This window comes from Megalops cyprinoides, chromosome 22, assembly GCF_013368585.1.
Source record: "Megalops cyprinoides isolate fMegCyp1 chromosome 22, fMegCyp1.pri, whole genome shotgun sequence".
Lineage (NCBI taxonomy): Eukaryota > Metazoa > Chordata > Actinopteri > Elopiformes > Megalopidae > Megalops > Megalops cyprinoides.
Genome location: NC_050604.1, coordinates 16,513,111 through 16,583,643, shown reverse-complemented (window position 1 = coordinate 16,583,643; position 70,533 = coordinate 16,513,111). Strand labels below are relative to the sequence as shown.

Sequence of the window (70,533 nt, the reverse complement as noted above, 5' to 3'; positions counted from 1 at the left end):
CTTTTGCGTCTGTGCGTATAGAATTTGCTAAATAAACCTGTATAGCTTAAAATGCACAAAATTTGCTCTACCCTAGTTTTGTTTAGTTCACTGCAAGTGTCCAGCTCTGTTCCCAGTAATACATGAAATTCACCAAGACCATGTAACAGTGGCCAATTTGCATTTATATTAATATAAAGGGGACTCACCTTCGAAATAGTCTTGTACTCTGTCTCCATAGTTCCCATAATCAGTTTACTGTAGCATTAGTGCACACGTGCTTTTTCATGTCTACCGCTAATGAAAGTTACTGTCTAGCCAACATCTGCTTCCCACCGCTACCCTAGTCCTTTAATTAAATCAGTTGCCATTACTGCAGTGCAACATGTACCTGCCTCTTTTAACACAGCTACACAAAGCAACAGCTACTGACAGTGTCAGTATTGAGAAGTTTGGTAACTATTTCCCATCATGCAACAGCATGTAGCATTAAAGCCCCAGTTACTTATTGCAAACAAAACACAAGTTTCAGTTTTTTGTAAGCCATAAGGTCTAAGTTCTATCACTGTGTAAGTGCATACTTACAGATGCCATGGTGAGGCAAAAACAATGAAGCAGGCAAAAAGTAATCTGAAACAAAAGATGAAAAGGGGCCAGAAAATGTTCGAATCTTTTTTATTTTTGTCATGTCTGAACACTCCAAATTAATACAGCAGCACCTGTATGACTACTCAAAGTAGAGTCCCCGGGCACTGGTACAGAAACATGACTGCAATAATGCCTACAGGACAAGTCCAGCTTCCAATAAAATTGCAAAACCTTGTATAACAGGTACGTGAAGCTTCAGCAGTTAGCTGCCACTTTGTTCTGAAGACAAATATCAGATCTAACTACCATTACAGGCTTTTTTGCTTCCCTTATTCCCAATGAAATTGCAACTGGTCCCTGCTGTGTTTTCACATCATGCTGGGTAACCCCCAAAAACAGAATGAAATGGGTTGAATGTCCATGAATGTGCAATGCCTTCACTCCCAGAAAGAATTCTATAAGGCTGGATGCATTTCAGCAGTCTAACAGATGGTATTGTCCCTACTATACCCCTCCAGACTCTGCCTGCCTTCTGTGTTAGAATCAGTGCTGCGTCCACACCAGACACTCCTCGTGGCAGACATAAGAATTCATTCAATTCTAGACGAGGACCTAGAGCGTGAGCAGGAATATAAAGATGAAGCATATGAGTGGGAATCAAGCATTGCCTCTTTCCTAAAAGCCAGACCGCATGAGACAAGAAAATGTAGATGGTAAGAGGCAATGTAGATGGTAAGATTCATCTGAAGGAATCAACATTACCCACTCAAGCTACAAAGCCTTCAGGCTACCAACCATCGTACAGATTCAAAGGCTTAAGCCCCATACACCCCCTCATCAATCATGGAAAGCACATGAGCTCAGACACAAAATTTATGCAGTTAGTCAACCACAAGCTCAGGGACACAAGACATCAAGCATGTGTTGATTGTGTGGTTGTTTATTATTCTTATTGACTATTGATACCAAAGCAAATTTTCCTAAATCAAATTACTGAAATAAATAAGGATCAATCCATTCAGTAGTACCAGAAGGTTGGAGATCGCTTTATTAAATGGTAATAAAATAGGACCTAGAGCCATGACGCCTTTGTGTTGCACAACAGAACATGGATTCTGCAGTCATGCATAAATAAGCCAGGTGTACATCAGCGTTCTCCACATCAGTCTCTGAGATGAATCCTTCCTTGTTTAATTCATTAAATGGAGGAACTATGGACAACAGAGTTGTAGCTTTCATAACCTTTGTGACATTTCATGATGTTTTCTTTCTAGCCTGCTTACTCTTCAGGTTTTGACCTAAATCTGCACTTCTTGATTACTTCAAGACATTCAGTAACAAACTCATATAATACCCCCTTCCCATCTGGCCATACAGACTGGTCATAAATCACTTCCTCAAAGCAAGAAGTGATGTTTTTTTTTCCTCACTGCAGAGTCAGGGCACTGAGTCATTCATGCAGCCAGACATTTAGTAGCTTGTCAGTTCTTTTCCTAATTCTGATTTTTAGGGTTGACAATAAATAATTCAGCCTCAACACCCCTATGCTTGAGTAAAAAGATTTACTGCACCTATCAGGTCTGCACCGTGTCATTTACAGGGCTGACATTTGAAAATCCGTATTCATATGGTATCCTTTCTTCTGTGATTTATCACAGAACATCAAATGCAGCCATGGTAGTTTGGACCTTTTCAATGTCAAAACATTTCCTGGGACTGGTAGCACTGATCTGTTAACATAAAGCACAGAAATGCAAGCCAATTTATTCTTAAGGTTGTCTTTAATTTTAACAAAAAAACCCCACTTCCTAGATTCCATCAACTCAAAAGGCGTTCTCTCACAATGACAAAAAAGCACATAACTACTTCTCCTTTTAGTAACATGCCCTATTTTATAATTTCATTATGTGCAAGCAAACCTGAGTTGCAACCCAAGTGTGTAAGCATTTGGGACAGTATTTTACAATGACAATTTTAAAATCAAGTAAAAGGTCAGGTATTATATAAATATTATATTACACTGAAGAGAACGAAGGAATGACCTCCTCTTCGGTCTGACAAATATAAAGTTATTTCAACAAAGGACATCTTTGTATTATGCTTCTTGGTACATTTAAGAAACAGATCAGATCATTGAAAAACTGACCAGCTTTACTGATGAAATGCTGATACAGACATTTTACAGTACTATCAAAAACACACAATTAATCATATTTACATAATATAGTATGCTATTCATGTAACAGGAAAATAAAGTCATATATTTTATATTGCGCATCAAAACATTCAGTCGTTTCAAGAGTTTGAATTACCATTTGTGACTCAGTTTGAGCTGTACATGTGCTCAGCTACTTCTTTTTGATAAGGTCCAAAGTTATAACTTACCACTGATATATAATTTAAAGCTATAGTTCTGCTTAAACTCGAGGGATTATTTTTTAAATTTTATTTTAAGGTTGTATGTTTTCGTGTGCATTAAAGCTCCATGTTCTGGCTTCAGTGGGAATACTCAAATAGAACCTATAAGACCGGATCATGCAGTGACCATCACCTATATCTTGCTAATTCATGTGTCCAATGGAGAGTGATACACTGAACATTTTTGTGAGAGAAGTCTAAGGACTGTGATCTAATGGTAATCCAAAACAATTGGTCTGGCATTTCCCCGCAACGTTTCCTGTAGTCTGCTATGGCTAAGTCCTCTTTAAAAAAAAGTGTATGGACCAGCATATGGAAGAATTAATAAAACCTGGACAAATAATAAAAATGGAGAGTAATATTTTCCATTGGTTCTTCTTTTTGTGTGCAGGAATGAGAGGCTATGATGCCATCCAGATGGTGAATGGGATGAGCAGCGTTGGGAGGGTGGTGAGAGGCGTCACGCAGCCCAGGTACAGCATGATGCAGACTCCCATTAGTGCTGTCAGGAACGCGCTCTTTTTACAGCAGACAATTTTCCTCACAGTTTTACAGAACTGCAGAGAAAAGGAAGAGAGAAACATCCAGATAATGCCATTGTCATTATTCTTAGGAAAAAACAGGGACTTTTGGGTGTGGTGTGAGGCTAGATCTGCCTAGAACGCAGGTTTCGAGCGAGCCATAGAAGTGTATACTGGTAGGTTTTCCAAACACTTTGGCAGATTCCTTCAAAGACAATAACCTACATATTGTACACATTCCCCATTTGCATGTTATGACAGTAGTGCCTCGAAGGTCTGGACAAAACATACCGCTCGTAGATTTTCACAATGTCATCACCACGCATTTACGATCATGTTATGTTTACATTAAATTCACGCCAACGTGAGGTAGGCCAACTGGGCTTCAACTGACCCTGCGCACAGGGAACTATTACATCGATTGCTCCCTAATACAAATACATCAGTGAATCTATGAAAGCATCACTGTCAACAAATACCTTGTTAACTGTGTAATTTTGCAATAAAGCGTTTTGGTGTCCTTGCTGGTGGTTTTTTTTGGGTTAATCAGGATCAGAACTGTAAGTGCTAATGGGCTTCTTCTTTCCGACTGACCGGGTCTGTATCCAATTATAACAACAGATGGCGCTGTTTACCAGTAAACTGCATTTGACTACTCCATTCTGCGAGACTAATATTGTATTTATTTTGCAGTGTTGTTATGTTCTCTTTATTAAAATGAGCACATGTTATCACTAACAGTTTGCTGGTAAGTGAAACCTGTAAATCTCTATGGCAAGTTTACATGATGGCCACATGTCACTGAAAGATGTCACTTTAAATTCTAAAACATAGCATTCTTCAAAGGCCTTATCATTCATGTTATCATAATGTCATACCAATAATGTTTTTATGCAGGAATCATCAATATAAGTTAAAGTTAAGTACAATGTTTTGACAAAATATATAATCTGTTTAATATGTGTAAAACTTGTCTAGCTTGAAAACATACTGATTTCCATTTCCACATAGAGCATTAGCATAAATTGTATACCTGCTTTTCAGTGTCAATCATATGTTACTCTGAGCAGCAACACATATTCTCCTTAAAAAATGAAAGAGTCAAGCAGCCTTGTATTTAATGCCAAGCCAGTTTCATTATTCCTATCTTTAACACAGCCTCCATTCAGCATTACATAGCTAAAGGAGAAACAGCCTCATTCATGATGCACCACCTGATTATGACTGAGTAGCAGAAGTCAGCCCTACTCTAAATGTGTGCATTTAGCAGGTTCATTAGCATTTTCATTGCATTCACTTAGCAGCTCACAAGCAGGGCTCAAGATGTCAGGTGATCAAGATTTTTGAAATATGATGGAGGTATTTCTAAAATCCCAAAAATGCATTTCCATGAAGTTCACATGGCTTGCACAATGACCTCGGCATTCTAGTCTGTTTACAACAAATCTCTCACATGCGACCTTTAAAAGCCCATACAGAAGGGAGTATGTGAGGCAATCTGTCTAAGAATTCTTGGCCCCTCTCAGTGTAGTGTTCATTTAAAAGACAATTTTTTCCCTTTTCTGAGACAGTACATCTTGAACAAACTCATTATTTCTGTGGTGTTAGAGGCTTCTTTTTTGCTCTTAAGATGTATAAAACTAGGAAGTAAATCTAACTGGGACAACTGGAATTCCTGAAAATGTCGTTTTAATTCTATAGGAACCCATACAGAATAGTACCATACCTGGTAGGTCTGAAAGCTCATGGCAGTACCGTATCGGCAGTACATGACGTAGTGTTCACAGTTGTACCAAAGCAGGCTGTAAGTTACTGATCCCAGCAGTTTCTCAGCCCTCCTGGCCACCTCATCGCCTTGGTAAGGTGGCCGACTGCAGACTTTATCCATGTGGTTAACTATAATATCGGACCCGTAGGCAAAGTCCTCCACGGTGTCCACTCTCACACTGGCCACTTTGGCAATGACCCCCAGGATCAGCCTGTTGTTGGTCACCATCGTCTTGATGGCATCTTGGTTCTTGGAAAGGAGGGGCAGGATGTCAGGGATGAGGTGCGCGACCCTGTTGTCCCCGAGGTAGATGCCGAAGTGCGTGAACAGAGTCCGGGGCACCTCGAGCAGGTCCCCCGGCTTGTAAATGGAGATGTCATATTTGGGCTTCTTCTCCTCCTCCTCTCCTTTTGTGGCGATGAAAAGCAAGTTCAGCAGTTGAAAAGGAAACATGGCTGGAAGCAGTGGCCAAAATAAGTTGGGCACCAGCATGTTTTATCCTGACATGCAGTGGGAGGAGCCAAAGGATTAAAGGTTGTAGACCTCTGGAAATTTAGCATAAAATAAGTGGCTTTTCCATGTCACATGTTCATGAGAACAATAGGATTTTGCAAGACCAACTAATGTAGACTGGTCCCCTGTTTAATTAAAGTAAATCTCCATGCTCGTACGTATTAATTACAGGATTAAAACCGTAAATGTTGCTTGATTAACGATTTGGTTGCAGTTGTATAACGCTTACTAGCTGTAAATGCCACTGTGACACAAATAGGTTATTTCTCAGAGGGAACACTGAACAATTGCTCAATAAGATATATTACCACATGTATAAATATATATATATATATAGTCTCACACACTAATACACAACAATAGGGTATTGTTTCAAAATGATACAAATACCAGCATTTCATACCAGGTGTCATCAAGATATTTAAAACAATACTCAAGCAGGAACAGACTGTACAGGGCACAGATGTTGAATGTTGTGGACTTCAGGGCAACATTAAACCAATTCTGAATCCATTTATTTACTTGTTTAAGACCCTGGATCACATTTTACCTTGTTGCAATGTAGAAGTGTATAATTACCTTTGATTTATGTATTTACTGCTGTATGTAACTGCTGACAAACTGCATGTGTTATTTTACACATGCAGTTTTCAACAGTAGGTATGGCATTCATGAAAGTATGCATTGATAGGGCATACCCCAAATCTCTACAGCAGTAAAGGTTGGGTCTTTTTTGGGTTTCCCGCAGAAATAGCTGTGATGAAACTGAGACATGTGTCCTTACAAATATTTATTTACTTAAGATCACATTCAGATACCTCTTATGGCCTATTCTACATGCCCACACAACAAATGCCCTGGATTGTTTCGCCCTTTTGGCATTTGCTTTCATTTCCTCTTCTTATCCTTCTCAAATTGTAATTTGTAACAAAATGTAATATTACATCCTTGCCAATCCTCTAGTGCCCCTTATTACAGTTCTCACTGGTCTCTCCTACATTCACCAGAACATCTGTTCCTATTGCCAATAGCAACGTTGTAGCCAAGCATAAGTATTCACACTTAATGCAGGCACTTAACTGCCCTTAACATCTGATCCTGGATCATAAACAAAATTTTACACTAATTGGGTAAGATTTAGATTTAGGGTGGGCATGCTGATGTTAGATCTGTTATAAAGGCCGAAGCCTCCAAGTATTTCTGAATGTACTAGCAGTGATGACAATATCATGCATGTCCACATATATTTGTGTAATGTTGTCATAAAGATGACAAATGATTGTATTGGCACCAGCTATGTCTATTTATGTATGCATGATATGTATGTATATTTACATTTGATTCCATAGCAGACATTATTTAGCTAACATTTCTTGCCACAACAGCCTTGTAATGTTTCACCAGATACTAATCATAATAATCAGAATCAGAATGAGAATCAAACTTGTGAGCCTTTTCATACAACAGAAATATTGCCATTATGCTCTGCTTCGTGTTTAGTCCAACCACCCAAACAGCCCCCCCCCCCCCCCCCCCCCCCCCCCCCCAAAAAAAAGAACTAGCTGGAGCCAACCATTTCTAAAATGGTCTAAGCGATAAAAAAGATAATCTCTGCAAGTACCTCTAAAATTGGAACAATAGGAAAAACAGGAACTGTACACTATTCATACTCCTTGCTGATTTGATGAACGTGATTTAGACGCTGGAAAATCAGATGTTCTGTTAAAAGGATTATGACATTTCTTCATAACAAACGTGATTAAACTGACCATAATCTAAACTTTGGACCTAACATGTCTGTAAATACCCTTGCAAAAATAGCTGGGGCATTAAGATTTTTGATGTCAAAATCAAGCCAATTTGCACTAAATACTTTGCAGCACATTATCTCATGAAAACTTAAACTCTATTGTTTTTTCTTCTTACTATATGAAGAGAAAGAAGAGAAATACTGTAGGTACTATTTTTCCAAGAATATATATACTTTTTTAAACTACAGTAGATGGATATCATCCTGTCATTTCACTTTAAGGGTCATCAGTTCATTCTGTGATTTGCTATGTTATTACACGCAGGATGCATGTATACACTTGCACTGATACATAGAAGTTAGAAAAATTAATATTTTAGCAACACTGTCCTTGAGTTTCAAGTCACATGGGTTCTTATTTATAACACATGTAACCACTTTGTCTTACCAACCAAAACCTTTTAGGCAGGATGAGAGGAACACAGGAGCTGAATGTATGGTTATAACAGAAAGTCTGGTGAAAAGAGTTTATTCAGGGCCCATTTTAAGAGATGTGTACATGCATAAGTTAAATCTCAAGACATTAAATCTGAATCTGAAAAAGTTAAATCTAAATCCACTCAGCAATACCTAATCTGAATTGGCCCCTCAATATCTAATGATTATCCTTAAGACAAAATTAATACAAAGCATAAAACTAACCCTTTCCCTGCTCGGTTGTCATATTTAACTAAAAATGAATTAGATTAGAATCTCACAATACTCCAAATTCTCATGAACAACTTACGTTTTCTTGTGAGAATAAATTTTGAAATCTATGGGAATCTTCTGATCTGGTTGAAGACAATACAGTCTGATGACTTCATGTATGTCTTGGAATTCCAATGATGCAGTGGGCTCAGGTCTTCAAAAGTCTTTAATATGTACCACTGTATTGTAATCAGTTTTCTAAACTATATTGCAACTAAGTGTAAAATAATGGGTCACATTTTTACTCCACAAAAATTAGGTATTGCAAACATTTACAAATTATAATCCCTGAATTTTAGCTGTCCAGTGTTTCTGATTTATGGTGGGTTAAGATCTCTCTCTCTCTCTCTCTCTCTCTCTCTCTCTGTCTCTCTGTCAGATAGGTAGATAGCTAGATACAGATATGTAGATATATATTTCATTTTGAAATGCAAAGAGCTTTCAAAGAAAAAAGTTACACAAACTTGCATTAAGGATTGCATTAAATGCTCACAGCTACACACACACACACACACACACACACACACACACAGATGTGATCAAAATTGACTGCTAGTTGTCTTGAGGGACTTAAGTATTTTTAAATAAGTTTATTTCTAACAGAAGCTTACAAAACAATGTTATTTGCATTAAAAGGTAGAACCTTAGATGTTATCTTTTATCTTTGATAAAAAAAATAAGATACAGCCTTGCAAGAACAAGTTAAATTGTATAAAAAAGGAAGACAAAAAGCCTGTAAAATACACATTGCTCACAGGCAGAAATACCACCTTTTTGCTTCACTTTAAGGAGTGCATACAGTATGTGCAGTGAGTTCAGGTGCAGTGTAATATCTTGGGTTAGTCAACCAGCCATCCAGAGGATGAAGGGAATGAGAAGGGTGGGAAGTGTGGTGGAGGGCGCCATGCCGAGGTAAATGATGGATATGAGTCCCAGGACAGCAGTAATTAGAACACTCCTCTGGTCCCGAACGACAGACTTCAGGCATTCACAGAACTGTAGAGGAAAGACCGTATTTTAAAACACCTCAGTGGCATTTTGACATGTTAGAATGTAACCTGTCTTAATGGTCTGCCATTTGAAATCATTGTCAATTTACGGTAGAACGTCTTGGAATAAAGAAGGCATCATGGTACATTAAAACAAGGATGTACGGATTCTCTACGGAATAACGAGTTGCAAAATCACAATTAGACTACAAATTGCGTTACATAATTTGGGTCGCAGGCAAATCTGCATCTTACAGTGTTTGGCTGTGTCACTGTTTTTTCATGACGTACACTTTGCTTTGCCAAAGAATCGCACACACTGGTGTAACAGAGGATATGGCTATTAGGTCCTTAGCCTCGCCTGGCACCACTCCGGTGCTAGAAGTTTAATTTTAAAAATGCTGGCTCATTTACGTGGAGAACACCTTGTTCATTTCTTAATACCTTTTGGCCTAACACCATGTTATTGTTATGATACAAAGTGACATAACATTACTCTTTGAAACATCTGGAATAAACTTAGTAATGCACAGCATCAATGCCCGAAGAATGGCTTAAGAATGAACCTGCAGGCAGGTGTGATCAGTGTGCTTACAGATTATTAGGAGTGACTGAAATTATACAGAATTAATTCAGCGAGTAACAGTAAAAAAAAAAAGTTAGAGAAATGGCACTAAAACTATTCAGAATTCATATCGGTTTGTGCATGATGCTGCGCAAGTCTAATACCTGCAAATAACTGCGTTTTAAATGCTACTTCATCAAAAGTTTAAGTGGGGACAAAAGAGATTGCAACAGAACAAAAACCTTCAACCCCTATATTAAAATGTAGGTATAGTGTTGATTTCTCCCAGTGCGTAAAACTGGCCGTATGCTCGTACAGAAGAGACACAAAGCATCATTTACCTTGTCAGTCTGCAGGCTCACGGCAGAGCCATATCTGCAGTAGGTGACAAAATGTTCACAATTATTCCAGAGCAAGCTGTAGGGTATGGCTCCAATAAGGTTCTCGGCTCTTTTGGCGACGTTTTCGTTAGGTAGTGGCTGCTTTTTGAATGTTCTGTCCATGCTGTTAACTAAAATGTTTGATCCGTAAGCAAAATCTTCAACGGTATCAACCCGTATGCTAGCATTCTTGGTGAGAACACCGAGAAGCAGTCTCTTATTTGAGACGACTTTCATAATTTGACACTTGTCGTTCGTTAAAACAGGCAGGAAGTCTGGAATCAGATGCGCTACTTTATTGTCACCCAAATAAATGCCGAAGTGAATGAACAGGGTGCGAGGGACTTCTAACAGATCTCCCCTCTGGAAAGAAGATGTTTGACAGCAGCTTGCGCATTTCTCATCGTCCGACCATATGAAATGAAAAAGATTTAAATTAGAGAGGAGGAAAAGTTTCTCAAAGAGGAACGTCAACGAATCAAGCATTTTGATAGTTTCTGCATCCTAAAACTTAATTCAGACTTTATATCCGGGGATCAGATTACGTCATGCATTTCCTGCAAATGCGATTGGCTGGAACAAGAATGGCGTTAGTTAAATGCTACATGTCGAGCAAGATGAAATGATATACAGCAGAGCCCCAAACCTCCAAAACTTGAGTCCATGTTCATTCTTCCATTTCGGTGCGTTATTGTGAGAGATCACAAATCTCCTCGTTTTAACAGTGACGTTCGTGATTTCTTGTAAGACTAGTTTGAAGTAGCTGTTTTAACGATTTACATCACCTGTACCAGAGCAAGGCGGTGGACCGCGGTTATGGCAAGCTAATTAGGCAGTGTAAAATTAAATTTTGAAAATTTATGCAGTTAAAACAGAGGCTGTAGAATAAAATGTAATAATACTTCCTTAAAATATTGTTTTAGAATGCTGGGAGGCCACAACTGTTACCCCAAACTGCTACAGCAGCGTTTCCCAAACCTCTCCTGGAGGACCCCTTGTCCTGCATGTTTTAGATCTCTCCCTGCTCCAACACACCTGATTTAAATGATCAGTTTGTTATTAGGCAGCTTCAGGAGTTCATAACGAGTTGATCATTTGAATCAGCTGTGTTGGAGCAGAGATAGATGTAAAACATGCAGGACAAGGGGTCCTCCAGGAGAGGTTTGGGAAACGCTGTGCTACAGAATACCAAAATGTACCAAAACTTTCACTTCACAGTATCTTAAGCCACCACTAACTGCAGATAGTATCAAAAATATCGCCTCAGCATTTCCCCCAAATTGTATCAAAATTCCCTGAATAGTTGCTTCAAACTGCTTCAGACTATCACAAATCGTAACCTTAAATATAACTACCAAAAACAACTACCTATCCCAGTCTGCTTCTTCCCAAGTACCACAGGCAGTCACAAAGAAGACAATTGTTCTGTCATGTCATTGATTTATTGAGAGATATGCTAATAATGTTTCTTCTTCAGGACCACCAATTGGAATGGATTGTTTGTTGTTTTTAACATGAACAAGTAAGGGGAACACACGCTTAATTTTGTCAAGGAAAATGTGAAGGCTACATTTCTTCTATAGTTTCATTACTGCCCACCACTGGCATATTAATGATAAAAGTCCCATGAATCAGAGTAAGTTTGTTAATCTGGGTTGCTAAATGTTAGTTGCATAGTTAGCAATAGTTTGTGATTGTTTGTGGTAGCATGGAGTGGTTTGTGGTGATTAGTGAATCTTTAGATCAGGATAACTAATTTTAAAAGGGCTACTTTGCTTAGGGGGTTGGGGGGATAGGTACATGATATTCTGGATATGAAAGGGGTTCACGGATTCCAAATGTGGAGCACCCCTCTCATAAGGAATTCCATAACCCTGTGATTTTAAATGTTTGGGTGGTAATAGTTAAAATGGTGAAATCAAGTTTATGTATGGGTTTCAGTGTGGTCTATCTAGGGGAGATATTCAGTTCAGCAATTTACAGCACTTTCAGATTCATTCACAGACATCCACATGAGGTACTGTGTTTTATTTCTGAATCCTCTGCCTGGTGTGATAGAGTTGCAGTTGAATATGAAAGTTATAATTTATATTTTGTCATGTACAAATTAAGCGAATTGACCAAAGGCCTGTCAATTTGTCAGTCCTGTGTTTCTATTGGACAGTCAGAATTTGCAGTGGCTCATGGGGTTTCAATGTAATAGTTTCAAGATTACATCATTTAGATGTATGACACTGAATTGCTAACATGGCTTACATGTATCTAGTTAAATAAAGAAAGGAAGACAGTCAACAAACTTGTGGTTTTAGGGTATAAATTATGCTACACTGAAATGTTCTTATTATCATAAAAAAGATGTATGCAAATTGGGGGATGGAGGCAAAGCTGACATAGAAGTGGAAACGTCTAGTGGAGGGCTTGTTTGGAGACCAGAAGCAAGGCGTTAGCATATCGCAATGATTAACTTGCTAGATCAGGGCACAACAAGCCCTTTCATACAATGAGCCTGGCAGAATGCATCAATTGAAGGAGAGTCATATCAAGGAGGCAATATTACAACTTTATTTCTTCCTTTAAACTGAAGGATCAAAAAAGTAAAATCACCAAAACCATGGAAAAACATTGCAAGTCTTTCAGGATCTGTTTAATGATCACAAACTCCATGTGCTGTTGAATTTAGAGATAGAATCACTGCATGCGTTCTGCAGTTTTGTGTCTGAGCTTGGTGAGTATATTATGGATTACTACTGACCTGTCAACCTTTGCCTGGTGGGGGAGGATGATGCGCAGGCATTTGTCTTTGTTTAAAACAAGAAACTCACAGGGTGTAATTCTTCCCCCCACCCCGACACCCCCTTACCTCATGCTGTACAAAGGATCTGCAAAGGAATCTCCATGACGACAGCTTTTGATAAATTAACCCTCATCCACTTACACAGAGCATCTAAATAATGAGGTGTCTGTCTTTCCCACCAGATGTCACTTTGTTGATTTATTGAGAAGCTATGGCTCTGACAGCACAAATTGATGATGCCCGATTCTTTTTCAGTGAATGCAGAACAGGTTTCAAGATTTATTTCTGAGGAAAAGTATATAAAAATATAATGTGTTGTAATTTGTTTGTGAGGCCATATAATGAACCCCAGTTTAATTTCTCATTTGTCATTGCAACACTACTTTACATATATGCAAATAAACCTACAAATCTAAATAAAAAGATATGATACAAAAAATGAAAACTTTTTTCAAATAAGCTTTTATATTTGTATGTATTGACTGAAACACACTTCCAACAGGAGTAGTTTTTACTGATTGATCCACAGTGGAATAAATTAAAAAAAAAAAATGAATAGAATATCAACATTAGCTGATGCCAAGATTTCTTAAGATTTTGCATCCTGAGAACCAGTGACTATAGTCTCAGACCACTTGAAAGGAAATGGCTAAATGTTTCTGTGTTTCTAAGTGCTGTTACCAGTTTAAAGGATTCAACACCCAAAAGCTACAGGTTTAAATCATGGGGCACTGCTGATGTTCCATGGTATATGGTCACTTGTGTAAATATCTAGCCAAACAAATGTAAAATGTGTAAAACATAAGATATGGAAGTCCCCTAGATGCCAAATCATACTTCCTTAGTAGAATCACCCTGGACAGGAGACTTTTCTAAGGAAATATGAATTGTATATTTTTTTACGTAAAATGAATTCATATTATCTTCATTATTTACATGCCATATTAAGTCTGAATCTACTACTTTATACTTTATTATCCATCTTACCACCACAGGCTGTGAGAGGGGTTCAGGAGGCATTGTTAAAGCCAAAAGAAACAGTTAAACTTTAAAGTTAAAAAAAAACATTCAAAATGGGATGCATGAATGTTGCATTCATGGCTGTGCTGCAAGGAATAAGCCTCTTTTGAAAGAAAGCCACACAAAAGGCTAATTGAATTTGCTGCCTCTGAATTACGATTGGAAGCATGTTTCATGATCAAATAATGCTCATCAGCATTATGTTTGTAATAAAAATGTGCACTGTGAAATACGCTGGGGAAGTGTATCATGTTTTGGGGTTATTTGGCACCTACGGGTCCAGGAGCCCTTGTTAAGACGGAGGGAATTATGAACTTCAACTTGTATGGGGACATTCTGGTCAAAACTTGGTGCCCTCTGCCAAGAAGCTCAAACTTGGCTGAAATGGACATTCCAATATGTGATAAATATTCATCCAAATGTGTAAAGCAATGGGTAACTGATGACAGAATCAATATCCACAGCTATCTATCTCCATTTCCATCCATCCAATCTAACATTTGTGGTTTGAACTCAGAAAGCAGTTGGCAAACAAAACCAAAAGATCTAAATTACCTAGGCCAATTCTGCCAGCAGGAACAGTTACAAAAGAAACTAGAAACTCATAAAACTGTGCAGGAAGCATCTTGTGCATGTAATCCATGCCAAAGACAAAATACTGACTACAAAGTTTTAAATATATTCCAATATTGACACCTCAAACAATTCTCCCCAAACAAATCCAACCCAGAAAATGGTGTATATGATTAGCCTACTAATCTCTCCTTCCTGTTGCATCAGCTGTTCGTGTGTCCCTCCTCCCCTCTTTCTGCCTCTTGCTTCTCTCCTCCTACCTGCGGGGCCTTATTCCTTGGTATTCTTCCTGGCTTTGGCCCCATCCCTGGTTGGATCCAGGATTTTACTGTCCTCCACCTATGGCCAGGACTGACACCCTCTGCTCCAGAAGGTCCAAAAAGAGAGGCTCTCAGTGCTGTTCTAAGGCTACGCTGACCTGTTTCTCATTCACTTCTTTTTTAACCATTCAACCATGCCAAGACATATTCTTTAGCCCATCTCAGCCATTCTAGAATTTCTTGTCCTAGCAAACAGTGAATTTGCTGTTCCTGAGCATTCATGGGTAAGAAAATATTTGGAAGGCACTTTTATACATTATACATTGTTCATGATTAGGCTTGACACAGTGCTACATGGCCTAGCCTGTAGACAAAAAGACAGGATGTGCTAAATAGTCTTTTTCATCAGCAAACTCTCTTGCATGTTCCACATCTTCTGTACATGGCAAAATCACTGGCCCCAGTACCACAGTGGAGTATGTCACAGAAGTCCCAAGGGACACTTTAACTGAATGGTGCCAGTGACTTTTATTTGCTTTAGGCGGTTGGGCAATCAATAGAGTGCAGTAAGTGGACTGACGAACACCCCCTCCCCCACCTGAGGAACTCCACAGCAAAATGAAGCTGAGGCACAGACTCAGACACAGCACAGCTGTGCTTCAGAACCTACAAAATGCTCCAGCAGCACAGCAGGGGTTAGACAACCATATACACAGTTTTGTCTCTGTACATTTTATTTGCCCCACAGTAGCAACACAGCTGACAGTGGCGGATGCTTAAGCTCGATACTCAAAAGCCAAGTGTTTTATTCTTGGGTGGTTTTATGCCAAGGGTTAGTTTGAAATGTAATTCCATTTGAACCATTCTAAGTCAAAGTCAATTCCCAATATACTCTATGCCAGCACAGAACTGATCAAGCAGTTTCTTGATGCATTGATGCTAGTACTCCAAAATTAACTCAACCTCTGGTTTATGTTTATTTTGATCCATTATTTAAAAACAGAGTAGTTTCACCTCCCTACAGCCTTTTACCCTGCAGAGACAGGTGTGGCTTCCAGAAGGTGTATGGTCAGGAGTGTATCCCCTTCCCTTTCCTCTGTAAATAGTGGCATCAAGTCCTTTACAAGAGTGTTTTCTATGACACATATCAAGCTGCTGAAAAATTACTTGCCTATTGTGAGAAGGACAGATGATAATGAAGACATTTTCTTCAAACAATCATATATAAATGAATGGTATCATTAATGAAATGCTGTGAATTACTTCTGTTCGCAGAAGTGGACATGAAAATGATTTTGCAGAAATAATTGAATGCGGTTATGAGTTCAAAAAATACAATTCTGTAATGCAGCATATTATTTCACACAGCGACGCCTTCATGTGAGCTACTGTATAGCCGCTATTATATTTTCATGACCTGAAAACATTGTTTGGAGATTTTAGAGTTTGGGGGTCACAAGTGCACTGACTTAACTAGTCTGCCTAGTTCTATACTTAAAGAAGCTTAAAGTACTTACTTATCAAGTTAGGCCATTTTTTTCTTACATCTGCAAAATCCATGAACTTTGAAAGATTGAGCTACAGCATTTACTCAGCATTTACTGAGAAGGGGTCAACTGCAAGAATCAACATCAAGCCTGCAGATTCACTAGGTACAGTAATTAAATCATGATTCCTTGACATTTCCTTGCACAAAAACAAATGCCTTTGCCTCTTTGGAACCAAAGGATTGAACATCACACACTTGATACACTTTAAATTACCATGCATAAGTCATGTGGGAAATTGATTTTATATTATTTTAATCTAAGCAGGTTGCAGCTACAGTCCATCATCTCTACACTAACAAGCACTATCCTCAAAGTTCATGGCTGGGCCATATTCCCAAAGAATCAGCGGGAATTCGTTTCCAAGTATCTGTCATGTATTCCCAAGGAATTTAAACTGGTGTCACATCTCACCTTCAGACTCTGGATGGATTATGTCTGTTTTCTGCCCTCTACAGGTAAAAAGGGACTGCAACTGATGCAGTCTAACAAATGCAAAATTGTCAGGGCAGACTGGAGAATGGGGTGACCCAAAATATTGTGTTGGGAAATATGCCATAGATTTATTCCAATCCATATTTTTTTCTGTTATACTGTAGTGCTCCTCATGTTATACAGCGAGTACTTATAAGTGCATTGGAAAAGTAAAAACGTAAAGCAAAAAGAATATGAAGTGGATTCATTGTAAGATGAGGTTAGATGTCATCCATCCATTACAGTCCGTTTGTAGAAATTTCAGGAGCGAATACATTTCACAAGTAGATATTTATTATCCTCTTCCTGAATGTACTCTGCTAGGTTTGAGGGAGGAGTTTGTGCCATATGCTGTATGGCACTGCAGACACCAGTTTAAACATTAGGGTAATGTCAACATATTGACTGAACAATATTACCTTGGTTAGCAGCAGTAAATGCCACCTTGATATACAACAAGTATATCTTATAACTTATAACTATTAATGGCTTTTATGATAAAATGTCATTAAAAAGTATGTATAAAAACCTTTCAATAACTTCATGTATCTGAGTGAGTTTTTTTTTTTTTTCAAGATGCTGAAAGCTCTGATAAACGTATCCAAGACAGGTCTACATTTATGGCAAGACTACAGAAATTAGCTTGCTTTAACAGTCACTGCTTTCAGTTTTTTTTCATTGACAATAATGGAGCACAGGACAAGACCTTTGAAACAGGAAATAAGGATATGAATTATACTTTGAGGATTGGATCCAAAAAAACATAATGAAATGTGCACAACATAGTGACGGCCGCATGGTGCAAAGCATCTGCCAATTATGAGTAAAATAAGAAAAGCCTAATGTTAAGCACCACAATTTTCAGTATGATGTCCACATGGATGATGCCAGCAAATGTTTGGAGATGAAGCAACTGGCAACAGAATCAGTTTTCACCAGCTGGAAGACTGCAGTCAAACTTGAGTCATTTTCCAGTCATATCCAGGTCAAAGTACCAGACGGATGCACTTTGATTGCCTTAGAGAAAACATCTCTAGTATTACTTCTATACTACAGAAAGGGCCACTTAATAAGAGTTTAACAGATATAGACACAAAATGTTTGTTGCCATAGGCTAACTGTCCTGACTTAAATTAACACAGACCTTGACTCAAGATTTCTGGTGTCATAAATTGCAAGACTGCAATTCCAGACATGTGTATACTGCTACTGTATTTGTTGAATATTAATTAAAATGATAGATTATTTTACTAGTATACCAATTAACAATACTGTGGTTTCTGCATAGCTCTTCACTTGACATTTTCAATTGTGTTTTAAGCTTTTCCTCTTTATGCAGCCCTATTTGGAATAGCCCATTGTAGCCTAGGCTGGTCTCACCATGACAACTAGTGGGTGGGGGGGGGGGGGGGTCCATCTTCATTTGTTTTCAGTATAAATGCCCAGGATCACCTCTGAGTGAAGCAAAACTTCTACAACTGATGGATGGAAGGATGTCTGGCTTGAAAACCTGAACTTCTTTAAAAAAAAAACTCATCGGAAATTCCTGCCTCTCAATTTGTAATAACTCAGTGAAGTCATTAAATATGTAACAATTGTATGTATCTTAAATGGAGTGAGCCAGAAATGACATACATTAAAAGGGGACCACTGCTTAACCTTCAGTAATGTGTGAAAAACTACAAATAATTGTGACGCTACAAAATTCTTCAGCACATTATTGACTAATGCTCTTATAGGGAAATGTATTATGGAGGTTACTGATGTGGCAACATCATCCAGAGGTCAGTGAAATGTTCAGCTGAAAGAGCTTAATGTCTGACCACTTCCTGAACCAAATGAAAAAGTGGCACACAGACTTTACTGTTGAGAAACATGTTTCCTCCATGGCCTACTTGCCTTTCTTTCTAACCTTGGTCACTGGAAGGTTTGACATCTGGAAGCAACATCTGAGAGAATTTAATACAGACAACACAGGTAGTTGAATCAGTGGTGAACAGCTGGTAATACTTCCCAATCTATCTAAACGTGTAGCAACATAAGTGTGACTTTGAGAATATTAAATGGGTAGTTGCATAAAACGAGCATTAATGTATGCTGTTCAAGTCTATACAAAAACTTCTCAAACAAGCTGTTCCTTGCTGCCGCATAATTTACTTCTAGTTGCTAACTGACAATGTGCTTGTTCTGTGCTCTTCTGCAGATGAGAAGGGCATACATACGTAGCTCAGATAAGAGAGCTTTATTGTCATTGTTCAGGACAACGAAATGAAGTGGTTCATGGAGCGGTCAGACATTAAGCTCTTTCAGCAGATCCACTGTGCATAAAGCAGTGTGATTTGTGGACTCGTGTCTGCTGTCAGGATCACTGATCCCCTCAAAAGCATACAATTTCAAAATATATGTTAAATCATATATATTGCTGCAATTTAAAACTATTAAAACAGCAATAAAACTCTAAGTACATAAATTAAATTGAAAACTGGTGCTTAATTAACCTTTCAAACTCAGGCAACTTATCTGATGAAGGAACACCAACGTTTTCTACTGTTTTTAAGTATCTTTGAAAAATCTGTTAATAAATTATTGCATTGCAGGAATGCTGTGAGTAATTATAGATGGACGATGAATGCTATACAGTATTAGTTCCATTCTGCTTTTACTTTATGAGGCCTATTTGTGCAACAGGCCAAATTTGGCCCCTGTATGAAAGTGTAAGCCAACAGTACCAGTTTCCCAGAGATCGGAAAGTGTTAAAAAGCAAACATAAAACATTTTTAATGTACGTTACATATTTGCATAAATCCTAGAAAGCTGTCAAAGAATGTGGCTTTTGTTTTCTTGAGTTACATTCTTCAAATCTACTAAACTGACAAAAGACTTTTTGTTCAGTGGTATAACGCAGACCAATGAAGGCTCTCAGAAGCAAACCTATATTAAAATCGTGAAACACTTGTGGAAACTTGTCAATGCAAAATTCAGTTGAAAAAAAGATAAAGCCATTATCACAGATAAACAGCTATTTCTCACTACCTCATGAAGTAATGCGGTGGAGCAAGCTGGAGGCGTACACAAATTTCACCTCAAATGAACCGTCTTGTTCTGTCCTCTTGGTCACCCTGTTAGCACCATTCTTAACTGCTTCCTGAAATGTTAAGATTTCAGGAAGCAGTTGTCCGTGCACGACACGGACATGGTGATACTGCATCGATTGGTTAAGATCATGACAAGTTTATTGGACCCTATATGCACCAGTCTCCATCTGCTCTCTTTCCTCAACACGGACAGTTCATCTGAAGTTCAGCACTGTTTGGGTTCATCAGCATGGCACAGTTCACTCCAGGGCCAGCTCTCTATCAGTCTCCCGTCGCATTTTTATGAGTTTCACACTGTAAAACTGGGTGATCACTGTGCTGCAGTGAAAAAGACATTTTGTGCTGTGTTGACATACTGTACAACAGAGTTTGTGTAACTTGCACAACAATATTGCTTCATCAGTCTCAGCTCTGGCACATTTATTGTTCATAGTGCCTAGATACACGCAGATAAGTCAAAAGCACAGACATTATTCAAATGTTGTGCCATGTTGAACCCTGTGATTCATCAAGTATTACCGGTGCTGGAAAATATAAAGGGAATAAATCTTATGGAAGAGATGCCAATTTGATGAGCAACACTGCTTTGGTTGATGTGTGAACTGAAAAATAAGAAGACAAATAAAGCAGGCAGATAGGAGCATGCTATCTGGGCTGACCACAAAAAACAGACAACTACATGGTTTTTAGAAGAGAAGCTTACCTGATTAATGTCAAATTTCACACACTTATCTCTTTTAGTCATAGTCTGTAAATGATTCATATATCTTTACTGTAAACTGTTTTGCAAATAATCAAATGCTATCCTGCAATAAACTATATGTATCTCACAAGAGTTAAACGATTAGTCATTACTAAGCAGGTACTGTATGTTCAGGCTAGGAAATAATTTGTTAAATTTTAGATAACTAGATTCAGGTATGGAATTGTCATTCAGAAGCGCCATGATGAAGTTAGACTTCAAATGCTTATATGCATAATACTATAAATATTTCATTTTAAACATAGCTATAGTATGTGAATAAAAACTTGAATTTTCAGGTTTTTCCAGCATCAGACCTTCCGTATTTTTTCTCTTGGTTAGAACTGAGAAAGTTGGATTAAGACCAGGCATTACTTTCGTGTTGTGAGAGAATAATCCTCTCCTAAGCATGGAATGAATGGCTCTTTAGAAGTACGTCATGGTCCTGCACTTGTCCCCGCAAAGCTCTAAGCAGCGTCTGTGTATATGCAGTCCTTTATTCTTACATCAATAGGGACAGGTTTTGTTTTCCGTCCCATGCCTGTACTTTCCTAGGATACACATCTCCACAAGGGCATGCTGGCAAAGATTCAGCTTGCAAAGTTCCAGGCACTGATAAACAGTTTCAAAGAGTGTTGCAAGAATTCACCAAAGTCCTCTAAAAGCCTGTTATTTCACTGACAAATTACTGGGTAACGGCACCAGGAATTTTGTCCCATGGAACAACCCTCTTCAGAAATCTTGATACTTATTCATACCAATGACATTGTCACTGCTAAGATTTAGACAAAAAACTATGGCTGTGGAATAAAATTACTTTGTTGTGAACACATTCTCAATTGCTCTTTATTTTCACATTAAATGCTCTGAATTAAAGAAAAATCTCTTCATAAGCTGTTCATTTATTCTGGCTAAGAATGAGTTTGGAAACTTTTGCCAAAAGTAGCTTTGTTTTTCCTTGTGTCAAATGTGCAACCCTAACAGGAAGCAGTTTCTTCCTTTCAATAAAATAAATTCTTAAATGTCAATCTAAATCGCTGGCTCTCAGTGCTTATAACTCATGCTGGGAGTACTCTACCTCCTCTCATCAGACAGTGCAGAAGGCTGGTGGCTTGTCCCAACACTCAACTCTTCCCAGAGAGCAATGCACCATGTGTGAAATATCTATGGGTTCCAGATACAAAGCTATCTCATATTTTAAATTAACAGATCACCTGCAATAACAGCTTTCCAACACACTCTCCTTTATTAGCTTGAGATATTCAAATGGTAGCAGGAAATGCTACCTGTTTTCACCTTGCGCTCAGTGCTCACATTTGTAATGATTGTTTAACTCCCACTAGTGGTTATTATGGAAACTGCAGTGCAGAATTTAACAAATTTCAGTTGAAGAATTACCTGAGCAATCTAGGCATTGAAAACAGTGAGGTATAGTAGACTTTTGCCCAGCTTTCCTCCAGAAATACTTGGTGCAGGACCACAAAGTAAGATTAAATCTGAAAACTCTCTTACAATATAAATCTAAAACTTTAGTGGCAAATCAAGATACAAGGCTCACTCTTCTATGGAGCAAGAAGTGGCAGGTCATTTCAGGTGTCATGTTGACAGTCACAGGACACTGGGTTCTCCTACATCAGAACGAAGGAATGATTCAGATGCTGAGCCTTTACAGCAATCGGAAGTACTGGCATAAATACATTGTGCAACATAGTCATTGCAATATTGCAAATTATAGCTGGTTGGCTTTGAAAAGCCCTCCCCACCACCAAAGGCCCTGTCTTCCAAACAGGGCGGTTAAACGTTTATGGTAAATTGAACAGGGTTTCATGGAGTCTCTCAAAGCCCACAAATCTGTGTAGGTGTAAACGTGGGTGGCCTGAAATGTTTATTTTGATGTACTGTCCGAAAAGAAGGCTGACTAATTGCTGATGTCCTTCAAACAGAGGGTGAGTAAGAGGGGTATAATGGAGCAGTGATTCATTGACAGGTCAGTCCCTATGTTTGCACATGACCCCTTATCTCATCTGTTCTGTGGACCGTGATCAGATAAAAGTCCGGACCCCGACTGAGGATCCTCACTTTTCTCAGGACAGACAGTAAAGCCTGTCGGACCAAAATGGCATTCTCATACACAGTTGCGGGTCTTCTTGCTCTGTGCTCCTTGGCAACAGCAGTGAGTGGAGTATTTTTTTTGTCTTTTGAATGACTTTTATTGTTTTGCTATTATTCACTTTCTATTATTCATTCTATTATTGTTGTTATCTAACATTATAATTTACGTTATTTTATTTTCAGCAAAAGTTTCAATAAGTTTCCTCAATGTTTTTTGTTCTTTTAGCAAACAAGAGGTGACTCTTCAAACGTGTGCGTCCCAGCTGACGGTTTTGTGAGTATCCTCATAAATTGCAGGTGTATTATTGTCAATGTGAAATGCAAAAATAACTTGTTCATCTTCTCGTTGTCTGATTTTCTGATTAAAACTGATTTTCAGTTTTAAATGTAACGCTGCTCAATTTCAGGGCACATATTGTCCGACCACCTGTGGTGTGGCAGATTACCTACACAAATACAAACCCGAAGTGGATAGGGACCTCGACGACTTAGAAGAAATACTACAGGAAATATCCAATATGACGAAAGGGGCCCAAGATAAGGTTGTCTACATGAGAGATTCCGCAACTGATGCCCAGAAATCTGCACCAAAAGCAGGTAGATGCTTATTTTTGTTGGCATTCTACTAATTTTAGTATGGACATAATGTTTCATTATGCTTGCATGTGTCTGCCAGATTCTCACTTGGCTGATCTATCTATGGATCTATCAATCGGTAGATTTACAAACATATCTATTGGTTTCACGTAGATGCCTCACATTTCTATGTCTAGCCTATGCATATCTAAGCCTGTATATCTACTGTATCAACATAAGTATGTATATCTAATTCTTTACTGTATGCATTTACAGACGTTTACATCAAAAAGTCAACGAACATGTTGGATGATATTTTGAGATTTGAAAGAAGTATTGTTTCCCAGGAAGCACAAATATAGTAAGTCATTTTTTGATTTCGTTTAAACATGGTTTTAAAGTACTGTATATCCCTTCCAAAACCTGACCTTATGAAAAGTTTAGGGTCTATAGGTAGTCATGTCAACAGCGCCAACAGAGAAATGAATATGTCGCCTTGCTTCTTAGCGAACTCCAGGAAATACTCGATGCCAACGAAAAGAGGATGCTGCAGCTGAAGCAACTGTCCCTGCAGCTGGAACAGAAGTGCAAACTGCCTTGCAAGGACACTGTGCAGATTCAGCCAGTCACAGGAAAAGGTACAATCACAGGGCTTCACATTTTAACGGTCCTTTCTTGCAGAACACTCATCTTAGAGAATATCACATCTGTCTTTTGAAATGAAAAGAAGGATGCAAAGGTCATATTCAAATATTACCCGCAGAAACATGATTGGTTGAGCATGAGATGATGACCTGTGAGGATCTATAACATACAGATGTTTTTTTTTTTTAATATATCAGATTGCCAAGATATCGCCAACAAAGGTGCCAGGACCAGTGGCTTGTATTTTGTTAAGCCGCTGGCGGCCAAAGAACAGTTCTTGGTTTATTGCGACATTGACAGCACTGGCAGTGGCTGGACCGTGCTTCAGAGGGTAAGTGTGTGTTTTTTTTTTTTAATGAGAAACAAAGAAGAAAAATTGCTTGCAATCCAGACAGTGAATAAAAGTGGGCGTCATACATTTCCAGAGGCGCGACGGCACTGTTGACTTCAAGAAGACCTGGATCCAGTACAAGGAGGGCTTTGGCTACCTGTCTCCGGACGACACCACGGAGTACTGGCTGGGCAATGAGAAGATGCACCTGCTCTCAACTCAGTCACAGCTCCCATACGTCCTGAGGATCGAGATGGTCGACTGGAAAGGACAGAAAAGGTACAGAACCCCACACTGAACTGAAAGAAATGACTGACTGAATTAAATGTTAAAGCCACTAATCAGATGTATTCCTGCATATCCACCTTCGAAACAGAAAATGTCTCAAAGCCCTTGTTTCCTGTTGTCAGTACTTAGTTGACAATATTCTAAGAACTGTATGTCCTGCATTTACATAAATTTTTGCCTGTTGGAAGTTGTTAAAGTTGGACAAAGAAGGGAAATATTGCAGACGGGCTGAGTTTTTGATTTTACCCTACAAAAGTTGAAGCAAATGCTACATTGTTCCCCCATAAAAAATGCTGGTTGTGCTGCCAGGTTATGTAACTTGCCCCCGTAATCACAGCAAACAACCTTGGTTACCTTGCACAATCTATTTTGGTAGGGCAGGGGTGGGAATGGGGGGGGTGGGGGTGGGCAGGGATGAGGCTGGTCTTACAACTGAATTTTTGTCTAGAATATTGTGTTATCTCTTACTCAAATGTCAAGAGGTTGGATCTGAGGGTTTCCATAGCAGAGCAGACTGGCCCGGTCACGGTGAAAGCATGCGAGAGAGCTCTCCTTACATGTTTTCACTTCTTTGTCTCCAGCACGGCAGACTACGCCATGTTCCGAGTGGGGCCAGAGGCTGACCAGTACCGACTGACCTACGCCTACTTTATGGGAGGAGATGCCGGCGACGCCTTTGACGGGTTCGACTTTGGGGATGACCCCAGTGACAAGTTCTTCACCTCTCACAATGGAATGCAGTTCAGCACCTACGACAGAGACAATGACAAGTACGAGGGGAACTGCGCCTTTCAGGATGGCTCGGGCTGGTGGATGAACAGGTGCCACGCGGCCCACCTCAACGGAAAGTATTACCAAGGTAACGCCCCATCTTCTTACCCCACACGTTCTCCATCAGTTCCATGTGAAGAAGAGCAGTTCCTAGCATACGCTTATTGAGGGACGCTGTTGCTGCAGTAGAAGCAATCATAGTGGCCATCTCTACAGTGAAAGACCTGGATATAGTTGTCTCTGCAGTGATTGTGGGGGAAGAAAGACCTGGCCTCATACAACAGGTCCGAGCAAACCGAGCAAGCCATAAGTGTCCCAGCTACAAATGCATAGATTTATTTCAGTTGTTGGAATGATTGCATTGAGGCACAGCATGGTAAGGGCATGAGGCAGATCGACAATAACATGAAGTCTCTTTTTTTTTTTTTGCAAGGTGGGGATTACGAGACGAAAGTTGACAAAGCAACCACATTTGACAACGGCATCATCTGGGTTACATGGCGCAACCGTTGGTATTCTATGAAGGAGACCACGATGAAAATGATCCCGATCAATCGGATGAGTGCAGGCGGTGGGCAGCAAGCTGGAGTCAAGCAGTTTGGTGGTCTAGGAGACATATAAACGACGAAGCGCGAACGTGTCGCTGTGCGAATAATGTCCTCCCCTATTTTGTATTGTACAGTCACACATCACATTTGTCACCCAAGGAAACTGTCTCAGTTTTGTTAGTTCAAACCAATTCAGTCTGAGTCTTGGTTATTTTTCCCCCAACAAATTTTTTTCTACATGTAAAAAAGGTGTGATCATTAACAAAGCATGAAACAAACATCTATGCTGAATGTATGCTGTTTTAATTAATAAACATACTTGGACAGGAAGAAAATGTTGTGTTTTCTTCTTCAACATGAAGACTACCAAAACACAAAACAAAGAAAAAAAAAACCACATAAAACACAATCAAACTGTACTGTAAGGGTGATTTTTTTTTTCTTTTATTTATCTGTGTCCATTCTGCCCTGATGTCCTATGCATTTCATTTTATGCATTAAACAGTAGAGAAAACTCATCAGCGTTTATGCCTGCAGAAGAGATGTTTTTCTGCTAAACTGAAAGCTAATTTTCCTCAATGCATCTGAATATTTTTTGCTATAAACAGGCCATTTTAATGCACTTCATGTTTTAATGCAGAACAGATTTGAGTGTGATTTTAATAGGGTTTTAATATTATCCAATGACGCCACCACAAGGGAGAACAGACAGCAGTATGTTAGTTGTGCTTATACATGCCTTTTAAATAAAGTTAAATAACGAGAATATTTTACTATAATTACAGTATTGCATAATGATTTATTGCATAAATCCTTCCACGTTATCATCGATTACGAAACATACAGCATAGTATTTGCCCCCAAAGCAGATCCGCCATTGCTGTCTCAAATGTTAACGTTCTCAGTCTTTCAAGACACAGGATTAAATAGTTGTATAGCACATATGGTCCCGCTATGTTCACTGCAATGGTAGAGACTAAGAAACAGACCACCACCCTTGAAAATATTGGAACACTATTTTTGATGTGCTGTTTGTAATCTGAAAAAACATAGACAAAGAGCAATGCTAACAAAGCTAGGCAAATACTTCCCCATTTAAAACAATTAAAGCCAATACTGGAGAGATTTTATAATGTTGAAAGAATAGGTGGAAAAGCGAAGGAGGTTGAGGGGGTGTTGATTAAAGTGTGTACTACATTGTTTCACTGAATTCCATCTCTCCACATTATAAGAATGGTCCCCTTTTTCTGCCCCGTTATTAGTAAGATGGACTATGGAGGCATTGCTATTTTTGAGACACTGTTGAGAATTCATGACTTACCGTGGTACTTTATAGATTTTTCAAAACTTCCAAATGTTATCTTTTGTCAAACAAACAAATGCGTACATAAATTTATTAGTCTCAATAAATAAATAAATAAATTTTCCCACTACTGAAGTTCTGTCTCACAGCAGACCTGACACCTCTTATGGATCAGAAAGTTTGCTCAGTGCATCTGTTGGTAATATTTCTGTGTTGATAGGTGTGTAAAGTAGGCAACATTGCAACATGATTGTGTATGCATGTGATTTTTAAAATCATATTTCTCATATATCTCAACAACAAGATATGTATTTTATTGGGGGTAAATAGAAAGTGTTTAAAAGAAAAAAAGCACCAACTTAGAACCTTGAAAAAAAATTCAACCATTCAGTATAATTTGGTGTGTGAAAGCTTGACAGATCATTAGGTCATTTGGGTGGTGAGAGAGTGACATGGTGAGTGACCTACTTTTTACAAGAACAGCTGACCCTTTATGACCGTACAGTGAATTTAACATGGTGTCTGAAAATAGATGCCTATCAGTGTACTGTTGGAATAAAGCACACTTGGGTACGTAGAATGAGACCTTTTTTGAGGAGGTGTGTTTGTGACTCTGTGACTGTGCTGAACAGACTGAACCAAAGCAGCTGCCCACTCTCAAAGTCAATATTGCTTCAGTTCCTCTATTGACAGATTTCCGGGCACAGCCAAAACTGGTGACTATAATGTCCAGCAAGTGACAGTTATTTCATAATTACTGACTGAGTAGCTGGATTACTTACATTTGTGTAAATAAGTAATAAATGACTCATAGTTTTCTCATCAAGTGGCTCAAATTCAGCAGAGGATCGAGGGTGATGCAGTTTCTCAATCAGCAAGAGGAGGAATGGGCCCGAAATATATGGTCTGCTGCTTACTTGTACTCTGCTCATTTTCTCAGGTAAGTTTGGATTTTATTGCCGGTATTAGTTATCCTCAGGAGCAACAAAATGAAAATGATAATATTTTTCAACAGGAAGTTCTTATTAAGTGATACATATGTTGCTGTGTAGGACTGTTTATTATATGTTGATTGTTAGTGTTCATTCTGTGCATGTAAGGTTTAGTGTGTTTTAGTGAGTCCTTCTGACAGTGCAGGCTGATATAACCATGTTGAAGGTCATTGACTGAAATCATTGGATGCCTCTGGTCCGAATTCAGTTTAACAGCAGTGTTCAGTACACACAAAAATCAAAGTTTATCAAAATTTATCAAAGTGTATTGCAGATGATAGAATTTGAGCATCTTTGACCTTTTTTCAGTCTAAGCTTATGAATCAAAGAGGAGCTGAACTCGTTGACCACGGCTATAATTCAGATGAATGTTACAGGGAGAGAAACTGGCCCCTCTGCAGAAATGATGAGTGGGTGAGTTCTCACCTGCCCTCACATCTAACAATGTGGATTAATAATATATAATATATAAGGAAACAGAGTTTTAAAACAACGACAAAAAAAAACCTATTTTGCATGTAGTTCCATTTTGTCCTCGGGATAACAGTTATATACTTGTCCTTGGTTCTGTGTTCCAGGGCCCTAGATGCCCTTCAGGATGTAGGATACAGGCACTCTTAGACCAAGCTGATCAGCAACTGGAATCCAAGATTAACAAAATCCAGAAGTTTTTAGTGGACCGCCGTAAGGATTATCATTCTACAGATGAGGTCACCAAGCAAACCTATGACTTCCTGAGAGAGAGGCTTCTCGCTTACTCAGGCAAGCTTCACCTGGTCTTCACCAAGTCTCTTCCTTCCTTGCTGTTATTAAGCTGCTTATTTGTTTCTGGTTATCATTGTGCAATCACGTCTCCACTGTAAAAACAATTGCCTGTAATTCTCCTGTTTTAAGGCAGTAAACAGTGATCTAATTATAACAATACAGTCTATTACAGACCACTTTCAGACCAAAAGACCACTTTCCAGAACATATTTCTTTTCAATAATGTGTAATGTGGATAACTGATTGATGTGGATAATCTGATGTAAAGAAACATGTCTTACTTACACATATTTAAATACAGTGACTGTAATCTCTGTATTCTGCATGTGTTTGGAGATGTATGGCAGAATGGGCGATGGGTGATGGATTGATGCATGATTTTCCTTGTCAATACAGCTAATAATGACAGGTACATGCACCTAGCTGGGCACCTACGTCAGAGAATTGACACCATCAAGAGACAAGTTGACCAGCAGTATAGCCTCCTCCAAGCAATGAACAGTCTGGTTCAAGACCAAGTTGAAGAAACACAACGATTAGAGGTGATTTCAGAATGTACACCACACAAAAGCTTGGCTGCATTTCACTGTAACTGAAGACCAACCATAGCAGATTTTGGTTTGTCTATTTGCGTCTTTGGTAGGGGTGTGACACATTATTTGTGCTTTTTTAAAAGTTTCTCTGTGTTTCCGCAGGTCGACGCTGAGATCAAACTTCGCTCTTGCAAAGGCTCCTGCGCCAGCACCGTCGACTTCTCTATGGACAGGGAGAGCTACAGAACTCTGGGAAAGCATCTGGCTCAGCCCAGCCTCGCCGGCCAGGGCAAAGGGCCTGCAGGCCCACTGAGAGTCCTGAGGAGCAGGCCTGTCACTGACACCGTTGCTCCCAGCATGCCCAAAGCCGGTGTAGCAGCAGGAGGCAGTCAGCAGCAGGGTTTCTTCACTGGTGTCAGACAGCTTCAGTTATTTCTGGAGACTGTCGATAACCATTCAATATCTTCTGCGACTGGGGCCACTGCTGCATGCACAGACTGTACTGCTGAGGGCCAGGACCTAGAGGCACGTGAAACATCACCCCAGGTCAAGCTGAAGCTCGCTGTAGACAGTCCTCTGGAAAAGGTAGCGGAGAATGGGGGCGGGGCCAACAGCGCAGGTCTCGGGGACACCTCCAAAAAGAGGAAAGACACCACTGCGGAGGGTGAGAGACTCAGAGTGACAGCTGACACTTTCGGTTTGAGTGGTTACCATGCAGATCTTGACGAAGAGGCCTACATTAGGGAATATCTCGGCATAATAAGACGGCAGGCACAGCAGAGGGGCACACCAAGCCGTGAATGATTCAGTGTGTCTGAATTTTTTTTTCATTAAATGAATCAGAACATAGCAATCTAAATAAAATAATTAAATTATAAATAAATTCCATATCCACAAATGAAAAGCATTAAAAAATAACACACCAGCGCATACATTTATCCAGTCATTTCCCATACATAAAGAACAAGTGATAGGATATATACACAATGAACACACAATATACAATAAACATAATATACACACAGTCTACAATATACACAATATACACGTTCATGCAACCCCTAGCAAGCCATATCCCCTGGCTATCAATATACCTCACTACACCAGGTAGTTAATAAAAGCATTCTTTGAGGGCACTTTTGCAACTTCTGCAGGTACATCATGAAAATAATCATACAGGTTACTGTTCTACATAGCACTTGTTCAGTTTTACATAGTAGCTGTGCTATAGGCATGCATATTTGCTGTAACTGATGCACCTGTATCTTTCCTGCCTATGCCCATGTTTCAGCTTGGCCCACATCATTCTTCATCGCCAGAATAATGTAATGAGAGTAGAATGCCAGTCTTTGGTGCAAATGTCTGACAGTGAATGCTCTCACAAGAGGGTAAACATATGCAACGTTAGTTTAGGTGCTTCCTAATGGTAGATAAGAGGACTCTCAGGCTGGGGTCCACCTGGGGAGATTATACGTCTCACTGAATCTTGTGGTCATCTGAGATGGTCTTTGTATCTGTTTATTTAGACCATGGATTAAAGATCTATGATTATAGGAATATAAAACAATGAAGCTACAAACAACTTGTAAATAAAGTGTTCTCTTGATCTTTTGTATTGACTATTATTCAAAGATGTATTTTTTTGATGCTGTACTTCAAAACGAATCAAAACTGACCACGACTGTTTCACTGCCCACTTAGCATACAGTCAGCATGAGATTATCACAATCCAAGGCACTGCAGTCATCACACCAAAATTCGTAACATAATGTTTGGACAAAAATGTTGTATGCCATTAAATATTTCCAGTGAAAGATACAGGACACATTTGAAATATCCTGTGTAAACTGTGTTTTTTTTATTATTCTTTTTAGTATCTGTTGTAACTGGATAAACATTTAAAAGTGCACTTTGCTTCTCAAACATGGTCTGACTGGCCACCTTCCCTGTACTGGTCAACTAAAACAACAAGGCAGAATTTCAAACGCGAAAATTAAACAGGCACTTTGTACTCTGCCGCTGTTTACTGCCCCAGCTGAGAAACTGAGCTCTCCAGCTCATTCACACAACAGTGTGCATGGTGAAAATTAAATACGGTCATTCTTTGCGTGATATCTTCTGATGTTCTGTCTGCTGATTATAAAAGTCAGTGTTGGTATTGTGCAAGCATCATAGATAAACTTTATGAACAATCACCTCTACTGATACTGTCACTGACACTTTGTCTTTAGCCAGTTTTGTTCTTCTTTTTCCCATCAGTTTCTGTGATATGGTCATCTTCAGAGACTACAATATTTTTATATAATCCAGGTGTAAGGTGGAAAAACTTATGAAACTCAATATGTAGGCCTACATTTGAGGAATACCATAATAGCCTACCCGGAATTGCTATGAAATAAAGTCTCTCTTAGTGTTCCAGAGCCAGTTTTGAACTAGCACATGATGGACTTCTGAAGTTGTTTCTGTCAGTTTATCAGGCATTACCGTGGCCACCTATGCACTGTGTATGACCTGGACCCACACCCTATCATTGGCACGCTGGTGACATATAGAAATTTCACTGCCAGGGTGAGTGTCCTGTGACAGTGAGTTGCGGTTGTTTTTTTGTTGGTCTTGTGACCCCGTGCAGTCACAGATCTCCACAGCAGTTAAAGTGTTTTAAATGCAACCCAAAACAAGTTTTAGCTTCAGATTCATTCGAGTTGAAATCCCAATAACATCTCAGTGTGGTTAGACACACAGGTTGGTATTGCTATTTAGTCTAGACAGCCAGAGGGTTTAGAAATGTTGCCTGAACCTATGCTGTGGAACCGCTTTGTTGTGTCAATGTTTCAGATATCAGGACCAAAGCCAATGTGCACATCCTGGTCAAGTACACTGACACAGTGGCTGCTGTGAGATGCCAGGCTGCAGTCTCAGGATATTGCAGGTAGGGAATGTACACCCTTTCCACACCACACCTTGCCTCCTGTTTCACTTTTATGTGTTAAGGTGTGAATATATAATCTATTTAATTCAATGATAACCCCTGTTTTCACAAAATCAGGCACAGTATGTAGGCCACACTGGCCAATCACACAAGTCAGTTACCAGAACCAAGCTCAGGGCGTTAAAATGAGCATTCACCATTACAGAGGCCATAACACTGTCATTTTTCCTAATTATTCGATTTATTTCTTCTCATCTCTGGTATACCTTTGCTGCTGGCTCTCCAGACAACATGACACATTGGAAATTCCCAGATGGAAACTTCAGCAAAGATTGGTTAAGACTGGGTATGTGACACGTTCTCCCTGTGACTTAGTGGGCAGATAATAGCTCCATCCACATATGAGACTGGAAGAGAGCCTACAGCTTCCAGCTGGCTTTCTCAGTGAGCCTGGCATCTTCACCTGCATGTTTTACCACTCCAAGAGCAGGCTGATCACTGCCAAGGCCTAGAAGACCATCAAACCATACAGAGATAGCACAGCAGTAATTCAAATTTTAACAGACACCTTTTCTGATGTCCTAGCACTGACACGCTGCTGACTGAATTTATCTCATGTTCATGTATATTGTAGCATCAGGTAAGCAATGTTGCATGTAAGATATTACCTCAAAATATATAATACATAATTCATACATTGATTCATAAGAGGCAGTCAATAGAAAATTCATTTTACATATGTCCAAAGTAAGTGCTCATAAATAAATTAAAAAACGGAATGTTCACTTGCCCATTTTCCATCATACAAAGCTACTGCCATGAAGCAACAAAAGGCACCAAAAGAGAAGTCATAATAATCTTTTATGCTTCTTTTTTATTTTAAAATATTTTAAAGTTCAGGAGGCAGTTGCAATATTTAAGGCTTTGTGAAGTGTAACCTTGGTAACTCTGTAATGGGTTACCAAGATGACAGACAGCCAAAATGAATATGATTTGCTCCGTTACTCTAAAAACCACTTGCAGCCTTCAGTGTAGCTCGTCAGTCCGGCCAGTTTGCCATTTTGCACGGCGAGGAACCTCTGGGAGTGCCTGTTCTTTATGACCACCGCCCTCTCTGGGCTCTGGTCACTCTCGTCCACCATCAGCAGCCACTCCTCTGCCCCATAGGGATTCGCTTTCGTGTAAACGTAATTTCCATCGGGGTCAAATCCTGCCACATACAGAAACGAACAACTCACTTTTAGCTTCTGTACACAAAAGGTTGACCGGTTGTTTGAGAAATTAAAATACAGGGGAATGTATACTGTGTGGATGTATCCTGTTGGTAGTAGGAAGCATTCCTAGGTCTTGCTTGAAAGGGTTTTTTTGTATGCCCGGCCAAGCATGTACTGGGACTGAGGTATTATTTATTATTTATTACTCATTTAGACAGCCCCTGTGCACTTGAGGCTTGCTGCACAATCATTGTGTGTGAAAATTCTCATATAATCCATAATTTTTTTGGAACTGACATTCTTGGCATTGAAAATTCTTCATGTGTGCCATAAAATAAAGACCAGAGCAATCAATGTCAGCAGTTTCTTTTCATGAATAATTGTGTGATACAGAAATAGAGTGTGATTTACCCAGATATCCATTTGTAATCACATTCCTGTAATGTTTGCAGTCATTGCCCTTTATTTCCTCCCAGTATCCGTTGTCTCCTGGTGACTCGTGGAGCTCCACTGAGTTCCTGACATCACTGACCGGGTGGAATTTCTGTTCACCTGTGGTAACCAACACATTGCTCAACAACGAGGCCTGAGCCAAACCATAGCTTAGAATCATAACCTGCCAGTGCTTAAAAAATCTACAGTTTATGTCCCCATAAAAATAAAGAAAATTTTATTGAAATATGTTTGGCCTTGTGTCTTAATAAAATGAGCCTGTGAGATTTGATTAATAAATCAAAGGTCCAGAGCTAACAAAGTCAGTTGCCAAAACTTACTAATTATTCCAGAGAACTATTCAAGGAGTCCAATCCTTTGTTCTCTGATTACAGCTTTCCACGCTCACATTGCTTTGTGCCACGGCTACTGATTAGGCAATGTGTGTGTGGGGAGAGGGGGGCTGTTTCCTAGTAACCAGGCGCTTACCTGATTCCCACAGGTAGAGTCCCGTGAGGGCATGGCGGAACCCTCGTCCCGGTTTCTTCCTCAGGGAGGGTCGCTCCTCAGGCCGGCCGTCCACCCCATGGGCGGGGGCCTCCACAGTAAGGAGGTTCCCCACGCTAAACATAATCTCATCCTCCAAGGACTTGACGCACTTTTCAAAATGGTCATCACTTTTCTCTGCATTTCTGAAAGGATTCATGGTTACGTTTCTTTTACTTTGACACAGGAGCACAATTTATAATCTAAGCAAGACGCATAATATGGGACAATTGTATTGTTTAATTCCTTAAAAAACAGGGACTGTGCATTTCATTTTCATTCACAACTCCACCTTCTGTGACAATACAACAGTAAAAGTAATTTTCCTGTTTAAATGGTAAGTGAGAGTTTATGTAGTAAGCAGTGCCCTCTGCTGGTGAAACTGGGAAAATGTTTGTGGCCTCAGATGAGAATAAAAGTGACACCTCACTTACTGTGACCCCCTGCCATGACAGCCACACCATTGCTCCACAGGAATACAGTAACATCCACTGCAGTGTATCCCCTTCTCTGTGTTCCCTCACATCACAGGTGTGTCACACCTTCTACAGCTGATGCAGCAAGCGCTTTCCCTAAATTTGCTAATCTGAAACTGTGAAAGGGCCTGCCTTGAAAATACAGTGAATAAACTCTAAAGAGCCTGTTTTTAGAAATTCCATCAGCAGATCTTTTTTGTGAGAAGTTAAAATTGGGTAGGTTACAAAGCTTGTCACAAAGAGGCTATTGAAGAGTTCCACATAAATCTGGTCATTTTTAAAATATCAGTGTTTTTTATACAGCTACTTTATCTTAGTTGAATAGTAATGTGCTATTTGTGTTTGCTACCAAATTACCTTCTGCTTCTTTTAATGATCAACTGACTGTCATCTAGTGCACAAGACATTTATTAATGCTATAATGTGTCCATATAGTATGCATTGTCACATGAAAATATCTGCAGTTATGCTAGCTCTGCTGACTACCATCATCTAGTGCTTAAGCTTGGACTAGCAGTTCAACATTAGAAAGGCACAAATGCATTTTATTAGTTTCCAAAACAGTAATTTTCTCTGACTGTTGCACGTTTATATATATCAATCCTAGTTTTAATTTTTAAGTACAGTTTATGGTTATATCAAGTATGCATTGTGCATAGGAGTCCACCTGAATGGCTGCAAGTTCACAGCACCCTTTCTTCTTCTTATGTTGTATGTAAACTATCATCAGCCTTTATAGCATAATGAAAAGCCAACTTAAATGGCCAAAATCCTATGCCAAAAGCTGTTTCTGTCACTGATCTCTAGCAGAGATATAGCCCACCTGAAATCCATCCAGAGCAGACCTGCTGTAATCAACCCCAGCCACTCGCTGGCCTCCCAGTTCTTTGCCAGCATCACGGGCACTATATTGACCCCCCGCATATCTGCGTAGTTCAGCTCCTTCTTACAGCTGCGGGAGGCCTGGTACGCCGGAGTCATGAAGGGACATATCACTGCCGCCTCTTCCACTCCGGCGGCCATCCTGTCAAAACAGAGGATGTCACATGGCAGGGCTACCCAGACTGGGTGCTGGAGAGCCGCAGTGTCTGAGGGGGCTTCTCAGCCCTGGTGCTTTCATTCCAGCCAGACACATGACAACCTGAGTCAACAGATCTTGACTGAACCACGGAAGCTTGCCTCACTATATTTCTAAGGGTGTTAGTGGTTTACAGAAAGCTGGGTCTCTAGGACCTACGCTGTGTAACTGCAATGTCAGTATATCTAAACACCCGTGCATTTTCAGAACAAATTCACAGCATGCATTTTCAGCCGAGCTGCTACTTACGCGTCATTGATATTTCCTGACACTCCCCCTTCAATGTCCATCCAGACTGGTAATCCATCCTCTTTGAGACGATCGTAAACCTTTTTAACAAGAGCCTGGTCATCCCATTGGTAGGACAGCATTACATGAGGTGACATCTCCTCTCTACGTTAAACAGAACAAATACAGAGTGTGCTTAAATAAGGCTAACTGATATTAATTCTGGAAGCAATCTTTACAGTCTAAACAGTCATAGCTCTTTGGGTATGCAGTGTAAGAACAAGCCAAAGACAATGTGAATGCTGAAGCAAATGGGAATAAGCTTGTTTGTTCCAGGATGAATCTCCGGTTTCACCTGTTACCAGGTTACCAGTGTGTGAGCCAATTAGATGATACACACCTGTGCATGTATTGGCTGCTCTGTTCAGCAAAACAGAATGCAAAGTGGGGTTTTTCTTGTGTGTATTTTTTTTTAAATCATTGCATAGTTTAGGTCTAACAAAATAGCTGTTGTTATTGTCCTCTATCAACAACGTCACTCTCAATTTCCATTGGAGTGGGATGCCTGTTACACTTCCTCCGCTCAAAACTACACCTCATTTTAAATTTTAATAAGGGAGCTAAAACCATGTGCTGTAGCAAAGTGTAACTGTAGAGGGCGGTAAGTGACCACTGACGCGAATAGCAGACGCACGCCTTCAGGTACTTACGAACATTTGCTAGGTTAATTCTAAGGTTATAAAGACGCCCGATGTCGGTATTAATTACATAGATAATTACAATTATATAATTCCGTTATGTCACATGCATTAACACGCAACATTGTCGACAGTAACTGCTGCCATTCGGTAAAATGTGCAGAAACCACACTTTTCAGTACATTCACCACTTAATGTAAACAATTTTCAGACATGTTATTCTCCAGCGAATAAGGGAAGACATTGCTATTACATTTTAAGGCAGTTAAAATGGTTTGTCCCGTCTCGCATTCGGCCCAAATCAATAACCACTACAGCTTTTTTTTTTCTTCAGAACTCCAGGGTTGTAAACCGTAAAATTGTAAAATAAACGAAAGCTTGTCATCGTAACGCTTAACGTAGTAATACTGAAGCTGTAGCCTCCGATACACAGCAAGACCTGGTTTTAGTTCCCCAGTCGTCGAGTGCGTCCCCTGGCTCACGTGACCACGGGGCAGCTTGGTAGCCCACGCCATGAAGCGGTGAACTGACAGAGAGGGATTGCGTCCAGGGCTGCGCTCTTTCTCCCGGCTGTTGGCATTGGCATATATTCAGCCCGTTTTTCCACACGGATTCGCATCTGACTATGGGTAACTGAGGAAACCCTCTCGTAAAATAAGAAAGAAGAAAACAAAGTCGGGAAGGCATACATTTACGAACCGGGAAAATGTGAGCTTTGGAACTGAGACGTGTGCGTTGGAGAATGGACTTTGACAAAGTTGTTTGGATGCGCAGGGTTCCCTCTTTTCGAGAAGTGGCGCGCCGAAACGTGTGCGTTTTCACTACTGGGGTTTTGGAGAGAGCACGCTATAGATTGAGAAATATGCGGAGATTGTAAAATGTGGACTTCGAGAAGGCATCGTAACTGTGCGGTGACTACCATGCTATTTCAGGTAATTGCAATTTCACTGATTTGTGGTCAGTCCTCTGCTCAGGTGTACAACCTCAGTCTCACTATTGAAGAGGGCCTCCCTGCTGGGACAATTGTTGGTGACATAAGGGCAGGACTCCCGGAGGACACTGCAAGCAGCGGGTTCTTTATATCTGAGAGCAGGGACTCCCCTGTGTTCAAAGACCTGGAAATAGATGGAGACACTGGAATAATTTCGACAGCTGTAGTGCTGGATAGAGAAGTTAGAGAGAAATATGAATTTGTGGCAGCCACCTTAACTGGGGAGATGATTAAGGTAAAGATTGTGGTCAGGGATGTCAATGACCACTCTCCAGTCTTCACCAGGGACGTTGTACAGTTGAATATTTCTGAGCAAAGCCCTCCCGGCACCAGGTTCGAGCTGGAAGGGGCCCTTGACCAGGACGAGGGTGAGTACGGAACCCAGGGTTATCGCATCACTGACAGTGTGATCGGAGAGTTGTTCAAGGTGGAATACAATTCATTCAGTCTGGACCTTGTTCTTGCTGACCGTTTGGACAGAGAGATGAAAGATTTTTACACATTTACAGTTGAGGCTTTTGACGGGGGCATTCCACAAAAGACAGGAACACTACAGGTGCAGGTGCGTGTCCTGGATGAAAACGATAACGCTCCTGTGTTCAATCAAAGCGAGTACCACGCTCTGGTGTGGGAAAACGCACCTCTGCTTACTTCAGTGTGTCAGGTGTACGCCACGGACATGGACCTCGGAGACAGCGGGCGGGTGGCCTACGAAATCAACCGCCGCCAAAGCGACCCAAACGAGCTCTTCATCATCGACGCCGACACCGGGGTGATCCGCGTGAACAAGCCACTGGACTACGAGATGCAGCCGTTCCACGAGCTGATCGTTCGCGGCGTAGATAACGGAGCACAGCCCGAGTACAGCAGTGCCTTGGTGGTGGTGAAGGTCCGGGACATCAATGACAACAGCCCCACTATCAACGTAATGTTCCTCAGCGAGTCCGGAGAGCCGGAGGTTTCAGAGGGGGCCGGGGTCGGAGAGTATGTGGCCAGGATATCTGTGTCTGACCCCGACCTGGGAGACGTCGGCAGGCTCAACGTTTCGCTTGAAGGTGGGGATGGGAAATTCACTCTGAAATCCTCAGACGATTTCCTCTACTTGCTCTGTGTGGACAGTGAGCTGGACAGGGAGGAAGAAGACCTCTACACTTTGAAGGTCATTGCCTCCGATTTTGGCGCACCACCCTTGTGGAGTGAGCAGGCTTTTATGGTCAAGGTGACTGATGTGAACGATTCCCCACCAGTTTTTGAGAAGGATGAGTACACTGTGAATGTCGCTGAGGACATATTTCAAGGGAGCGCGATTCTGCAGGTCCACGCTACCGACCTGGATGAGGGAATCAACTCTGTGGTACATTACTCAATTGCCAAGTCGGAGCAAGACTACCTGGTCAACATCGACCCCAAATCCGGCCTCATTACCACAACAGTAACCCTAGACCATGAGAAGGAGGCGCAAATTCAATTTTTGGTGGTTGCTGTTGATGGAGGCTCCCCTCCACTGTCCTCCACAGCCACTGTCCTGGCCCATGTTGAGGATGTCAATGACAACGAGCCTGTGTTTGACAGACAGCTGTACAACACATCAGTTCCTGAGCATTCTCCTATAGGGACATGCTTTCTACAGGTATGACATGTTGATTGACTTTGCTGGTTTGTTTGATTAACTATTCTTGATTTTTTTACCCAACTAGTCTTCATGCGAATCTGCTTTATACATGTGTTATGACTTTATACTTTATAATTTATAAACGTGTATGATTCTATAACTACAGCATCAGGCTTCTGAACTTTTTCAGGAAAACAACACATTTCCTTATGTGTGTTGAAATTTCCCTTTCAGTTTAGGGTATTCCATCCATTGCAGTAAGCTCGCACACACCACAAAAAGTGTTCACTCATAGGCCTCAAAACTGTAGTCAAATAAGACCAATGGCTGAGGCATGCCAGTGAAGAAAAATGTTAGGCCATTGCTCAGTTATTGTCTAAAGGTGAAATTCAGCAAACAAAGAGAGAGTAAGACACGCATTCACACAAACCCCATGCAGAGTTTCCATGGGACAGGGGGGTGTGGAGTGTGTGGAGACATGAATGCCATGGCCAGTGGAATCAGTGACAGGGAAGTGACGCCTCTACTCTGGAACATGCCCATACATGCATCCACACTGGGTCCTGCCACCAAAGAGACAGAGGTCCGCTTTCTTACTGGGGACAAAGAGGGCACTGTCAGGCAACCCCTAGCTGGACCTAACGAGCTGCCCCTCGCTGTCACTATGTTTACGTAACGTGACAGAGCTGAGACATCGTACCATTTCCATGCTGGGACCATTATTCCTTCGGGACCCGCACAAAGAGGCTATTAACTGTCTTACTTTAAGTCCCACATAGTTATGCAAGATTTCATACTGCAGCACACCTTGGATTCACAGTTATCACTCAGATAGTCCAAACTATGCTAAGTACCAGTTCCTTGTACTGTTGTTGGCTTTGTTCAGACAGCTGGAACTCATCGTACGGACACAACATTTAAATATGTCTGGGCTGCACTGAGTCTTGACTTACAGAGATAACGGAGAAAGAAGCAGTACACGGAGGTTGCAGTGCTTAGCGTGCACATTTTGATCAAATGGTTATTTTGAAAGCTGACATCACCCATTTAATGGCTTCAGGTCCACTTTAAGGTACAGAGCACATTGGTATCTGTTAAAAATGGCTTCAATAATACTTTTTTTAAAATAGAATTATTATTATTATTATTATTTTGTATGAAATGGCATCTTGGCAGCTACACAAATTTCCCAACAGGCACATTGATTGATTGATGATTTATTGATTGACATTGGCCTAATTTGTTGGCTAGAAAATTGGACAAAACTGAGCCCATGGCACCCTGGGAAAATGTGCGGTGCTCTAGGCAGTCTGAAACCCTAACCATTGCTAAACCTGCATCATATCCAGATCAATAAATTCTAGGAGTTTATCACTTTTTATGGCCTGTAAAAGAACTTCAAAAGGCACCGTGGTGTGAGTGATGTATATAATAACCTTTCGGTTATCAAGTGGTGTGTGAGCTTCCGCACGTTTACCTCTCAGTATTTTATGTTTTATTTATCAGGCACCTTGTACATGTCCACTGATAACATATTATCCATTTATACTCCTGGATATTTACTAAAACAAAAAAGATTAAGTATCCTTAACCTGGGTTTCCAATATACCTCCTTACAAACCCCTTAAAAATTCCTAACCTCTGCCCTCTGCTTGAAGCTGTGAACCATCTCAGTGCAAATAAGGCTTTGATAGGACACTGTTTATAGCGGAGACTTTGAACAAGGCAACTATAAAAGTCTTTGATGAAAGAACAATCTGAATGTTCATTTGGTCAGTTTGTTTTGAGCGCACCTTCACTCACACCCAAGATTACATATTCACACTATTCCCAGGCAGTAGCAATATAAAACTAAAGAACTGGAATTGGATGGGGGGTGGGGGGTGTGAGTGTAATGTGTTGTGCAAATTGGGCCTCACGTGACTGGGCTGGCTCTGTATCTCAAAAGAAGGTTCTGTAAACCACTGCAGGGTTTTATTGGCAAACATAACAGTGATCATGACTGTGTCAAAAACACATTGCAATCACTGTCATTCAGATATGCTCTCAGATCCAAAGGCAATACTGTGTCAGTACCAGTCAGAAGACACACCTACCCATAGAAGTTGCTTTTCTTTATTTTTACTATTTTCCACATTTTAAAATACTAGTGAAGACATCAAAAGGAATTATGCAGTGACCAAATAAGTGTTAAACAAATCAAATCTTATAACTTAGATTTTTCAAATTGGCCAAAAACATGTTTTAAAATTCACATTTTTTGCAAAGAAATTCGTAAATAGGCATCAACTTCACTATTTATATTTTTGTAAGAAATACATTTAAAGCATTTAAGCATAAGCCTTTCATTCAAACTGTCTTTGATGCATGTTCCCCATTATCTTAATCAGGGGTGTCCGTACTTTTGACTAGTACTGCATGCTCTCTCAGATCCAATGGCAACATTCTGAAAGCAAAAATAACCCAAACTCTAGCAGGCAGCCACCGCCATGTTAATCAAACCAATATCAAATCCAACCGTTATAGGTATGACCACTTCCTTTATTCCCGCTGAGAGGGCAGCTGCCACCTGCTGTGTGGTGACATCACGCACAGACTGCCAAAGCAAGAGGTACAGGCGTGGCGGTCATGTGAGAGGTGTGGGGGTGGATGAAAACTAGATGGGGAGTTCATGTCCTGAAAGTCCTGTTGTAGCTTGGATGACATCACTCTTTAATTGTTCAGCTATGATACAGTGCACTGTAAAAGAAGCTGTTAAAATGAGTAATATTTTACTTTTTTTGTGGAGAGCAATCTCAACGCTTGGTCTGTATTGTCCCTGTGCTGTCCGGGAGGCCTTCAGCGCACGGCCCAGGATGGATAAGCAGGGGCTATTTTTAGCCCGCCTCTCACTGCTTCTCACCAGATTACCCACCGCTAACGACCTCAGCAGTGCCTGGAGGACTGCCTGTAAAAGGCCTCCCCATATGCACTTGGTTTGGGAGTAGCTTGTTAGTTTTCTCACTTACACTAATGGGCCACTGCGTTCCCAGTTCAAACCCAACTGAACTATTTTCAACAGTCAGTTGATCACTCCTCTGTGTTATTTAACCACCTTGTCACTACTCTTTTTCTCTTTTCTGATGATTTAGAAGGGGGTTAGAATAAGCCGTAACATTATAGTCTGCACATTCTGAGGCATTGGCAAACTTCAAGTAAAGACGAGACTCTCATGTCTTCATGCACATACGTGCAACAGACATCAAGGCTGGTATTCATTAATGGGGGAAGTGGGTTATCCCCCCTTATGTCCCACCTGAATCGACCATTTTCCCCAACCGTTTAAAAGTATCTTATAGGTACTCAATAGCTCCCATAACCTGAGACTAACAGCAAATCACAGTGCATTTGGAGTGTAGAGTGTAGTGGCTTACCATCCATCTGTCAAGCTTTATGGTGTGCTTATTAAATGAAGCTATGATGCCTATAATGAAATGCCCAAAGCTGACTGTCTTGCTTAATTAGTGTTTTGTAGCGCACAGAGCAATCTCATGCTCACCAGCGTACAAGACACATGTACTATTAGCATACACCAGCATACAAGACATATGTATACAGTTGCTGACAGGTAAGATATGCATGGAATTACCCAATATCTGTGCTAGTTGAACCACTATTCACATTATGTGTCATTTGCTATCAACTACTGAATTTACAGCAAATTACTTCATTTTGCTTTATGCCAGAGAACATAAATAAGAATAAATACATTGTTCATAGACTGTGCCAACAACAATGCTGTCTATTTAGTGTTCATTTATTTTTACTATTTAAGTACTATTACTACTATTTTACTTCATGTTAAAGTGCATAATGGTCTTAAGTAGTGATTTTCACATGCCTCACATTGATTTTCACATTCTTCACATTTTCTACAGTTAAATATGTTGTGTTGAACATATCTAAGTTACAGTATGGAGTGAAATGTTTGCATTAATCAGAATCATGCATACATTACAGATATAATGTATGCACAACAAAAATACAGCTATGTTTGATAATGATGTGAAAGTATTGTCCAATATTATTATGTTCATATTTACATTCAGTGTATAGACTAGAGGTCAAAAAATAAATAATTAGCACATTAGACAGACAGATAAACTTGTCATATCCAGGAGCAGTTGTGTAAATATTTATCAGTGTAGAAAGTGTTATCGTTAATGTATGAAATCTATACAGATTTGATCTGTTTCCCAGCTAAGACCTGTATAAAAAAAAGCAGTTGGAAGCCAAAACAAGGGTTTGTGGATGAAGCCGTTTACAATCTCATTGAATGACAAAGCACCTGGGCCATGAGCGGCCTAATCGCTAATCTTACAATAGCTCATCCCATTTATCTGAATCAATGTGAGAGTGAGACACGTGCAGAGAGGAATCTATTGGCTGTGCTACAGTTTTTTTTTTTTTTAATATTATTTTCATCGTGAGTTATTGTTTCAAAGGTGTATTTGGCTGTTCAAATAAGCTGTTACTTACATTACTCTTTACTGTGCACATTCATACAAGTGTATCAGAACTCATATGCATTTTTTCTATCCCTAATCTACTGTATTTCTAACAGGTATACATATGTAATATGTTGTGTAACTTCTGTTATGCAGTTTTGTACTATGTGATGACTTAACCAGCTCCAAGGTATTTGAGGCAATACTTTGGATTGCCTTGCTGAACTAAGTATTTCACTGCTACTCGGACAGCAGTGTAATATCAGTGTATAGTATCAGTACATCTGAAACCAGCAGTTACACCTTCTTCATAGCTGCATCCAACATGCTTCAGACACCCCTTCTTTGGGAATATTTGTGGCTTAGCAATGCACATTTTATCAGATGAAGTAGCATGGAAGTAGCAGGTGAAGTAGCGGTGTTTACAATGGAAGCCTTTGCCACACAGTGCATTTTGGGAAATGTTTCACAACAAACCCTAGGATAGCAGTTTATTAGTGTCCACAGTTCACACCTGAAGGGAATGCTCATGCCTGAAGGTCTGGCAACTGGGTATGTATGAGGTGACTGTACAGGAGAGATTGTTCCCTGTATCTCCAAACAAAACTGTGTTATGAAAGTAGCAATGTCATTTTCACAGCACAGCATACATACATGCTGATGGAGATAGCGAGTTCTGTTCTGACTCTCAAAATTGGATTGAATTCTGCTGTGAATCCCTGCTGAAATTATGGCCTTGCCCTTGTGATGGGATTTTGGCAGCCAGCAATAGCTGGGTCTAATGAGAGAGGTCAATGATGCTTGTCAAGCTATTAACTGATGATAAAATGTGTCAATGACTAAGCTGTTTATTTTCTTTAGTATAGAAAAAAGGTTCTGGCTTACTCTACATGGAGGGTCCATTCCACTTGAGTGCAGAGAGGTTTGGTTACAAAACAGAAAAATTGAAATAAAACAAAAATTCTATGTACGTTATGACAAGTTGCCATGCCTGGGAGACCAAATGATTATTGTTTCCATTATATTCCATATATTTAACTGAAGCACTGTTCTACAAAACCTTCACTGCTTCAATGCTTTCAATTTCTGTGAGCATTCACTGCAATTGATGATCTCGATATATTGGAATGTCTGTTAAGTTGTGTAGGCTGTGTGCACATGTTTTTCAGTTGGGGGTGTTTTGGTCAAGGTGTATCCCCCCCACCACACACACACACACACACACACACACACACACATGAACATACGTGCTGCACTAAACGCAGGTGTATCATTAACAAGCTAACACTGAGATAACAAGATCCCCTTGCTTATAATGGGAAGACTACCTTCACAGGCAGGATTACCAGTGCATTAGCGTGAGGTTTATGAGGGTAGAAAGACCGAATTAGGCACTCCTGCCAAGAGGCCAAGAAGTTCATTATTAATGTGCAAAACAGTACTGTGAGAGATTAAGATTGAAATTTGGGACAAATAGACTCAGCATTAAAATGGCCTTGGGAGTGTGCATATGTTTTTTTTAACTAATTAACTTTTCACACTATTTAAGCCTAGCTATTACTCATTATTTTATGATCATGTTGAACTGAAAAAATAAACTGCTATGAATGTCACATTAAATGAAGCCATTGGCCTCACTGATGGTGAGTATGAAAATATGATGCCAGAATACTTATCCTCCCTATGGCAGATTAAGGATTGACAGATTGTTGACACCTGGAGGATATTTTCATATTAGAAATTCAAATGTCAGACAGACAGTGCAGTAATCCTAAACATGCAATGAAACATATATTATATTAGTTATTAGTAATTGCAATATTTGGCATAGGTTGGCATGAAAATGTACTGTTTCAAAAACTAAAAACATGATTGTCTTTGTTTGTTTATGCATTCCAAATACTCAGATTAAGAGCTCCATTTAAATTCTGTATATCTCTGTTCTAGTATGCCAGCAGTAGAAGACTGCCAATTCAGGATTTTGACCAGTTAGGTAGCTTACGAGTAAGATATTTACTTCAGCAGAGTAAGGCATGCATCTTTCAACATATGAGCACTGCAGCAATGCCAAAGGAAACACACAAGACTTGTCCGTCCTTGTCAATGGTTTAGTTTACTGTATTTGTGAATCAATCAGGTTAGTAAAATTTGAGGAACTTCATGTCTGATCACTAAAAATATAGACTATAAACACAAACTGATAAACTACAATTCTCAGAAACAAAAACAATAACTTAAACAAGGGGAGATGGGGGTGGGTCTTTTTAAAGAATGTGTTGATGTAACTAACTATTACAATTACAGTGATGGTTGATGCATTACAAATGTGCAATTTGCGGATAGGACGCATCTATTGCTTGATTCTGTTTGCGTACTTGACTTTAGGAAAGAAAGCGATTTACTGGTTTAGCTGTTGTCAAAGGTGGATATATCATTAGTGTAAGATACTTATAGTGCTCTTTGTCCGACATATTAAACACGCTTTCTATAAAGTAGCGTACCTAGTGTCCATTTGCGTGTACTGATTACGCTAATTCCCCAATAAAGCTGAGGGAAGCCGTTCTCTCTCTCTCTCTTTGGCGCAACTCTACGACAGGGGCAAGCCTCACCAGTGACAAGTAAGTGTCGGGCCAGTGGCTAATCCCTCAGAAGATGTGGTGCCACTGGGATTTTGTACGCCCTGTCATCCGGGTCTTTATCACATCGTATCGGGCTTGATAGCATCCCCCTGTTTCCATAGCCATGCTGCCACTAATGTTTTAATAAGATCTCCGTCTTATCTCCGTAAGAAGCACAGATGGGTGTGCTGGCGCTATTGGACCGGAGACATATGGTATGATGTCGGCTCTGTATTACACACAGGGAAATCCTCATTGGAAGAATTGCTGCGCTATCTCCACAGCCAGGCAGCCCTTGGTGCGCCCTCGGGGGTGATGTCACTGTTTACTGGCTGGATTATTTATCAGGAGACTCATGGGCCTCCAATAGTAAGAGAATGTAATCAGAGTATGAAATCTGAATTTCCACTGCTTTAGTTCTCAAACAATGTGCCCCCAAAACAGTCAATGAGAGCGGCAATGAGGAATTGTATATTAATATTGTGTAACATATAACACTATATATGCATATTGCCATATATGGTCTATTTTGACAAATATAAATAATATATCATTTGTATCTATAATTTTATGTGTTAAGATATTATTTTATGCTGGGCAAATCAGAGTCCTGTCATGAAAATAAAATATATTTTTCATATAATTAAAAATGCCTCTTTTGTGTAGGTGACAGCAACAGATGCTGACACTGGAGAGTTTGGCAAGGTGCGATATTCCCTCTCCCATGGGTTGGACAGCTACCACAAGCACCCTCTCTTCCAGATTGACCCAGACTCTGGCCAGATCTGCGTGTCTCAGGACATCGACAGAGAGGCGGGGCTCATGAACCACGATATTCTGGTCAAAGCTGAAGATCTGGTGAGCACTGTTGCGGTGTCAGTGTTACGCATGCGGCCACATTGGTTTCACATGATCGTTTATGATTTTATCTCTCTTATTCTACAAGGGAAAACTGTAGAATTTATTTAGCTTGTGCTTAGGTATGAGTTTCACCAAGTTGGATGGGAGATGGCATATTTACTAGAATAACGTGGACAGAACATCGTCTTTTATCTGTCGTCCAGGGAGGCCTGAGTACCCAGACCTACGTCCATATAGAAGTGGAGGACCTCAATGACAACCGTCCACAATTCAGTCCAGAGACTTATGTTACGAGTGTCAGCAGTCATGCCCAGCCCGGCACAGAGATCCTGAACGTCATCGCTGCGGACAGGGACTCGGGGACGTTCGGACAGGTGTCCTATGAGCTTCTCCCAGGGGATTTGTCTTCCCTTTTCTCGGTGGATAGATCAACAGGTAAGTAGGATTTCCTCCTTACCGGTCAGGCCGCTAATGGGCAGGTGCATTGCACTGGCTGCCTTCGTCCAGTTACCTTTCTTTGTGCACCCTGTTGTTTAAAGAGCGTGGCACTTGTGTCGTTGTACCGTGATTTTGCCGAACGTGCCATTTTTGTGATGTGCGTGTAGCCGGGACGGCCCTGCGGATCCCTGTTGCCAGTCAGTCTTTTGGTAAAACCTCTTGTGTTTTCACTTTCGGCAGGACCACTTAATGCCGTGGCCGCGCTAAATGACATGCACAGTGATTTACATCCCTGTCACAGAGAAGGGTTTCTAATCCTTTGCCTCTTCTTACCCTCACAATGGTTTTACTGCACCAGAGGGGTTACATACAAGCCATATGTTCCTTTTCTGCACTCCTGTTGGAAGGAGTAAGGTCCACCTCTGGTAGATACTATTGTATGTGATACTATTCTTATTGGAAGTCAACACAGTACAATGAAAATATAAATTTAATAATATGTATATATAAACAAAATACTATCAAAAGCGCTAGCAGAGAGTCTTACTCACGTTTATTTCATGTTTAAGTTTAAAATGTGAAAAAATTAGCATGTACAGCTAAAAATGTGAAAAAATTAGGCAATGCCAAAATTTTCTACCTTCTTTAACTACTTAACAAGGGTCAGTTACTTATTTTTTATTGCAAGCAGATTCTCATTTATGGTAAATTTGTTTTTTTTTATAGCTGGTCAGATATTTCACATTATTTTAATGCACCCCAACACTCATGGATAGTGGCACATCAGTTTATAAAATCTGTTATTAGAATAAGAGGGGATTCTTTTCTCTTAATTATGTCTACAGGCCTATATATTAGCTTAATTGGCCATCTGTTTTTTCAGGTTATCAAGTTCATTGTCAGTTCATCTGTGTTTAATAGGGTGCACAAAGTTTGTTTCAGATTCAAGTTTTGTGAGGCAATATTAAAAGGTCCATTAAAAGTACAATGATATAGCAGCTTTGTTTGTACCATGCTGCGATAGACTCTCAGCCCCCTGTGGTTATCATAACTAATATGGTCACCACTCAATGGGAGTGAAACAGATTTGTAAACCCCACCCCAAAATTGTTATTGGCTGCCAAGGTCATAATAGCAGCCTGGGAAAAGGCTAGGTCAAACATTAATGTAAACACTGTCTGTTTTTTCTTTCTTCATCACCCGTATAATGCTTTAACAAAAAATACTCCTCGGAAAGGTCAGTGCAGGATTTTCAGATCAAAATTTCTTTCCAGAAAATTGGCTTTAGCAATAATAATTATGATTTTTATTTGTATGCATTAATTTCCATTTTTATTTAAGTATAATATGATTTTCATCTCTTGTCATTTTTTAATTAGTTCAGAACCAGTGGCACAGTTATATATCAGCCATCTGTCTCTTCTGACAGGAAACTGTAAGAGGGGCTTAGAGTCAATGTACCCTCAGACTTGTGAGATTTGAAGGTAAATTTAGGTAACAATATCAGTAGGCCTTAACCATCTGTCTCATGTCTGATTCCGAGTATTATTGTACAATAATAGATGGGCAAGGTGCATGATGGGATTGATCATAGGCAACAGGAGCACTTGAATCACGTGATCCCGATATTACAGACAGGATTTACCTCATATTGTATTACCTCTCTCATGGGTAGGTGAAGTTGAGATTGCGGGGTTGTTCCTGTCTGGCTGAAAATGAATTACCTTCCAATCAAATTCATGAAAGACATAGACAATATTTTGCTCTTCTGCATAGAATCTCAATTTCTCAGTCGTCTGTCATCTAAGTATATCAAGTCAGCTGCAAATGGAAATATGATATGTAAAATTTAAAAAAGACAGGTTTTTGTTGTTTTGTAGTGCTGTATGACAGACAAAATGTAACAATATGGCCATTATTGTGACAGATAAACGGAGAACATGTCTAGTGGTTACACACTAAATTGGATTATTTTAGAGATTTACATTTTTGTCATTTAGCAGATTCCCTTGTCCAGAGCAACTTACATATGTTATGGTTTTTACATGTTATCCATTTATACATCTAGATATTTACTGAGGCAATTCTGGGTTAAGTACCTTGCCCAAGGGTACAACAGCAGTGCCCTAGTGGGGAAATCAAACCAGCAACCTCTCAGTTACGAGCCCTACTCCTTCCCACTATGCCACACCTCTGGTATTGTGTGTATTGTATGAAATTGAATCTAAATCAAGCGCCCAGCACTGATATCATGTTGTGGATGGTCTTTTGTTTTGTGCCGCTCGTCACCTGACCGTAGGCGCGGTGTACCTGACCTCCACTTTGAGCCACCTGGGCACGGCCAGCGTCAAGCTGTCGATCTCTGCCCAGGACGGGGCGGGCCTCGCCTCCGCTCGCCCCGCGGGCGTCACCGTTAACATCCTGCGCAGCGCCCTGGCACCCGCCGTCTTCCAGAGCTCTCGCTATGCCTTCTCCGTGCCCGAGGACTCGCCCGTGGGCACCGCCGTGGGCACAGTGCAGGCCACCCATCCTGACAGTGAGTTTCCAAACCGTACGGTAGAGCCACTGCATCACTGTGTCTCGTCCTGCTGTCAAGCGGACAATATTTACGTTGTTTCTCAGCATGAAGACGAAACAGGAGCGTGTCTTATTTTAAAAAGCAAGGGAGTGTATTCTAAAGCGTTTGTCAATAATATGTACGTGTGTATGTGCCTTTAATGTCAATACAGTAACATCGAAACATGACATCTTTAGAGAATGCAGTTCTGACTGCCTCCTGGTTTACTGCATTGATTGGTCGAAAATCTTAATGCCTCAGACAGTAACTCTCGGTTGTGCTGGATATTTTTCGGAGGGAATATGTGTCACACGAAACCTCAAGGCAAGATGTTTGGCAGCAAAAGTCATGTCATGTTGCACACGTGTGTGTGTGTGTGTGTGTGTGTGTGTGTGGCCTGGTGTTCCACAATGAGTCACTTTCTATATCCAGATGAGATGTGGGATATAAATGTGGGAAACCTTGCCTTGTGATGTCAAGACACCACCAACAACTTGTTGCTGTGACGTTGCTGTTGAGGAGACAGTGTGACAGGACGTCCCCTAGGAGTGAGACAGTCGTTTAAGGTTGCCTTGCCGATTAACAGATTAACCCTTGCATTAATTCAGGAATATAGCCACGGGTCCTCAGAGGCCACAAGACTTCTGAGCGTACAAAAAGGAGCTTTACAGCTACGCAGATTTAATGGTCTCCTTACCATGAAAGCATAAAACAAAGGATTGCTTCAAGAAATCCCTTTGAATATCTGTATGGTGGTAGTGTAGTTAATGTGCATTCTCATACATGTTCACACGGCGTGGAAAAGGTTCTTTGTCATGCATATGACATGCATGTGAAATGTTGATTTAATTAAAAACATGGGCTCAAATTATTGTCATAGGCAAATATAACAACAACATTTGTTTGAGTAGGCAGGGTAATTGTTTGTTAATCAGCCCTACCAGAGACACACCTTACTTTTCTTTTTCACCCATGTAGATAATATGCTCAAATACAAATGTGAGTAGTAAGGTGAAAATGGTATCACCCTAGATTAAAGGTAAGAAAGTCCTCATGTACTTTTTTGTGAAATGCATGGATTGGCTGAATGTTCCTTTGTATTGTTGACTCTCAGGCTTTTCACTCTGGGATTCACTGACAAACAGTAAATGACATTATGAGAAATGGATGCTATTCTCTGCTTTTGCAGATTCCCTGGAGTCCCTGTCTTACAGGATATCCTCCGGAGACCCCCAGGGCCTATTCCGTGTCCACCCTGAGTCCGGTCTCATTAGCACCATGAAGACACTGGATCATGAGTCTCAACCCTACGCCTTACTGGTGCTTCAGTCCCAGACAGGCAGCTCCCCCGTCTACAGCAGCACACAGGTCAATGTCACGATCACCGACGTGAATGACAACCCACCGGTCTTCCCCAGGGACATGGAGTCCGTGACAGTCTCCCAGAGCACGGCGCCTGGGACCGTGCTCTTCATCGCCCATGCCCACGACGGGGACAGCGGCGCCAATGGGAGGATCCACTACTTCCTGCAGGGGGAAGGCTCCGGAACCTTCGCCATCGACCCACACCTGGGGACGGTGTCTCTGAACCGGAGCCTGTCCCGGGACGCCCAGGCCAGGTACGCCCTCCAGATTGTGGCGGAGGACGGGGGCACCCCTGCGCTCAGCTCAGCCCTGGGGCTCGTGGTGAACGTGGAGCGCTCGGCGGCTGAGGACACGTTGGCCTTCGAGACGCTGGTGTACCAGGTGGAGATCAGCGAGAACGCCCCGCCCGACTCCAGGGTCATCCAGGTGCGGGCGCATGGCAGACGCCCGCGGACCTACGCCAGCCTCTCCTACTCTCTGCAGCCCATCTCTGGGGTTCCGCCCTTTGGGATCCATAGCGACAGCGGCTGGCTGTTCCTCACTAACAGCCTGGACCACGAGTCGGCCCCCATGTACCGCTTCCATGTGGTGGCTGTTGCCCACGAGAGCGCCACCACACTCAACGCCACAGCCACCGTCATCGTCATTGTCCTGGACGAGAACGACAATGGCCCCGTCTTCACACGAGACACCTATTTCTTCACTGTTCAGGAGGGCCCCTCCCCCCAGGGCCTGATTGGCACAGTCAAAGCCACCGACAGAGACTCCAGGAAGAACTCACAGCTGTCCTACATCCTGCTCTCTGATGGCAAGCACTTCCGCATCAACTCCAAGACAGGTTAGAACAGTGAAATCTGCCTATCTCCTTATTTACATATCTCAGATTATACTATTGTTGGTAAAGGATAATGTGTGCTTGAAGATGTCCATATCTATATGGAAATATATGTTGTGGGGTGTAGTTCTGAGCTTACAGTTAAAAGCAAGGTGGTACAGACAGAAGCAATGGAGATGTTTGAGCTGAAGACAACAAAATGACAACAGACTTTAGGCATCTAAGTGCAAATTAGTGTGCAGTCTGATATTTTATAAGGACTACACCATTTGGGTGACATGTGACCTCACTTTCCCTCTTCGTCTTTCTCTCTCCTTGTCTTTATGTCTTTATATATATCACCCCCATATCTCCATATTCCAGGGGAGATCATTAACTGGGTGGCTTTAGACCGGGAGCAGCACACTCATCACACACTGAAGGTGCTGGTGACAGACCACGGTCTCCCTCGCCTCAATGCCACCGCCACCGTCCACGTCCTCGTCACCGACATCAACGACAACCCACCCCAGTTCACACATGTGCCAGCGAGTAAGGAGCTCAACGTGCAGGCAAGTGATCCAGAAGCAGGAGTCAGTCTGCAATGAAGGCCCGACCCAACACTGCTACCTGCTGGACATCTTAAGTCAGATCTCTTTCCACTGCTGTTACGCTTAGCTTTGCCTCAGGAAAGTAAAACCTGAGAAAAACAGATGAGCAGTGCCTTGTGGTTCTTTAGAAATGAACCTATTACAATATTAACAAATGGAGTGGAAATTTAGTCATTTTTATTTAAAACTAAAAGTTTATCCTCAACATATTTAAGCAATTACAGTATTTGGAGGATAACTATTTTTTAAATATCTGTTGAAATCAAGCAAGTTAATCCATTTTCCTACACAATATGGTACTTAATGGAATTGGATTAAATGCAATTTTTGGAACTACAGAAATGTAAAGGGCCCAGAAATGAAGTACCTACATCTCACAAATATATCATTCTGTCCCTCCTCTGATTGACAGGTTTGGGCTGGCCTACCACCAGACTCTATGGTAACTACCATGTTTGCCAGAGACCCTGATGCAGGAGAAAATGGAACAGTCATGTATTCTCTGAAGTCAGGTACGTTCTTTATATCTGAACAGGAATACCTCGGGCTATTTGCTCTTTTTTCTGTACAGTTACTCTTACTGTATGCTTAACAGGCTACATTAATATGAGTACTACATTGGGGAGTGAAACTTGTTAAACCTGAAATTGGACAAGTACTGTGAATGTCAGTTAGAAAACTCATTTCATTTGTAGACTGTTTCACAAAGATCACCTGAACAAATGGTGATAAATGCAGATTTCTGTCAACACTTGAGTCATAGTCCTAGGATGTCATTGAGTCATAGATATGATGACCTAGAGCTTAATGTCACTCTCCCTCTCTCAGAAGACGAGCAGGGGCATTTCGAGATTGACAGTAAGACCGGTGAAATCCGCACCACAAGCTATTTTTCGCTGCGGCCCGCATCACACTACACCCTGACTGTCATTGCCACGGACAACGGACGGGCTCCGCTTGAGGAAACCGCTGTGATTCACCTGCAGGTGCCTGCCCATTGCATGCTGGGATTAAATGGAGTAATACCTGATTAGCCTTGGGTAGTTCATCTCAGGATATGTTTGTTGTAGGTTTTAGCTGGATAAGGAGCTGATGTCATATTCAGACAGAGGGTCTCATGATCAAACTTCAGGTCATAAGCTGTGTTTTTGATCCAGTTTTGCAAGTTGTAAGTTAAGTCGAGGTCACTCCTGGAGGGTTACATGGCCCTCTCAGCTCTTTTTCATCTCAATAACAATTGTTGTTATTTTAACCAATTACTCAGTGTTGCATTGTATCTCAGACTGTCTGATATCAGATATTTATTATACATATTTTCTCACGTGCATAAGAAAATGTCAGATAAACCTGCCTGTAGTAAAAGGACATGAACACCTACTTAGCGCACTGCCGGTGCAAGGGAGAACAGTGAAAAGGGGAAAAACAACAAGGACACTCTGTCAGCTTTACTTCATCCAAGCACTCTTCATCTCAGCATTCTTTACAGCAACTCATGTGCCGACTAACAGAGAAGGGTGATTGGATGAAACAGCGTTGCTGGAGTTTCCCTTTCTAAACTCAACTGCAGTAAAGTGATCACAATAAAGCAAGCTCGTGACCCAGTGAATGGATTTAATGTTTACCTTTTAAATATGAAAAAAAGTGTCTACTTAATATTTTTATAGAGAAATGAGTAAGACATGTGGTATATGTCTGTCGCAAAGACATTGTTTTTGTAAGTGAGTCTTTATTATGTAGAGCAGGAATGCTGCCTTATAAATGTGAAATCAATCAGTGGCTCTGGTTACAGGTTATTCCCATTGAGAATGAGAACGGCAAAGCACTGTCACAGGCCTTCAGACACTTCTCTGTGAGAGAAGACACCCAGCCGGGGACGATCATCGGGTCAGTGGCTTTTCCCGCGGGGAATTATGGGTCGGCAGCCTACTCCATCGTGGAAGGGGATGGCAGTCTCCATTTCGGCATCGAGCGCTCCCGTGGGGACCTGTATCTCAGCCAGGAGCTGGACTACGAGGCCACCTCCCACTACCTCCTCAAGGTGCGTGTGGAGGACAGGGGCCAGTTTCCAGCACTCAACGAGTCTGTGTTCGTCAGCGTGAGCGTGGAGGACGTCAACGACCACTCGCCCTGGTTCGCCGACAACATCATCGTGTTTGGCCTGGAGGAGAACCGCCCCCCGGGGACGGCGGTGTACACGTTCAACGCCAAAGACGGGGACGGGAGCTGGCAGAACAGCGTCCTGCGCTACGCCATGGTCGCAGACGCTGAAAGGGAGGTGCCCTTCAGCATGGACCCGCTCACGGGAACTCTGATCGCCTCAGGGCCCATAGACCGGGAGCAGACCCCAAGCATCGCCCTCACAGTGACCGCTATGGACCAGGCAGAGAATGCTGCAGACCGCAAGCAGACCGCACTGACCGCACACATATTCCTCCTGGATCTGAACGACAACACCCCCACGTTCGTGTCCTCTGACGTGTGTCAGGTTGTTGAGGACGCAGAGGTCGGGAGTGTGGTGCATCGCCTTGTGGCAAAAGATGACGACTTGGGCAAAAATAGCCAGGTTACCTACAGCATTGTGTCTGGAAACGAGCAGGGCCTTTTCACCTTGGAGGAGAGCACAGGTACGGCTATCAGTGCTGTGTGTGGCTGTATGTTTTACACTCGTAGGTCTGTTATTGACAATATGCAGGAACAGGAATTACACAAGCGTCTGTGCCCTCCCTCACTCTCTCTCACCTGCAGGGCTGCTGTTCCTGGCTGCTTCCCTGGACTACGAGTTAGAGAGCTCCCACACAATGGCGGTTCAGGCTATGGACAATGGCCACCCCCAGCTCTCCTCCACACAAACTCTCACTGTCTCAGTGATGGATGTCAATGACCAGGCTCCTGTGTTCGAACACAGCATCTATAATGCCACCGTGATGGAGAACAGAGACCCTGGGGAACCGGTCATCCAGGTCACAGCGTTTGATAAGGATTCAGGTATCGATCATCTCCCTATCTGTGACTGTCAGCAAGTCAGTTTGTAGCAACTTTTGTGTTGGGTGTTTTAGCACAGCATCACCTCAAGGGGGCAGCACTAGCACAAATGGTGAATCACCACGGTCTAGTCCCGTTCGACATTCAGCTTTCAAAGAACATCATTTGTTTGCACTGGAAGCATGACTTAAGATGACAGTGAGGAATAAAATAAGAACAGGGTCTATCAGAGCTGAAGAAAAATATTAAAATGTATAGGTTTACCCAGCATATCAATAGCAGTTAAAGATGTTAGGCTCAAGTGAAGTTAAAGTGCTCCCCACATGCCATAAACAATAAATACAAAACCAATAACAATGATTATTCTTGTAAAATTGCTGTGGCCTTTGCCATCACAAACTGAACCTGTCTTTAGCTGAGTTTGTTGTTTTAAAGAGAAGAGCGGTCAATGATTTTGTGTGTATTTTCATTGAGTTCATTAGGAGCTGAATTTACTAAAACCTTCCCGATCTTCCACATTTGTTTTCTTTCCTTTGTACAGTTTTTCTGTATATTTATCTATATGGCATTTTTTGTTGAACTCGATAAATCCACACATGGAAATGTTAGCATATTTTATGCTATCCCCCTGAATCTTATTTTCCTTCAAAATACTTGCAGTTGCCCAACTCCTTTTCAAAACATTTTGGTCTCAGTATCGGTCCATCCATTCTGACTTTCTTCAGGTGAACAGTGTCCAAAAACAGCAATCAGACAGAATTGTGGATGTTTATAGGGCTTTATGATGAATTGTAATTTAGAGCATCTGTGCTAATAATGTTGTATTTCCATCTGCCATCTCCTAAGCACCGTCAGAGCCAAGACTGTACTTTTCTCCCAGCATGTTCTTTTCTTGTGTGTTATGTTAGATGTTCCTCGAACGTTCTAGTCATTACCTTGGCAACAGTAGTGGCTTTGATTGACAGTTGCTGGCAAATAGCTCTTGTGTCAGCCACACTTCTCGGATCCACAAGTTCCATTTCCATGGAGACAAAGAAAACCTGATGTGAAGATCCAGTCATTAATTACTATTGTGCAATTCGATCGCGCTAAAGATCATTCTTACATTTTTACAAGGTCTGACTTTATTAGGACTGTGGACAAAAGTTGTTTTAATGAATTCTGAGCAATATACAGTAAAAATATCCATTCTCTATGTGTGAACCTTGCCACACTCACCAGACAAAAAATATGCTTTATTTGCATTGAAATCGCTTATGGAATTCTGGAAAACACGTGCACTGACGGTCTAGAGTGGCTATTGCTCTTGTTTTCCTTATTTCAACTGAGCATCAGGGTGTCGACCACTCTCACGCTCCAGTGCCTGAATACGCATGGGTGATTCGTTTGAACCACAACTGCAGGTCCTTCTGGGATCCATTTCCATGCACTGTGTCGTTAATCTTCACTTAGCGTAAACCCCAGGTACCAGTCACTGGCGAGTCTGAGACCTTTGACTGGTCCGTAAGTTTAGTGTTGTGAAAACCGCAGGGCTCCACTATCACCAGACAGCTACAACAGAAAGGAAATACAGCCACACAGATATGGGCATCCTGCTTGTGTTATTTTTGTACCCGACTGTTAGCTGCGGGCGGGGCGGTGGCTGTGAAAGTACACAGTGATGTAAACCACATGTCGGTTGAGGTTTTTCGGGACAAAGTGAGGGGTCATCATTGGTCTGTGTGCTTGTACTTCTGTGGATCTGCCCAACCAGGCCACCCACAGCCTCTCTGCTTAATGGAGAAGCATTTGTCCCTTTGACAGCGTTTTTGGCCCCATTCTGTGTCAGGAGGCTGGCTGGGAGACACAGAGACAGAACACCGAGGCCTCAGTGGAGCTGCAGAGTGTTTAAAATGACAGAGAGCATTCATAGTGATTGACACCTTAAGCACTGTTTACACTCCCAGGATCAGATAAGACGGCCAGAAAATGGCAGTCTGCAGGACGAGGTGACAAAAACAGTTTGTTTCAGCGAAGCGTCTGATTGAGTTGTCAGAGCGGAATTTTCCTGAACGTTATAAAGCTCAGTGAAAGAGTTTTACATAATGTGAAAGTGTCATGTTCATATCTCACTAAAATATAAAATATTTCCTTTGCACACGTCTGTGTGTGTGCACGCTTGTGTGTGTGTGTGCGTGCATGCGTTTGTGTGTTCATCACAGAGGAGAATGCTGCTGTGTGCTACAGCCTCCTCCCTGGACCCGGGTTTGAGCTCTTCACCATAGACTCTCAAAGTGGGGAGATCAGCACCACCTCACAACTGGACCGAGAACTGCACCAGCGCTTCACTCTTCGAGGTAATGCCCAGCTGTTACCTTTTCACACCTCACAGAGTAAACACCTCACAGAGTAAATGTTACACACAATCCCCAATCCCATGACTCTGGTTGCTGGGATGTTTGTAGCTGTGTATTAAATGGTACATTTAAGCCTTGCATTATCTAAGTGTAATTGGATTTATGGATTGCACTTAAGAACATAATAACATAAGAGAGTCATGATCATAACAAGCCATTCAGCCCATCTTACCCAGACATTTCCCTGTAATATACAGTCAATCAGTCAAGTTTCCCCGTGTCCCTGATTCAACTGCAAATCCTATCTTAGTTATTTAGTCCAGGTCCAGCTGTAAGTGAGCCCATGTGTTTGCAGTTCTGTATGAAGTATGTTCTTGTATTATTCTGAAATGTATTTCTGTGGAATTTCTATCCACACACACACACACACACACACACACAAAGCCACAGGCAACAGACTTACTTGGACTTGGATTAACTTCTTTCACTGAGGCCGTCTATTGTTTTGTCAGATCTGTTACCACTGCTGACTTTAATAAAATATCTCAAATATTGTCAACACTCTCCTAGCATATCTCTGGTAGACATGGTCGTCCATATGACTAACAGTACTGCTATATATTTGTTTCTTTTGCCTATTCACATAATTTCATCATAATTTCATATGACTAAACCCAAAAGATCAAAAACCGCCTAGTAATGAAGTGCTTTCAGATGTGTTTATTACCAGGGGTAGTATAGTCTGGGCTATAGTAAACAATTAAATGCAACTGCACAAATGCAGTGAGAGGAAATTTGACCTGAACTTCTGCCAGAGTTGCTGTGAGACGTGAGAAGCGTAAAACCTTAAGGGGAATTTTCCACTGGCGCGCAACATGAATAAAAAGACTTTTATTACCAGCTACATTCTGAGCTGCAGCCGTCAGGAGCTGTTAGACGCGGACAAATTAGTCTTTTAATCTTGGGAACGTTCCAAACCCCACAAATTGCAGAAGAAAATGCACCCAAAGGTCTATGCCTAGATGGTCTAAACCTGTGACAGAAGACTGACAGAAGGCTATGGCAAAGGATTGCAACAGAGGCAATGGGAGAAGGCTGTTGTCTAATAGTATTAGAACACTGTGATAACAGGCAATAGTAGAGGAGTGGTAGAAGACTACAGCCTCACATTGCGATAGAGGATTATCCGAGGTTAAAGCTTGTGGTGAAGGATTGTAATAAAGGCGGCCTATTGTAGGAGTCAGTTATAGGACACTTGTTATGTGTTAGAATGCTAGAGGGTCCAGCACTGATCACTCATGCTCCTTTCAGTTCTTGGACGGGACAATGGGATCCAGCCCCTCTCCAGCACCACCACTGTCCTGTGCTCTGTGCTGGACGATAATGACAACACCCCTGAGTTTGTGCAGCCCTCCTTCCTGATCCGGATCCCAGAGAACCTACCCCCAGGAGTCCTCCACACGGCCCAGGCTGCTGACCCAGATGCTGGTGCCAATGGCACCGTCCAGTACACCATTCTGGGTAGGAAAACACTTACACCCACCTGCATTACAGTGCTGTCTCTTTACAGTGTAATAATGTAATACTGCATTATGTGATACATTCATATACTAGCAAACTGATAATTTATACAAAAGGGAACTACATGTTGCTGTTGTACCTGCTTCAGGTGAGGACGTTGATAATTTTTTTGCAATCAATGCAACAACCGGAGTGATTAGTACCATAAAAAGTATGGACAGAGAGGAGAGGAGCAACTACACCCTCATCATCGAGGCACGCGACCAGGGTCCGACTCCAAGGAGCTCTACAGCTCAGCTCCACGTGCTGGTCCTGGATGAAAACGACAACAGTCCCACCTTCAGCCAGAAGAGCTACCGAGCCTCCGTCAGGGAGGGCCTGCCGGCAGGGTCAGAGGTCATGCGGCTGACCGCCACCGACGCCGACGAGGGCCCCAGCGGCGAGGTCACCTACTCCCTCGTGGACGACGCGCTGGGTGCGTTCACGGTTGACAGCGCGTCGGGGGTGGTGAGGACGACCCGGCCGCTGGACCGGGAGACGCGGGAGGAGTACAACTTCTGGGCCGCGGCCACCGATGGCTGCAGCCGGGGCCCACGCAGCGCCGTCACCAGCGTCACCGTCCGCGTCCAGGACATCAACGATAACGCCCCCGTCTGCTCCCAGAACCCTGTCGACGCCCCGGTCTCCATGGAAACCGCCCTCGACCACACCATAACCACACTGAAGGCTGTGGACGGTGACTTGGGGGAGAACGGGACGGTGGTGTTCAGCTTGTCCGAGCCGGACGCGGTCTTCGACGTCGGCGCCAGCACAGGGGAGGTCCAGTTGAAGACGGCCCTTCTGTCTGGCTTCTTTGGCGTGAAGCTCCTGCATGTGTTGGTCACTGACCGGGGGACTCCTGCACTGTCCTCCACCTGTCTGGTCCTCATACACCTGAGAGGAGAGCAGGAGGGACTGCGGTTCACTGAGCATGTCTATGAGGCAGCTATTCCTGAGAACAGCCAGACAGGTAGGACATCAAACACGTGACCAATATTCTTTAGTCGCTTATTGAAGTGAGATGTCTGCAGTTTCTTCCTGCAGCACAAGTGGGGGCGGAAGTGTAGCATAGTGGTAAGGAGCAGGGCTTGTAACCAAAAAGTTGTTTTTCCAATTCCCCACTGGGGCACTGCTGCTGTACCCTTGGTGCTTAACCCACAGTTGCCTCAGTAAATGTCCAGCTGTATAAATGGACAACATGTTAAAATTGTAACACGTGTAAGTCACTCCGGATAAGAGGGTCTGCTAACTGACAATAAGAATTAAGTGTTACTACACTCACTATTGGGAATTAAGCTCTACACTGAAGTGTTAGCCCTGCTTGTTAGGCGCTGCATGAATTCAATTCTATTTACTTTGAATTCATTTTGTTAAGAAGCTGAAACTTACAGAGGTGACTCTCCCCCTGTCTGAATATTGGAAACATGTGCGTTGCTTTACTCTCAGGGTCCTGGGTTGCCAACGTGGTTGCTCAAGACCGAAGCCCAGACGGACGCCGAATCGAATACAGTATTTTCAACGGCAATGAGGACGGCGCGTTCGCCATACATCCATATAACGGTAAGCCAGGCCAGCGGAGGTGTGACATCACCCAGCTGTGTAATAGGAGCCCTGTTTTCTTCCAGAGCAGACCACATCAGAAGGGCCCGTACGCGGCCGATTGCATGGCGCACCAGCTGGCTCTCAGGCGGGCGCATTCCTTCACGGATCACCCCAGAGAACTACAAATGCGCCCCTCTCATTTAAGGCTTTTTTTTCAGGGCCAAGAACACATACCCAGCCATGTCCATCCAGTAATCTATCCACTAACCCCTCTCCAGGTTAATGATGTCAATTTGTTTTCCACAGATCGTTTTCCCAAACGGTATTTAGTCCGTCACTTGGAATTTTTTTGTGTGTGTGTGTGTGTCTGGCCTCTTTTTGCCCAGTTGGACTGCTTTGCTTCTTGGCCTTACAGAATTGTTTCTGTTGGTGTTGGTCAGTAAGGGTCGCTGTTCCCCCAAGGCATCTTATGTGCTCTCATCAGGCATGTGAAAACTACAGCAGAGGTCCGCATCTGTCTGCCACAAACCTGGGTCGGCAATTACACAACTCTCCTCCATAATCCACACATGCACTCTTCAATCAAACTCAAGCACAGAGCAAATTCTGTGTAGCTGTCTCTTAAAGCAAGATTTTAAAAAGCTGTATAAAACAAGCCCAAAGTTTTTTAAAATAGTCTCGTTTTATTGGATTTTTTTTTTTTATTGAATTATTTTTGACAAGATGATTCTTTTCATGTGTGTGTTTTGTCAATCTCCTAGCATGGGATTGTGTGAAGAGCACAAACATCTGTCCACAATCTACAAATCCCTTTTTCCACTGGAAGGCCCACAGGGCACTGAATAGCTAGCAATCCCAAAAGATTCTAGAATTTCAGACAGGCAACCTCATTTTACCTGACGCTGTTTTTTGTCTACTTTACTGAGTTTTGAATCCTTTCAGTTCATTTCAAACATTTCAATTGCTTTAAACACATACTTGCAATGAGGTGAGAAAGTTAATTAGGCAGTTTTAAACTGAAATTACCTTTGAGTTTTAAACTGAAGTTACCTTTGAGTCCAGGAAGGGTCATGGTATTCAGAGTGAATCTCCTCCCGCAAGAGCATCTTTGAGAGATGCGATCCTATTGCCGATATTCTAATACAAATGACAGCGATGAGACAACAGCCATAATTTGCATCAGTATAATGTGTTGTTTCAGCATATTCAGTGTTCTCTATTGTAATGAATGAATTGTGGTTACACACTCATATTTCAATATAACCACATATTAACATATAAATCCCATTTATGATGTTACTACTGAATAGCAAATATTTGTGGTAAAAATATCCTGGTGAAATGATGTGTGTTTTGTGTGTGTGTGTTTGTGTGTGCGCGGCGTGTGTGTGTGTTGCATATACACGCATTGAAATAAAAAATATATGAATGCCTATCATTTGTTTGTAAGAGCTAACTAAACATGTCAGTTAATTCCCCGTGACATCACAGGTGACATCTCAGTGAAGGATCAGAGCTGCCTGGACTTCGAGGAGAGGCAGAGCATCCACCTGGTGGTTCTGGCAGACAATGGACGACACACGGCCCACTGCAGGGTCACCGTCGCCCTGCTGGACGTGAACGACAACACCCCAACATTTGAGCAACATTACTACAAGACCGCAGTGTGGGAGGGCCAGATCCCCAACACCTACATCACTCAGGTAACACCAGTCTGCCCTCAGTACTGACCCACTCCCCAGCTTTAGAAAAGGGGCTGGTGTTTAATCAGCGTGTGGATTGGCAGGTGTTTGCAACGGACGCGGACAGCGGTGTGCGCGGGCAGATAAACTACTCCATCCTGTCTGGGAACCACAATGACGCCTTTGTCATCGACTCCACGCGGGGAATCCTGGCCACCAGCACTGTCCTCGATCGGGAGATCATCTCCTCTTACAAGTAGGTCTCACCATTACATATGGCAGGCACCTTCTAAGTTTTGATTAAATTAGGACTGAGTTTCAACTGGCCATGACTATGTGCTTGGATCAGATCCCCTGCTGATTATATCTGCATGATTGGATCCAAACCCTCTCTCACTATGTCAGTGTTTTTGGGTCAGACTAATAAGATCTCATTGAATGGTGCCTTTGCTGTTGGATCAGAGGTCTTTTTTTCTCTGTGTCCCTGTCATTGGATTGGATCTCCTGTGTTGTCTGTGTCCGTGTTGTCCAATCACCACGTTTCACCACGTCTGTGTCATTGTCTCAGACTGGTCCTGCAGGCTGTAGACAGGGGGAGCCCCCCCCTCACTGGAACTGCCTCCATCAGGATCCAGGTGGTGGACATTAATGACAACAGCCCAACGATACCCCCCATGGAGCCGGTGGTGATAGCAGAGAGTAAGATCCTTTGGCACTGTAACATAAATTTTCTCCATAAGGCTTTATCCATAAGTTTCAATAATGAGGCTGCTTGGGTGTGATTAGTGGGATAAAGCATGTTTTGTAAGAAACGTTGAAGAGGAATAGAAAGGTCTGACAACCTCAGCCTTGTCTGATTGGTCAGATCTGCCAGGCGGTTACGTCGTCACGCAAGTGGCAGCCAATGACGTGGACCTGAGCTCCACGGTCACATACAGCTTCGCAGAGCAGGGAAATGGAGGCGGGCGGTTCGCCATCGACCCCTACACCGGGGTCATCACGCTGACCGGGGCACTCGACCGTGAGGAGGGCTCCCTGTACACCCTGAAGGTCCAGGCCTCCGACTCCATCCACCAGACCGAGGCCGAAGTGACCGTGGAAGTGCTCGATGTCAACGACAACCCACCAGTCTTCTCCAAGGAGTACTACCAGGTTAAGATCTTCTGTGACAATTGGAACACTGGTGGTGGTGGTGGTGGTGGGGGGGGGGGGGTCTCTGTACAGAAATTTTACCATGTGGTGCTTTCTAAGCTCAGACTAAATGACAGCCGTGTTAATAGGACTGTATGAAAAAAAACCTTTTTGCTAGTGAAAACAGAGTGAGTACACAATGTAAGCAAGTCCTTCAGTGTACAACTACCTGTGTCAGACTACAATGGCACACAAAGACTGTCGCACAATTTTCCATGTACATGGAGGTTAAGCGTAGATGTCTGTTTATAAAAACCGCGACCCACAGTTAGTTTGCTGTGATCTTTGGAGCATCATGTGGATGCAGGGTCATTCACATCTGTGCTTTATGCTGTATTCGCCTGTAGGTTGTGTTACCGGAGCTGTCTTCCATTGACACCTTCGTGCTGGCACTGTCTGCATCAGACAGAGACTCTGGACTCAATGGCCAGGTTTCCTACAGGCTTCTCTCCTCTCCTCTAAAAGGCTTCTACGTCAGTGCAGAGAACGGTAATGTATAGTACACATTGTGTCTATTTAATATGCATGGTGTTGTATTGTGAATTTCTCACACACAATCAATCTCTCCTCTTGATCATAATATGCTTGTTAAAAAGTAATAATAGCCTCATTGAGGCCCCTTTCAGTGTACTGATGATTTTGGCTAAAAACAGCAAGTATGGGGCAATATTATTTCATTTTAATGTGATTTACTTCCATCATATTTGTTTTTTGATAGTGTTTATTTCCCCCAGTAGAACCTTATCCATTCACATTAGCCACAAGCCAATGGCAATGGATCCAGTAGATGTGTCCTATTTAAATGTTTAGTCGGTGATTTTTCCTCACGAATAACCAAGATATAAAAAGCCAAAATAAGCACATTAATTCTGAGGAACTTCCAGGCATGATTTGAAGTTTAATATATTTGTTTTATTTTTTTATTTAATATGATGCTAGTATAAATTGCTAGAGGTTTAAAGTTCAGGGGTAGGCAAGACCCGATTGGTTTGGCCCATCCGACAAGCAATGATGATATCATCACCTCTCCCCTGAGAGCGGACCATGCCACCTCTTTATCTACCAGGCTAATGTGACTGCCCTTTGACCTCTGTGCTTAGCAATGGAGAAGTCTCAGCTGGTTACAGGGCTGAACCTCCCACCAACGTGTCTCTATCCACCCTTCTGCTGCACAGCTTTCAACAGCTTGGCTTTACTTCAAGACCAAAACAGCAGCAAAGACCATAAAGAGCGCTGATTCTTTATGTAACAATATAAAAGGAAAAGCTTACATGTTTCTCATCAACGAACGTAATGTGTTTGAAATGTGGCAATGTTGCATGTGATGACACCATGGCCCGGGTATTTTGTAGCAAACGTGTACAGGACAGAAGTGCATGGGGTATGTTTTCCAAGGTTCATGGCTGAGCTTTGCTGGCAGACTTTTATTTTGCTCTTTTCCATTCTTTATAAAAATTACCTCTTAGCTGGGCCAGCACACTTGCTGGTGGATTTGCCAAGAGAGGCCGGCCAAGTTCTGTCATGCGTCACTTCCAGGCTCACGTACTGTACAGTATCAGTATTTCACAGAAGATTTTGTTCCTCATAGTTTATACATTTCAAGTTTCAGACGTGTGAACCAACACAGTTGCAAGTCTTTGACAGAGAGACATTTCGGTACGAAATCATCTACATGAAAGCTTGCTGCTTATGTTGTCTTGTATAGTCTAGTTTGTAAGCCCTATAAAATCAGCACACTCAGAATCAAAGATAATGGCAGACGGAATGCCGCAGACAGGGTCTAATCTGTCTCTGCGTCATGGAACACTGTCAGGAATTTTTTTTTATTGAAACATGATTTTTTTTTTTTTTGCCTTTTTGCTTGGAGGGCAGCATGGAATCCCTGAAACCAAATGTTGATTGCATGTTTTGTGCAAGAGTGACTAATGGAAAGTGAAATTTGCGTCAATAGAGGATTTGGGTTCACAAGAATCTTGTCTTAATTTCAAACACCAACAAAAAAAAAAATCGCTGCAACTTGATCAAGCATCATTCTTTCCTACTACTTGATGTTGCTACACATTCGGAGATTGTGCTGCTAAACTAAATAGAGAGTAGCTGGAAATGCAGTATGCTCAATAAAATGATTGGAAAATGATCTTAATTTGTACTTACGACGACAATGTCATATTGTTAGGAAACAATGAAGTAAAGGTGTTAGGGAGCTTTGGTAGGGATTGAGTTTGACGGTAGATAGAGGGCTGTGCAGGAACAAAAAAACAGTCTGAACATTAAGCTGATTTTCCAAAAATGACTCATCAGTGTTGTTAAGAGGCCTTGCCTAATAAAGGCAGCATTTGGTATACCTAAGCATGTGTGTTAAAACTCAGCGTTGAATTCCTTTTGAACTGCAGGGTCCATCTACACCAACAAACCGCTGACGTACATGACTAACGGCAATGTTATCCAGCTCCTGGTGGAGGCCCGTGACCGTGGCGACCCCCCACTGACCGCGGTGACATCTGTGGAAGTGCAGGTGCGGGACGCCAACGACCACGCCCCGCGTTTCCGGCAGGCCGTCTATCAGGTGAGCACACCTGAGGACACGCCCGTGGGGAGCAGTCTGCTGCTGCTGGAGGCCGAAGACCAGGACTGGGCTCCTGAAAACACTCACGTGGACTACGCCATCACCGGGGGCAATGAGGAGAGGCGGTTCTGCCTGGAGGTCAGCATGGTCCAGACGGAGACACAACAGAGGACCGTGGCCAGGCTCGTGCTGTGCGGCACGCTGGACCGTGAGACCAAGGAGAACCACACGCTGACCGTGACCGCCACCGACAGGGGAATGCCGCCCCTCAATGGGTCCGCCGTGGTCTCCATCACCGTACTGGATGTCAACGACAACGCGCCCACTTTCAGCAGCTCTGAGTACCACGTGCAGGTCAGCGAGGGCAGCCCACTGGGCACCAGGCTGGCACAGCTCTCAGCCCATGACCTCGACGAAGGGCCGAATGCACAAGTCAGGTACGACATTATCTCCGGAAACAGCAAGGGCCTCTTCAGGCTGGACCGCAACACTGGCTCCGTGGAGCTGAACGGGAGTCTGGACTACGAGGAGGATGTGAAATTCACGCTGACCATCCAGGCCTCTGATGGTGATGGGGCAGGGAGCAGGAACGTGGCCTTCGCTGTGCTTTACATCTCCGTTTTGGATGAGAACGACAACTCCCCGTACTTCGCATTCCCCTCAGTGAACTGCTCTGTGATGGAAAACCAGCCCGCCTTCTCCCCTGCTTGTACGGTCCACGCCATGGACCGCGACGCTGGCGCATATGGTCAGCTGACCTACTCCATCCTGGCACCGTGCTTTCTGGACTATGGGAGTGGAAGCCCAGACCGAAAGGAGGCCTTCGCCATAGACCCGCTCAGCGGGGACATTCATACCAAACAGACATTCGATTACGAGAGGGAAAGTGAGTACTGCTTCCTAGTGGAGGCCAGGGACAGAGGTGATCAGACGGCGACCGTGAGGGTCCAGATCGTCATCGAGGGGGCGGATGAGTTCAGCCCTGTCTTCACACGGCAGCAGTACTTCTTCCAACTACCGGAGAACGCCAGAGCAGGCCAGAGCATCGGGAGGGTCACAGCTATGGACCAGGACTCCGGACTGGACGGAATTCTGGAGTATTCCATGGCCAGTCCCTCTCCGTTTTTTTCCATTAACAAAACAAGTGGCACCATCTACCTGTCTGGTACGGTGTACAGAAGGAGGGGCAGTGGGAGAGGGGACCTGGTGGACTTTCTGGTGACGGCCAGCAGCCCCAAGCTGGACTCCAGGTCGGCCTCCTGTCTGGTCGTAGTGAACATCTCCAACACGCCGGAGGTCGGGGTAAGCATGGCCCTCAGCGCTCAGACCATCAGCCTCAGTGTGTCTCTGGTCGTCTTCCTCCTCCTTCTCATCTGCTTCATTGCGCTCATCCTGAGGTGCAAGCAGAGAGAGGCCACGGTGAAAAAGTGTTCTTCTCGGACCTCCAGTTTAAAGCACAGCTCAGAAACGCTGGATAAAACCAACCCTGGTGTATTCAGTGGCATCGGCCTCCAGGATCTAAAGGGCCTGGTGGACATCCGAGTGAAAAGGGAGTTGACCAATCCCTACAGGCACTCAGATTCCAGTGGGCGGGGCTCGGCAGAGGGGGAAACGGCTGAGGACGAGGAGATCAAGATGATCAATGAGTGCTTGTGTCATAAGAGCTCCAGCTCCACGCTCAGCACTCTGAGCAACCGGGCGTGCCGGGTCCCAGACTCCGGGATCGCCCGGGATTCTAACCCAATGTCCTGCCGGTCAGAGGAGGGTGAGCTGGAGCCGGTCACCATGGGCAGCATCATGGAGAGCTCCGAGAGCCTCCACAATTTCAGGGAGGAGGGCGGGGGAGAGGAGATGCTGTCGCGGCCCATCACAGTGGGAGACAGCGGGGACGGTGCAGGGGGGTACGCGTCCCAGTGCAGCGCCCCGGTGCCAGTGGGCGGGTCGCTTGCATCTTTGGTGTGCGCTCAGGAGGAGCTGCATGGCAGCTACAGCTGGGACTACCTCCTGAACTGGGAGCCCCGCTTCCAGCCGATGGCCGCCGTCTTCTCTGACATCGGCCTGCTACCTGACGAGGAGGATGCGGCGCCCGGCGCAGAAAGGGAGGAGCGCAGGCTGCTCCGCCCCCCGCCACTCATCACCTCCGTCGCCCAGCCGGGCATCAGGGCTGTGCCCCCACAGATGCCTCCGCGGGCAAGGCCCGCCATGACGAGGAGTCCAACGTTTCCCAAATACGTCTATTCGCCCCTGGCCAGGAATACAGGCCTCACTCCCTCCGCCATGACACCCAGCTTCTCCCCGGCACTCTCCCTGCTGACCATGAGGACCCCCACTGCCTCCCCTGTGGTGTCAGAGACAGGACTGGGTGCCCCTCCTGCTAGAACTGCCCCTCACCCCTCCAGCAGCAGAGACGGGGAAATCCATGTATAGACTGTTTACACTGTGTCAAATAACACCAGGGTAGTACCTTCACATAATACCTTTACAAATACTATTTTCACAGCACTAAATAATGGGGTGAAGGACTTTGCTGTCACTGATTCTAATTCCATTCTGAATTCCTAATAGATCATCTTTTCACACATAATTTAATGGAAAGAATAATTCCCGGCATTGTCAGCTTGAATGTAAATTTTATTTCACAGTTGAACTCTGTCATGGTCTGCCATTTTGGCCCATGGGCACTTCCATGGAAGAGTAATGTGAGGGTGGAATCTTACATTCCCATCCATGATGCGCCGTGCCAGCAGCATGCTCGTCAGTCCCTTGTTATATACATTTGTAACTGACTTTGTGCTGTAAAATTAACTTTTGGAAATGAGCAGAAGTGGGCTTGTCAACAACAGTGTGACCTGATGCATCACACATATTAGAGCTATATTATTTTACTTATTAATAATAAATAATACTTAAGTAGTTATTAAGGTTCTAAATGCACACATTGGCAGATTTATTTCAGTTAGGTACATTTCAGTCTCTTTCATCTGACTAAGTGGTCCAAAAACTGGAAGCACATACAAATACTTATACCACAAGCCCTTTCTGTCTTCAAATTAAAACCAGACCCATTTTAAATGTAAAACTCAGCCACAAGGTTTCTTTTCTTTCTCCACAGCTGCATTTGTTCAAGAA

The 70,533-nt window shown here is 42.2% G+C and overlaps 6 protein-coding genes and 1 long non-coding RNA gene across 8 annotated transcripts; 4 read left to right on the top strand and 3 right to left on the bottom strand.

The window, feature by feature from the left end:
- Nucleotides 1-3,379: 3,379 nt before the first annotated feature.
- LOC118769965 (lecithin retinol acyltransferase-like) lies at nt 3,380-5,727 on the bottom strand. Its single transcript, XM_036517401.1, has 2 exons — nt 5,233-5,727; nt 3,380-3,542 (listed from the first exon to the last, which is right to left on the bottom strand). The coding sequence occupies exons 1-2, from the start codon at nt 5,725-5,727 to the stop codon at nt 3,387-3,389; spliced, it is 651 nt and encodes a 216-aa protein (XP_036373294.1). The 3' UTR covers nt 3,380-3,386.
- A 3,358-nt stretch (nt 5,728-9,085) lies between these two features.
- Nucleotides 9,086-10,707, bottom strand: LOC118769882 (lecithin retinol acyltransferase-like). Its single transcript, XM_036517267.1, has 2 exons — nt 10,183-10,707; nt 9,086-9,283 (listed from the first exon to the last, which is right to left on the bottom strand). The coding sequence occupies exons 1-2, from the start codon at nt 10,705-10,707 to the stop codon at nt 9,131-9,133; spliced, it is 678 nt and encodes a 225-aa protein (XP_036373160.1). The 3' UTR covers nt 9,086-9,130.
- A 12,082-nt stretch (nt 10,708-22,789) lies between these two features.
- On the top strand, nt 22,790-26,327 carry LOC118769964 (fibrinogen gamma chain-like). 2 transcript variants are annotated; one of them, XM_036517400.1, is made up of 9 exons: nt 22,790-22,899; nt 23,065-23,112; nt 23,246-23,435; nt 23,691-23,775; nt 23,922-24,052; nt 24,257-24,390; nt 24,485-24,669; nt 25,260-25,537; nt 25,883-26,327. In XM_036517400.1, exons 1-9 carry the CDS (start codon nt 22,843-22,845, stop codon nt 26,068-26,070), a joined length of 1,296 nt encoding a protein of 431 aa, XP_036373293.1. In that variant the 5' UTR covers nt 22,790-22,842; the 3' UTR covers nt 26,071-26,327. The 2 variants fall into 2 exon arrangements, with proteins under 2 accessions (XP_036373293.1, XP_036373292.1); XM_036517399.1 differs by having other exon boundaries at nt 23,065-23,135; nt 23,218-23,435.
- Nucleotides 26,328-28,066: 1,739 nt separating this feature from the next.
- On the top strand, nt 28,067-31,209 carry LOC118769416 (fibrinogen alpha chain-like). The gene is made up of 5 exons (XM_036516483.1): nt 28,067-28,240; nt 28,602-28,706; nt 28,871-29,054; nt 29,454-29,599; nt 29,753-31,209. Exons 1-5 carry the CDS (start codon nt 28,187-28,189, stop codon nt 30,392-30,394), a joined length of 1,131 nt encoding a protein of 376 aa, XP_036372376.1. The 5' UTR covers nt 28,067-28,186; the 3' UTR covers nt 30,395-31,209.
- Nucleotides 31,210-32,345: 1,136 nt separating this feature from the next.
- LOC118769466 lies at nt 32,346-34,380 on the top strand. Its single transcript, XR_005004503.1, has 3 exons — nt 32,346-32,519; nt 32,806-32,865; nt 34,210-34,380. It is a non-coding gene; the product is annotated as an uncharacterized LOC118769466 (long non-coding RNA).
- LOC118769463 lies at nt 33,384-36,700 on the bottom strand. Its single transcript, XM_036516570.1, has 5 exons — nt 36,515-36,700; nt 36,011-36,211; nt 34,655-34,857; nt 34,145-34,285; nt 33,384-33,729 (listed from the first exon to the last, which is right to left on the bottom strand). Exons 1-5 carry the CDS (start codon nt 36,649-36,651, stop codon nt 33,521-33,523), a joined length of 891 nt encoding a protein of 296 aa, XP_036372463.1. The 5' UTR covers nt 36,652-36,700; the 3' UTR covers nt 33,384-33,520.
- On the top strand, nt 36,694-70,088 carry dchs2 (dachsous cadherin-related 2). Its single transcript, XM_036516571.1, has 20 exons — nt 36,694-39,812; nt 47,566-47,757; nt 47,964-48,195; nt 50,498-50,734; nt 51,945-52,958; nt 53,319-53,506; nt 53,958-54,057; nt 54,374-54,531; nt 55,335-56,169; nt 56,291-56,530; nt 58,729-58,863; nt 60,175-60,384; nt 60,533-61,393; nt 61,870-61,983; nt 63,457-63,668; nt 63,752-63,903; nt 64,216-64,346; nt 64,513-64,799; nt 65,186-65,327; nt 67,232-70,088. Exons 1-20 carry the CDS (start codon nt 38,070-38,072, stop codon nt 69,829-69,831), a joined length of 9,783 nt encoding a protein of 3,260 aa, XP_036372464.1. The 5' UTR covers nt 36,694-38,069; the 3' UTR covers nt 69,832-70,088.
- Nucleotides 70,089-70,533: the final 445 nt, after the last annotated feature.

Coding starts and splice junctions, on each gene's coding strand:
- LOC118769965 (XM_036517401.1), bottom strand. CDS start 5,727: ATGTTTCCTTTTCAACTGCTGAACTTGCTTTTCATCGCCACAAAAGGA. Junction 3,543..5,232: donor TGAGCTTTCAGACCTACCAG/GTATGGTACTAT, acceptor TTTTCTCTGCAG/TTCTGTAAAACTGTGAGGAA.
- LOC118769882 (XM_036517267.1), bottom strand. CDS start 10,707: ATGCTTGATTCGTTGACGTTCCTCTTTGAGAAACTTTTCCTCCTCTCT. Junction 9,284..10,182: donor TGAGCCTGCAGACTGACAAG/GTAAATGATGCT, acceptor TTTCCTCTACAG/TTCTGTGAATGCCTGAAGTC.
- LOC118769964 (XM_036517399.1), top strand. CDS start 22,843: ATGGCATTCTCATACACAGTTGCGGGTCTTCTTGCTCTGTGCTCCTTG. Junction 22,900..23,064: donor TGTGCTCCTTGGCAACAGCA/GTGAGTGGAGTA, acceptor TTGTTCTTTTAG/CAAACAAGAGGTGACTCTTC. Junction 23,776..23,921: donor TCCCAGGAAGCACAAATATA/GTAAGTCATTTT, acceptor CTTGCTTCTTAG/CGAACTCCAGGAAATACTCG.
- LOC118769416 (XM_036516483.1), top strand. CDS start 28,187: ATGGGCCCGAAATATATGGTCTGCTGCTTACTTGTACTCTGCTCATTT. Junction 28,241..28,601: donor TACTCTGCTCATTTTCTCAG/GTAAGTTTGGAT, acceptor ACCTTTTTTCAG/TCTAAGCTTATGAATCAAAG. Junction 29,600..29,752: donor AAGAAACACAACGATTAGAG/GTGATTTCAGAA, acceptor GTGTTTCCGCAG/GTCGACGCTGAGATCAAACT.
- LOC118769463 (XM_036516570.1), bottom strand. CDS start 36,651: ATGTCACCTCATGTAATGCTGTCCTACCAATGGGATGACCAGGCTCTT. Junction 34,858..36,010: donor CTGCTCTGGATGGATTTCAG/GTGGGCTATATC, acceptor GAATCCTTTCAG/AAATGCAGAGAAAAGTGATG. Junction 33,730..34,144: donor GATTACAAATGGATATCTGG/GTAAATCACACT, acceptor TGTATGTGGCAG/GATTTGACCCCGATGGAAAT.
- dchs2 (XM_036516571.1), top strand. CDS start 38,070: ATGTGGACTTCGAGAAGGCATCGTAACTGTGCGGTGACTACCATGCTA. Junction 56,531..58,728: donor AGCGTTTGATAAGGATTCAG/GTATCGATCATC, acceptor TGTTCATCACAG/AGGAGAATGCTGCTGTGTGC. Junction 58,864..60,174: donor CCAGCGCTTCACTCTTCGAG/GTAATGCCCAGC, acceptor TGCTCCTTTCAG/TTCTTGGACGGGACAATGGG.